The sequence below is a fragment of the Cucurbita pepo genome, chromosome 9 (assembly GCF_057944985.1).
Source record: "Cucurbita pepo subsp. pepo isolate OVF chromosome 9, ASM5794498v1, whole genome shotgun sequence".
Classification (NCBI taxonomy): domain Eukaryota; kingdom Viridiplantae; phylum Streptophyta; class Magnoliopsida; order Cucurbitales; family Cucurbitaceae; genus Cucurbita; species Cucurbita pepo.
This window is the reverse complement of record NC_141806.1, coordinates 8,916,870-8,988,958: the sequence shown is the minus strand read 5'-3', so window position 1 is coordinate 8,988,958 and position 72,089 is coordinate 8,916,870. Positions and strand designations below refer to the sequence as shown.

The following is a 72,089-nucleotide window of genomic DNA, read 5'->3' as shown; positions in this document are numbered from 1 at the left end:
GTTTTCTTTCTTTTCACGGTGGCTTTAGTTGGGGCTCAGGTTCCAAGGGTCGCGTTACCACCACCAGGACCTTCTAGATATTACATTCATGTGGTTAACGGGCTAAGCAAACTTGGGTTGCTTGTGCATTGTCAGTCTAAAGACGATGACTTGGGGTATCATCGTTTGCTTAATCATGGAGATGATTACCAGTGGAACTTCAAGGTTAGCTTTTGGGGATCAACCCTCTATTGGTGCAAATTGGAGACGCCACAAGCATATGTCTCATTTGAAAGCTTTTGGCCTGAAACGCAGCACTTATGGCTCCGTGATAGGTGCAAACGTGGAACTGTAGGAACTTGTCTTTGGACGGCTAAAGATGATGGAATTTACTTGAGAAACTTTCTTGCTAATGTTGATGAATTGATTCACAAGTGGAACTATAAAAGTTAGAGAAGCTTTATTATCTCCTTTTGGTGGAATTATCCTTCCGGAACCAATGAAAAATAATGGAATAACACAAAAATGTTGTTTTTTTTTTTTTTGTTTGAAATTTATTTCGTAACGAAGTGTATTGTTGTTCTCCAAAATTTTAAATTATGAAGAAAAACAAAATATTATATTTGTATATGAATACAAGTTTTCAAAGTTGTAATATAGTTTTTATATTAAAACTAAAAAAAAAATGATGTTTTTTACGGACCAATCTGAGAGAGAGTTTAGAACAATAAAATCTAAAATAGGTATTAAAAGCTCATGTTTCTGTCATCTTCACATCGATCTTAGAATAGGATGGTAGGCACAATCCCTTAATTTCCATATATCTTATTAAAAGTTTCACATATTACATTGTAGTTCCACAATCTTTCTTGATGTCCGATTTTCAAGAATTTTGATCTCGGACCAAAACTAAAAATATGAAAAAGCAAACAAAAAAAATGAAAAGTAACATAAAATAAAACAAGAAAATTCGATAAAATATAAATTTAAAGGAAGATAAACAACACCAAAATTAAATACAAAATAATATTTAATTACAAGAGGGTCCTCTTAAATTTCTTTATAAATGCGAAAATGGTGTTGGGATATACGAACACAACTAGTGAGGCAAACACCTTATATCGTGTAAAGTTATATTATTCGGTTAGTAATGCAATCACACACAATATATGACTGTGACCTATCGTTTAAAACATAGCATGACCTTAGTTTTTTTTCAATTCTTGGCAGAGTTGGATGCATGGTACTTTTCTACACACGGTCCACGTACGCATACATGGACCCTTCAGACGGATTGGTATACGTGCCCCTTAGGTCGGACTTTGTCGGGCACAACACAATACATGTGACTGGACCCTCATAAAAGAAAAGGTCTTCATGATAACATGTCGAACATATATATCGAAGGTATGCATCCGTACTAACTTAACATAACGGGGAAGTATCCCGATACACATGACATACATACATGCACGAGGTCCCATGATTTTTATTCACTACATATAGTTCAAGTAATCATACTATAGCCAGAGTGTTCTTAGTTTATTGGATTTAGATTAGTGATCGTAATGTTCACTTTATTCAATAACAATCTTTACTTGATAAACAACAATAATAACTTTATTGAAAATAGAATATGTTTTTATTACAAACTATACGTTTTAGGGCATGGTACTTTTCTTCAATTCTCTAACAATCTTTGTGAAGCTAACTCGTTTATGTTTGCTCATAATGCAGTTCTCACAAGGACTCATAACAATCTCCGCATCAAATACACCTTGTTCATAGCCGACGATTTTTCGTACATATTCGACAGCGTCTTCAACAGACCTGACGTTGTCTTCTCCTTAATAATGTTGAACGCCATGTTTCTCGATAGCGTCAACCGGATCAGCCCCAAGGCTTGTCGATCCTTGAGCTTCCACTGTTCCGTGGTTATGGTATCCGGCTTCACCCCCAACAGAGGTTCGTGAAGATCTTTCTGGTACAGACAATCTTCAATCTGCATTTTCCAGAAACCGAAATCGGATCCATCGAACTTCTCAATTCCAATCTTTGAACTTTCCATCTTCACAGATCGTGGCGAGTTTCGCCTGACTCTGACTTCCGCCTGCCTCTGATACCAGTTGTTAGGATCGATATCAGTCGTTAGCTCTGATACCAGTTGTTAGGATCGATATCAGTCGTTAGCTCTGATACCAATTGTTAGGATCACACAACAACGCACACGCTCGATCTAGATGAACACAAAGAATGTGATAGAGAAAATTGCAAGGAGAACTCTGGCTAAAAGGATTCTTCTTTTTTATCGATGACTTCAGGTATGTACAACAAGAGAGAGTACAGAGAATAGAAAAGTACATTTTCAAAGCTCTACCGGACCAGATATATATATATGGTATAGTTTACTATATATAGCTTTATCAGATTTAGCCATCTACTATATATAGCTATTTACCATATATAGTTTTACCGGATATAACTTTACCATATATAGCTTTACCATATATAGCTTTACTATATATAGCTTTACCAAATATAGCTTTACTTGATATAACCGTTGACCAAGCTATAAATAAGTATTAGGCTCCATAACATAACACTTTTAACCAATCTCTCAATCCTATTGAGATTAATGTGGCCTAGTCTTAAGTACCAAAGATAGGTATTAGAAGAAATCTTTTGTCGTTTATTTTGAGTTTCAGCTGTTTTAAACATCTCGGTATTTAAAATAGCTTTTGTTTCGCTCGGTTTTAACATATATAAGTTGTTTTCTAGTTTTGCAGAACAAATATGAATACCTCTTTTGCAAATGAACACTTCATTGATTTCAAAAGATACTTTATACAATTGTTCTAATAAACAAGAGATAGATATTAGATTTCTTTTCATTTTAGGAACAAAAAGTACATTATCTAATATAATGAATCTATCTCCAAAAAACAACTTTAAATTTCCTACTAATCTTGCTGAGACAACCTCTCCTGTTCCAACCCTGAGTCTTATCTCGCTGTCTGCAAGCATTCTCCAGGAGCTAGTTTCCTGGTAAAAAGAACAAATTTGATTAGTCGCCCCTGAATCTAGTATCCAAGTTGAGTTTTCATACTCTACTAAACATATTTATACAACGAGTAAATCATATTTACCTTGTTGTGTCTTTTCGTCTTTCTTCTCTGCAAGGTATTTTGGGCAGTTTCTCTTCCAGTGCTCGTTTTCGTTAAATGGAAACATTTTCCTTTATCTGCTTTTTGAACCATGTGTTTGCGGTTAGTAGGAATCTTATTTTTCCCTTTACCCTTTACCCGTCTTCTTCATCAAAACACTTTCAGAAGTTGAAGGTCCAGACTTATTTTTGAGGATGATCCTCGTAATAATTTCATGGAAATAGCAACATTTGCTTCTCCTGTTTGTCCCTTGTTCGTTAAGAGGGACTGATAAGTCTGTAGCTCATTGAGAAGAGCAGTCAAGTTATATTATATTTTGTTCATTACCACATTGGTGCGGAACTGGAAGAACCTCTTCGAAAGAGACATCATGATAAAACTGACTTGACTCTTCTCATCAATGACAACTTCATTTTCTTTTGCCACATTGAAATGGACCATCATGTCCAGGACATGTTCTCTAACTGAGGTCCCTTCTTTCATACGGCAGTTGTAAATGTATTTTATGGTTTCATGTCTAAGGGAGAAGGACGGTTGTCCAAACATCCCTTTTAGAGATTCCATAATCTCTTTAGCAGTACCCATAACATCGTGTTTCTTAGCCAAAACATCAGATATGCTGGCTAGAATGTACACTCAGGCTTTGTCATTTGCCTTTATCCATCTGTCGTACGCATCCTGAACTGTTCGGTTTGTATTTAAGATGGGGTTTGGAGGACACTCCTCAGTTAAAACAAACCTTAAATCATCAATGACCAATATTGTGTTTAGGTTTGATTTCCAAGTTGCATAATTGTCGCCGTTTAATTTCTCAGAAGCGAGTAATTGTACTATTGAGTTTGTCATGCTGTGATATAAAGAAAATTCTATTAGTGATTTGACTTAATCCTGTTTAATCAAATCAGTTTTAGCAAATGTAATAATGTATCCAAATCATTATTAATTTGCAACGATACTTTAGTGAGTTAGAGCAACTGCTACCGAGGGGCAGTCAATCACTCATTCACTAAACCAAGACATTAGTGACTTAAACACTAATCCCAGAATAACTCTTGTTCCTATAGTGTTCTTAATTATCGTTGTTTTGTTCAAGAATATACCAACTATTAGTATTTCTTCGTAAGTGTGACCCGCCATTTTCAGACCTCATAGATCGGTCCCAACAATGCTATCGAATGAAAAAGCCAAAGTTGGAAATGGACCTAAGAAATCCTATCCATTTCTTGAGTTTGCGTTGTTTCGACTCCCATGTTACGACCCTCTGAATGGGTAGTTGCTCTAGGGCAACATGCAGGTGGAACATGGGAATCTCACGGTGCAGCCTAGTGGTGGAGACCATAGGACGTATTTGATATACTTCCTTCTCCCACTTACTGTAATACTTTCTCTATTCACCTTGTTATTGACTCATGCATATACCTTTCGAATGGAGGACTCTCCCAGGGCAACATGAGGCCGAGCATGAATCTCACTGTGTGAATTTTACAGAGAGCATGAAAAGAAAACGATGTATCTTATACACCTTTTTCCTCCCACTAAGTATTTTAGATGGTTGGGTATACTCATTACTTAAGTATATTCCGGCTAATTAAATATAACTTAAGTCTACGTGATTTTTCTAAATCTTACATCACTTAAGCATGCTCATAAAACTGGGCTAACTAAGCTCAAGTACTGGTCCGATCTCCGGGTAGTAGGTGTTTCGTAAACTGGCAACTTAAGTACCTCCAGCCTTAGACAAGATCGTGCCAGGTGAGCTTTCTCGTAACCGCAATTTTGTAAGACATCAACCTATTTTAACTATTAAAATTGATCGTGCTCGGTTCTTAACCCTAAGTGAGCATGCACTTATCTTTATTATAGATTTTAACGTCTATCTTGTTTTATGACGTTGAAAATAACCTATAACATGCATCTAACATGCTTTATATAACAATTATATAATCATCCATTCCATGCAATAATATAACAATTTATATCTATCACTCATGGAACCCTAAACATGCATACTATACATTATAACACTTATAACATACTTGGAATGCATGAAACATGCTTAGCCTATGGTGGGATTTTAAATCTATATGACATACTTTATGCATATAAATTTTCTATTAAATTAAAACATACATTCATAATGCATAATTAATTAAACACACTAAAGTGGATTGGTTTTGGCATTTTAAAACAAGCAATTAACTAAATTATTCATTAATAATTAAAATAACTTGAACCGCTCCCCAGGTCCACGAACTAGGTGAACCAACCCTTAAAAACGTTGAACCGGACCCCAAAGGTAGCAAAAACACCCAAACCGCCTCTTCCATCTTCTTCTTCGGTTCAGCTTGCTATCTTTTCCATTTTCGATCAATTACAACCTAAAATGAACTCTAATGACTCCATAAAAATTACAGACCTTTCTTCATTCATTAAAGCCCATACACATTAGGCTTATTACAATAATTGTATCAAATGGAAGCATAAAAAAAATGCCAAAACCAAAACCATCCACTTTAGCAACCACAAAATTTCATTCATGAAATGGTACCCACCATGATCAAATTAATGTAAATAAAGTGCATAAAACCTTCTCTGATACCAATTGATGGTGTTAATAGAACACATGCGGAAGCAATTTGGATCTTAGGCACTCTAAGTACATCAATTATAGTAAATTAGCTAGCATGTTTCAAAAGCATGAGTTTGAATACTAACTTTTTGTCGCTCAAGTTTCTTAACGAACCGGTTTCAAACCACCACTAGTGTCTTCTCCACTATCCTCCGGCCTTGAAACGGGATTGTGGAATCCGGTGAGTGACTAAACTTGGGAGGAATTTTGTATATATGAAGAGAGTGTTTGTGAGAGGTTTTTCTCAAGGTTTTTCACCAAGAAGAAGAAGACCTTCCATGTATCATGATCACTCTATTTAAAGAGTCATGTTTGCATGTTCATGCAAATTTGAGATCACCAAATTTTGACACTCAAAATTCCACTCAAATGTTTGGGATTATGTGGCAAGCATGCATGTTTGAGATAACCAAATTTTGACACTCAAATTTCCACTCAAACTTGTGGGGTTTATTTGGCAAGCATTCAAGTTTGGTTAAACAAAATTTTGACACCTCAAAATTCCACTAACATGGATTTTTCGATTAAATGAAGTCAACATTTTGACTTTCTTCATTTTAATTCAACAATTAATTTGAATAATGAATTTCAAATTAAAGTAACATTAAATGATTAATTAAACTATTTAATTAATATTTAATATTAATTCAAATGCCAATCCCAATCAATTCCGACACATAATTGATTAAGATATTTAAATCTTATTTAAATATCTCAGATTCTCTCTTTTTCTTTAATTCGTAAATAAAACAAAAATGCGGTTAAATATATCCTATATATGTAGCGCATATTCCTTAATTTGAATTCGAACACTTCGAACTCACTCATCACACTGTTCTATGGTTCAGTCCGATATGAGCTAGCAGAGGGACCTAATGGACCTATAGATCATGGGCTCCAACGATCCAAGATTAACCGGTTAAACTCATTAACCTTGTTAACCAACATTCGTTAACTACTAAGACACTCGACTATAGCCTAGTAGTTGACTCCCCTCACTATAGATATATTTTTGTCCATTTGATATAACCATGATTGGTAAGTCAATCATTCACAGGTTGTTCGTAACTAGACCTAGGTCAACTTACCGTTTTACCCCTAAAGTTACTTCTTGTTCCTTATGTCTCACTGATCCTCTAATGAACAATTGGTTTGTGGTCCAACCATTAAACCGAATCCCTCTCAGGCCAATGAGAGGGTTGGGCCCCTTGTTCAAGACCTGGAGTCAGTGCTTAAGGGAACTACCTCTCTTCTATCCCTAAAAGTGGGTAGGAGTGAATTCCATCTTGCACCCCACGTCCCCAGCTATTCACCCAGTCTTACCCCTGAAATGGGAGGCCTATTAAGTCGGCGAACTAGAGCCACTCTCACCCATGCAAATCTAAGGATAATTCCGAATAAACAGGAGTTCATGGTTAGCTCAGGATTAAGACCGAGTTACCTAGGTTATCAAATGAAAAGAAAATCAGTCTCAACAGTAAACGACTTTATAAAGTTTGAGTGATTTTCTTCATGGTCCGATCTTATGCAATACTCATTGCATAGGACGCCCCCACTCACATGTCTCCACATGTACAATTTGGTGATCACATTGTTTATATCATATACAAAACTTGATCCACTCTTATGTCTCTACATATAGTTCAAGTAATCATAATATAGCCAGAGTGTTCTTAGTTTATTGGATTTAGATTAATGATCGTAAAGTTCACTTTATTCAATACCAATCTTTACTGAATAAACAACAATAATAACTTTATTGAAAATAGAATATGTTTTTGTTTACAAACTATGAGTTATTGGACATAAAACCCAACAAACTGGTCTACAAGAGGATTAAAATTAAAAAAAATACAGGGAGGGTGACGGTTTGGTTTGACATGGCGGGTTCGACTTAACTTGCCACGTCATCATCCTCTTCCTCTTTTAAGAAGAAGACGCGCATGTCCAATAGCGCTGCCGTTTTAAAACGCCTCTCACCTGCTCCTATCATGACATTGCTCCCCTTGATTTCTTCATTCAACTTAAAGATGGTGTTACAAGGATGAGCTTGGGATTGACTTCATACATTCTCTTGGATTGTAGCCTAAGTTATTTGCCTCTAAAGTTCGTCGGAAAACTAATACTTACCTCTAGTTAAATTAGTTGGTTTGAACGAACATCTTTATATGTGTGGCATTAATCTCGCCAGCTCCAAAAAGTGGCATTGCTCCCCTTGATTTCTTCATGAAACTTAAAAATGGTGTTACAAGGAAGAGCTTGAGATTGACTTCATACCTTCTCGTGAATTGTAGCCTAAGTTATTTGCCTCCAAAGTTCGTTGGAAAACTAATACTTCACTCTAGTTAAATGAATTGGTTTGAAGGAACGTCTTTAAGTGTGTGGCATTAATATTTATAAATTCTTCTCAATCTACAGCTCACCCAAAAAAGGAGATAATTGACTTGTTGGGCAACTCGATCTACGACGTTTTAGCTCTAGATTTCTCTCCTATCTCTCTTCCCTCCTCTTTAGATGGAAGACCATGACTGTGTTTTCCAGATAAGAAGTTGTTTTAAGCGTTTTTCAAAGTTTATGCTATAAATGATGTTCATGTAAGAGTTATATTTCCACATTATAGATGAACATGAGACGTTAGTAGCGACTCTAAGTATGTGGAAATTTAGGGTCGTTATAGTTGATATCAAAGCTATAGGTTTTAGATTCTGTAGACTAGCCTACAATGTAGGCTTGGCACATTCCATGGTCCCAACGTCGATGTCCTATCACCTTCAGGTACGTCTTGCATAAGATAAGAAAAGAGAAACATTTTCGAACTCGCATGCATTTTTCTAGTGATATTACTGAAATTGTTGTGATATTTCATGTATTTATTATAGAGTATGATGTGATTTGTTGTATGTTGAGTGATTTTGTTTGCAATATGATGTGACTTTAGAATATGTATTTTTAATAATATATATGCATAGTGATGAACCTTAGACTTAAGAAATGCTATCTTGGTTTCTTGAACCATGCTGCCTAGACCACGCGAAAGAGTAAGACAAGGAAGGGGACGATGTCCTATTAGAGGTAGAGGACGAGGTGAGGCTGAAGAGAGTTCACCTCAAGAAGGATCACAGATGGGGTTTGAATTAGAACCCTTATTGCATGAAATGTCTGTAAGCACCCCTTTGGGGGCAGACTTAGTAGCTAGGGATAGAATAAAAATGACCAAGTAATCATAGGGAACCAAACTCTATGCGTTAACCTGATGGTAGTAAACATGATGGACTTCAACGTCATACTAGGCATGGATTAGCTAGCCGAAATCATGCTAGTATAGACTATTGTAAAAAGGAAGTAACATATTTGCCACTGGCGGGACCTACCTTTAAATTTAAAGGCATGAGTACCGGGATTACCCCTAGGTAGTCTTGATGATGAAAGCAAATAGGTTAGTCCAACAAGGCGGATGGGCTATATTAGCATGTGTTGTAGACGAAAGAGGAAAAGAAAAGACCCTAGAAAACATGTCAATAGTTAACAAGTTCCCAGATGTATTTCCGAATGATCTACCTGGAATATCCCCTTCCTGAGTGGTTGACTTCGTCATCGAACACGAGCTAGGAACTGGGCCTATTTCCAAAGCACCCTATCACATGGTGCTAACAGAGTTGAAGGAACTCAATGCGTATTTACAAGACTTACTGAATAAAGGGTTCATTCGACCTAGCGTATCCCCTTAGAGTGCACCAGTGTTTTTTGTTAAGAAGAAAGATGGATCGATTACAGAGAGCTAAATAAGAGAACCATTAAGAACAAATACCCTCTGCCTCGAATGGAAGACTTATTCGATCAACTCAGAGAGGCAACGATATTTTCTAAGATAAATTTGCGGTCAGGTTACCATTAAATAAAGATTAAAGAAAAAGACAATACCAAAGACAGCATTTAGGACAAGGTACGATCACTATGAGTTCGTAGTGATGTCATTTGGCCTCACCAATGCTCCAACTATATTAATAATGTTAATGAACCGAGGGTTCAAGGACTGTCTAGACACTTTCGTGATCGTGGTCATTGATGACATCCTAGTGTACTCAAAAACAGACTTGAAACACTAGGAACACTTCTGAAATGTCCTAGCCACCTTAAGAGAGAACAAGTTATACGTGAAGTTCTCAAAGTGTGAATATTGGTTACGACAAGTCTTTTTCCTAGGACAAGTGGTGACAAAGGACGGAGTATCCATAGATCCCACTAAGGTCGAAGCGGTCGCAAAGTGGGAATGCCCAACTACGATAACATTAGTACGGAGTTTCTTAGGACTAGCAGGATACTATTGATGGTTTGGGCAGGACTTCACTAGGATAGTCTCGCCTTTAACATAGTTAACGAGAAAAGGGGTATCATTTATATGGAATGATGCTCATGAGGCAAGCTTCCAGAACCTAAAAGAGAGATTGGTAACAGCCAGATACTCACAGTACCTGAAAGCTCAAAAGGGTACGTAATCTATAGTGACGCGTCCAAGAAGGGACTAGGATGTGTGTTAATGTAACATGTAAGGTTGTTGCATACTCCTCCCGTCAACTAAAAGAATACAAAAAGAATTACCCTACCCACGGCCTAGAATTGGCCGCTGTAGTGTTCGTACTAAAAATTTGTAGAACCCAAAGCCCAAATCCCTCCTCGGACCAGTAGCCAAATGTCAATCCAACTCGCAACCCGCGTCCCGTGCTTGCCTCTACAAACCCGAGGTCCAAGTTCCCTCGACCCAACCAAACCAGCCCGCAGCCTAACTCACTCGTGGCCCAATCTGTAAACAGAAACCCAATCAGCAGCTGATAAGGCAACCCTAATCCTCAACTCAACGATCCAAGCTTATGTTGAAGCAAGAACCCTTAAATCAAAGTAATTAACACCTCCTTATACGAAATTTGGATCAACCAAGAGATAAGGCTAGAATTAGATTACCTCTTACGATCGAAGATCTAGAAGCAAGATTTGGAAACCATGTTCTAAATCGAGTCACTCCACAATCTAACTTGATCAAGGCTTGATTGAATGGCTCGGGTGCAATTCTACTACAAGAATTGCTTGAAACTTAGAAATGGAAAATATGATGCTCGGATTTCTAAGGGAAACGTCTCAATTTGAGATCTGAATTACATTCATCCACGAATCTTATTTTTACATAACATATTGTGGGTATTTATAGTCTCCCAACAAAAGATGTTTGTGGACGGGATTTATTCGAGATGTTTGTGGACGGGATTTATTCCCGATCCCCTTTAATCTCCACAAAGAATAAGTCAAATTGACCATTTGACTTTTACATAATTTATCAAATTAAACATAGTTTTTTCTAACAAACGTTGATGTGCTTGAGTGGCTAATGCGGCAGACGTGTAATCAATTGAGCTCTTTGTGCTTAGGTTCAAATTTTATTGTTGACATAGTTTTTTGAATCTTTTGGAACACCGTGATTCTTATCATCAGCCTAGCCGTAAACGCGACCGCGAGCCAACCCAAATCGACATGGGCTGCTATGGTGCTGCCACGTGTCCATTTGCTATGAAAGCAACCCTTCGGCTTGAGCGGTTTGGATGCTCCGACGACGCTTCGGTGGCTCCACTGCTCTTTGTGCTTAGGTTCGAATTTTATTGTTGACATAGTTTTTTTAATCTTTTGGAACACCGTGATTCTTATCATCAGCTTAGCCGTAAACGCGACTGTGAGCCAACCCAAATCGACATGGGCTGCTATGGTGCTGCCACGTGTCCATTTGCTATGAAAGCAACCCTTCGGCTTGAGCGGTTTGGATGCTCCGACGACGCTTCGGTGGCTCCACTACTGTTTTAGCCTAGTTTCCACTGTTTCGACCATCCTAGATCCATTTTCGGCCCCAGTTAAGGTAATCGAGGTCGTTTTAGAGCCGTATTTCACATTTATTGAATTATTAGTTATTTAATTGTGAAATACTAATGGAAGGTAGTGAACGGTGTGATAGGAAACAAACTCTGGCACCGTAGGAAGTAGCTCTCAAGGAACGAGAGCTTATGTTTAGCTAATTAGGGAGTACTTTAGCCAAGGCTAAGTGGCCTTACTATAGGATATGCTAAAAATTGTATGAGTTATGATGATGTATGAACTGTGTTGTACGATGTCGTATGTTAGTATATGATGATGTATAAGTTATGATGATGTATGAGTTGTATCGTATGATGCCATATACTAGTATATAATGAATGATGTATGATTTGTATCATATGATGTCATATATTAGTGTATGATGATGTATGAGTTATGATGATGTACGAGATATGATGATGTACGAGATATGATGATGTATGAGTTATGATGCTTTATGATGTGCGTAGTATATATATATTTCGATGAATGATGTACTTGATATGCTTGATGCACTTTATGACAATATGATGAGCATGATGATTGTGTGATGTTTACCTTAATATGATGATATTTTCCATATTGAGCATGCTATATGATGATGAGTGCCATATTTCATCATGTCGTTAGATCGACATACGACACAACCCTTTAAGAGCATGAAAATGATATTAATATAAATATCCACGAGTATGTGTTACCTAGAGTAACAAAGAGATGCGACTAGAGGGTTGTGTTAGAAGAGATATTATGATGAATTTAGAGGGACCTCATGCATGTTGTATGTTTATAAGCATAGGGCTACTTCCCCTAGAGATGATGAGTGTGGACGCACACAATATGATGATGAGTGCGAATGTGCACAGATGAGGGTGTTCCTGAGGCATATGACATTAGCTTGACCAGAGGGTTTAGGGGATGTGCGAGCGCCTTGTGGATTCACACTCGCACGTGTGAATCGTGTGTAGGGAAGTACTTCACATCCAATTTTTCCAAGACTGAAGGTCACCCCTATGATGTTAGAGATAGGTCCTTAAATCATGATTGCATGTGTTTGCGTTTGCATGACCTCCTATAGTGGGGCCACTTACTAAGTATTCTTCGAAATACTAAGGTCGTGTGCCACATTATTTTTTAGGTAAAGGCAAGGCGCACTTGTATGGAGGACGGCGGCATCGCGAGCAAAGATTGTGGCATATGCATAGGGTAGATTCATATTTAAATTTCAAGGTTTAGGTTAGAATAGTTTGTTATACATTTCATTGTTTTAAATTACTTCGTATTTCTTTTATTTTCTCTAAATTCTAAATGTCAGTATTTCGTATTTAAACATGTAAGACCAGGGTTGTATTTTCGAGAGAAGAAGTTGTTTTAATCATTTTTTCAAGTTTACATTATAAATGATGTTCATGTAAGAGTTATATTTCCACATTATAGATGAGCATGAGACGTTAGTAGCGACTCTGAGTATGTGGAAATTTAAGGTCGTTACACTTTGAGCATTACTATGAGCTAACAAGGGGACCTTATGGACTTACATATTATAAGCTCCAATGATATAAAACTAATTAATTAAACTTTTTAATTAATCAATTTCCCTTCATTAACTATAGATCACTCCACTATAGACCTATTGCACTCTTATGCACTGTAGGACAAGTTATGTCGATTGATATAAATATTACAAGCAAGTCGATCCTTCACGAGTTGTTCATAATTACGGTTGGGTCAAAAGTCTATTTTACCCCTGTAACTACATCTTTCACCTTACATACTACTGATTCTCTAATGAACAATTTGTTTATGATCCTTCACGAGTTATTTTATGCATGAAAATGATTTTTCTAACAAAGGTTAGATGTTTCAGTCAGAGGTCTTGAACATAGTTAAAATACGCAATGTTATGACCATAGAGATGGTAAAAAATGTATCAACGTATACTGACGATTAAATAGATTCAAATGAAAACGACCAAGAAAACTTGATAGACGACAGCATCTTATAGTCTGCTACAGATATTAAAAGTGGTATTGTCGAAAGGAAATTTTGTCACTATGAAGTATGTAAATATGAAATATAAGTATGGTGTGAACAAAAAAAAAAAAAAAAAAAAAAAAAAAAAAAAAAAAAGCTAACACAATAAAAGTTGAAACATTGTATACCTAAACTGATTTATGAATGACATAAACTGATTTATGAATGACATAAATGACTTTAATGTGAGCTAAGCTCAGGAAGTCGTGAGATGTAGAAAACCTCCGTGCCTAACACTAATTGAAAATTTTTAAAGTTACAATCGAGCCACATTGTGGATGAGATATTATGATCATGGTCAAAGTTTTATAAATATTTATAAACATGGATGGGAGTTTGAGATTTTTAAGATATCTTAAATTTAGGAATGATTTAAGATTGATTTGGGAGGAGTCACAATATTAAAAAAAATAAAAAATATAAAAAAGCCCCCTTTGGTTGTGTTGCCTTTTCATATAACGAATGAAAAAATGTTAAAATGAGACCTTGAAGATGTATGGACAAAAAAGTGCATCATTGGACCTTTAGCTAGGCTTAAAAAAAATTTGACTTGGAGGACAATGTAATGAAGGAAACTGATTAAACTATTGATCTTGTTGTCCGAAGAAAGCAAGTCATCTAGAAGAAAGTGAGAAAATTGAAATTGAGGTTGAGGTAAGTATTTAAGTTCTCCATCATTATTGTCCACATGAATGTTGATTTCAATGCGCCTAAACCACAATCATACTAAATGGATTCTATTTTTCATGAAATTTTAGGAGAAGACTCAATATGATATGATAAGGTTATGTATGAAATTTGATGATAATTAGATTATGATAAAAGGCTAAACCCAGGGTAGGTGTAAAATGACTAAAATTCCCCTATAATTATATATAGCTGGCTTATGAGCAAAGTGACCCCTAAATGACATTTAATTGAATGAGGAGACTTATGTTACAAGGCCATTGAAATATGTTGATGATTTAAACCAAGTTTTGCGATGGTAAATGACCAAAATATCCCTATAAGAATTCTAGGATATTTTCAAAACCTTAAATACTCAAAAAAAAAAAAATTATGAGACTCATTTACAATATAAGGGTAAGTATGAAAGATTTTAAGGAGATTATAACAACTTAGGGATATGAGCTAAGAGAGAAAGTATGTAACTACCCCTCAAGACACTTGATAAGAAATCAAGGTTTTTATGATTACCAAGTGACAAGATACTTATGAAAGATTTATGCATATAGAAAAATATTTATGACTCATATGGATTAGGGTGTACTTGTTAAGAATTTTTCCTTAGTTGTACTTCAAGACTTAACAAAAAACTCTTGAACGAGAACCCGAGATATTTTAAAGACCTCCCGATGAGTAGTGCAATATGGTCTTACGACAATGACTACGTCGTTGGAAACGCATGAACACCTGGGTGTAGGTACTTAAACTATGTCACAAGGAACCCGTGAATCCTTGGACATAGGTATACAAATTGTATCGCACCGAACACATGAAGCCTTGGATGTAAGTATTAAGACTATGTCACGGGGAATGCATGAAGCCTCATGCATTTATTTATTAAATATAAGGAACAGATTAAGATAACAAAAGACAAAAGATACACTTCAAGAAACAAAAGTTCTCTCAAGTATAGGAGTTGAAGAAAGATAATGTTTCAAAGATTTTCTTTAAGTTTCAATATGGTAGTTATGAGTGACTGTGAGGTCTTTTAACTCATTAATGCCCAAAACTTGTATAATTTAATGAACTAGATCTTCGAGAAGGTTCTTAAACTAGTTTGTAATGGTCTAAATAAATTCTAAATGGAGTAACAGGACAAACTCTTAAGCGAACTTAAAGTTCTATATAACACACGGCATCAATGTCATAGAATTTGGTATAGCGAACCATTTTAAACGAAGAGTAATTTTCCCAAGTTACTAATGAGGTCGTGCAAAAACTAACAGTGATTCCTTCCTTCAAAAGGAATAAAAAAAGATTTTGTACAATTGACGACAACATTGCAAGCAAAGAAGCATGCTGGGGACCTTTAGTGTGTAAGGGGACCTTTAGTGTGTAAGACTAACGTGATAACCACTACACCACAACAACTAAATGTCCATGATGTCCATGATAAAAAAAAATAGTTAATAATTAAAAAATTTAATGTTTAAACAAAATATCCTTAGAACCTCGCAAGGTTTCATCAATAGTTAATAATTAAAAAATAGTTAGTGAGATGAAACCGTTAATATCTTGTTTGAAAAATACAATTTAACTTTCAAACCAAAAAAAAAGAAAAACTTCAAAAATAAGTTTTGGTTAATACTCATAATTTTAAAAAGAAAAAAAAAATAAAAAATACTCTTCAATTTTGTCTTGAACTCTCATTTATGAACATTTTCCAATATGAATATAATACAATTCAATATTTAAATAGACAATTTATTTTCAATCTTATTCTTAAGTATTTTTAAAATGGGTTAACAAATTAGTTCATATACATAAGAATACTTTTGAACTTTTTAAAAAAGATAATCAAGGATATCATATGGTGGTGACCCAATGTAACCCGTGGTCATGTCTTCTTTGAAGAGCCACCTTCGTCCTACCACGGTTTGACTCGTCTACTCCATTTCGAGTCAACAAAGATATCATAGGCTTTGCATCGTACCCAAAATATAATGGCAAGACCAAGTTATCGTTTTATCTATTCATATCCTATATTTAAAATATTATGCATAAAATCATTCAACCACATGAGAAAGAACAATATTACTAGCGAACAAACTGTGGCATCATCGAGACTTGAACCGGAGACCTTTGTATGTTAGACAAACTTGATAACCAACTACACCACAAGACCAAATGATGTGGAAATTTTGTTTTATATTATGATATAATGTTATAAAATTGAGGAGTAAAAAGAATGATAAAATTAGAATTTTAAATCTTTTTTTTTAATTCTAGAATTAATTGAATAGTATTACACATTTGAAGGCTTTCATGGTTATTTTGAGCCATAGGTCCTGCTTTTTAATGGTAACAACTTACAAAAAAATAATAATTATAACAATAATAAAGAAATAAATAAATAATTAACCCATCCCTTGGTTCACTGATATCTTAGGACTCCTTCCTCAAATATCACTCTTCAACCCCTACTCTAACTATCATTTATGCCAGAGAGAATAAAAAAATAGATCATAAAAAATTCACATACAAAGCTAGAGAAAGAATAAAAAAATAGCTCTTATTCCAACTATCAGTTATGCTAGAGAGAGAATAAAATGGCTCTGATACATGTTAGATGAACACACTCTCCACAATGGTATGATATTATCCACTCTGAGCATAAGCTTTGCTTCGGGCTTTCCCAAAAGGCCTCATACGAATGAAGATAGTATTATTTGATTATAAACCGATGATCATTCCCTAAATTAGTTGTGGGACTCTCATCCAAAAGAATTAAACTGCTAAACAGAATTAAACGAAAAAAAAAATAAGATTTAGAAGTATTGAAGATTTAGAATAAAATAATTAAAAATTAAAACTAAATATAAAAAAAATGGAGATTTAGTAAAAAGAGCTCCAAATGAAACAAAAGAATTAAAAACTAAAATTAAATACGGGAAGAAAAGAAAATATAAACCAAGACCAATAGAAAAAAAGAGGGAAGATTCAATAAATAGAATTTAAAACTAAATATAAAAAGAAAAATGGAGATAGGGTGAAAAGAACTAAACCATAAAGCATAAAGCAAAAGAAATAAGTGAGGACAAGTACATAATAATGTAACATAAAATAACTTTATTAATTTCTTTTATATATCAGTAACTTCCATATATATATAAAAATAAATATAATATAATATAAAATACTCCCGGACATTTATTCATGCAAATATTCTAATGTTCACATGAAATCTAACCTAATCATTATAAATTAAAGGAATAATTTTGTAAAAGTTCGAATTTAAAACTGATGTCATGGGCTCACATAGGTTGACTTGGATTTCAAAGGATAGGATCGAACTTTTAATTAGTGACAACAACTTAAGCTAATCAGGTAAGTGGCCTTACTATTAGCATGATTATATTTGATGCTGACACGTGCCCTGTGGTTTTGCATGTGTCATAAACTTCATATGTGTGAATTGTTTATGAATCGATATGACTATGATATGTTATGTATACGTTATGATGCGTGAATGATACGATAACTCGTACATCATCAGGTGTTCAATGATATCTGTGAGATAGGATACGAGAAGGATGCGATAAACGTAATGGAATGATATGACTAAGATATGATTGACATAGCATATGGTTAGGTTATGTATAAAAAAGGATATGATTATCATAGAATGATAGAACGATATGGATGTGTGAATTGTTTATGAGTCGATATGACTATGATACGTTATGTATACGTTATGATACGTGAATGATATGATAACTCGTACATCATCATGTGTTCAATGATATCTGTGAGATAGGATACGAGAAGGATGCGATAAACGTAATGGAACGATATGACTAAGATATCATTGACATAGCATATGGTTAGGTTATGTATAGAAAAGGATATGATTATGATAGAATGATAGAACGATATGGTTAGGATACGTTCCTATAACGGTATGACTCGAATTCGTAAATAAAACGATATGGTTAGGATGCGTTCCTATAACGGTAAGACTAGGATACATTCATGAAACGACGTGAACTAAGATATGCATATAGAAATGATATGACTAGCATAAAATACGATCTCGACGTATGCATGAAAGTATGATAAACGATATGAGAAATGATATGAAAAACGATATGATATGTTCGCTAGCGGGATTGTATTAAACAATAATAAAAATGAAAAAACTGTTGTGACCTTGTACCCCTAACGGGTGTCCGGCACTGAGAGCTACTAGAGAATGCTCGCCCTATAAGAAAAGGAGGCTCGGGTCCTAGTAGGATATGATAGGTCCCGTAATTGCAAGTAAGGGGTGTGTGGATGAGTCACGTAAGTGACTATGACTCGTATAATGTTGTTGACCCTAAAAGTTTTATGTTGACTACAAAGGGGGTCAAACCCACAACCTTCTAATCCAAAGTTAGACACACTAATCCACTGCCCTATGCAGTCATTTTTTAAAGTTTATGCAAATACATTAATATAAATATAATATTTTTATACTTTTATGTTTGAATTCCTACTTAGCATACTGTGATGGAAAGTATGGGGACCTGATGCATAATGTGTGTTCATGTGTATCGAGATACTGCCCCATTATGATGAGCACGGACGCGTACTTCATGAGACTGATTGTTATCATCTTGTTCGCCATAATGCTACGACAATCGCTATTCCCTATGGGTGTCCAGCAACAACTCTCAGCGAGTGCTAGCCAGACAAGTAGGCGTAGGGAGCGTGCGAGCCTGCCTAGTGGGCCCATGTTCGTAGGTGTGGCCCATGTGTAAAGAAGTATTACACATCTAATTTAGCCTGAACTAGAAAGCCTTCAAGAGAATGAAATGAACTCTTGTACAGTTGATGACTACATTTCATGTGACTTCATTTCATAACGCCAATAGTCGGGCCACTTATTGAGTACAGGGGTTCCTACACACGGCCCACAAGTCACATTAAAGACCATGGAACTTGTGTTACGATAAGTTGCATTTTATTTATTTTGTAGTCCTTAAGTTAGATTAGGACATTGTTTTATTCTTTTTTTTGTTTTATATAAATTTCACGTTGTTTATTTTTCGTTATTTTTTTTAAGGTTTTATTGTGAATGTTTAAGTCCATGGCATCGTGTTTATTTAAATGAATTTTTCACACAAAAAAGGTCATGTCATGCATATCAAATAGAAAAAAAAAATGTTATTGTTGAGTGTTCTATTGTTGACTGAGTCATTTGTCTATCATGAGTAATTATGTGTTGACTATAGATCATGTCACCTAGAGGATGTGGAAGAGGGCGTACGGAAAAAAGACGACCCCTGTTAAAGGACGGGGTAGGGGTAGAGGGAGTCCACCTCCAGCGACGCACCGGCTACTTGAATGGACCCCATGACGACCCTGATTTTCGAATCATTCTACGCTGTGATGCAAACGATGGTGACCACCCAACAGACCAACAGTACGCAATCCCCGCGAGAAGCGAGGTATGCGAGATTTCAAGCGATAGATTCTCACACCTTTAATGGTGCCTTAGGTGACCCAACAAAGGTACAATTGTCAAAATGGTCCATTGAGACAATTTTCCTATCAATGATATAATAGTCTAAAAAAATCATAAACAAATAAACAACTAAAAATAATTATAAAATAAGATTATGTTATGAAAAAATAATAATAAATAAACAAAAAGAAGAAGAAACAACCCTCCGCGACTTCTCTTCACTAACCTCTTATGTCTTTCCTAAGTAATCTCTTTCCTCAGTTATCTCTCCTCAACCCATCCCTTGCCGAGAAAGTCACCGTTGGAAAAAAGAACAGAAAAACAACAATTGTTAGATTTACTGATGAAAAAATGAGAACCGCTCTTACCCAGTTGAGATTCACCTATAGAGAGATTTACATGAAGATAGATATGTTCATTAAGGTATATATTAAATCTTCATTTCTCTTATCCTATTTCTTTTTTTTGAAATCACCCTACTGTAGTTAGATCTTCATTAAATCATTACAATGGTTTAGGTTTGAGTTAGAAACTAAACGTTAATCATGTCAAACAAAAGGAAACACGGAGATAAGGAAAGATTTAAAAATAGGGATCCATTCGAAATTTGGAACACATGTGAACATAATTAAAAGGCAATAGAGTAAATACAAATAAAGAAAAAAAAGAAGGAAGATTTCAGTATTAAAAAACTTAAACTAAATATAGAAAGAAAAGTAAATATAGACCCAAAATAACTCTATCAATTGTTTTATACAAAATCATAGAAAACAAGCTTTTTAATAAAAATATAATGATTAGGTACCTAACATTTACTTTTAGCAATAAACCAATCTAAACCAGAGAAATAATTTTATAGGGTTCAAACTTGAAACTGATGTCATGGGCTCACGTAGGTTGACTTGGATTTCAAGGGACAGAATCGAACTTTCATTAAGGATATATTCGTGACAACAACTTAAGCTAACCAGGTAAGTGACCTTACTATTGACATGGTTATATTTTATGTTGACACATGCCCGTGGTTTTGCAGGTGTCATATATACTGATATGTGTGAATTATTTGTGAATCGTAGAAGTAAGATTTGTTCATGAAACGTGAAGGTTAGGTTTCATCTTGAAGTACTATGGATATGAGAGGTTGATAAAAGAATATAGTTAGGTTATGGGTAGAAAGAGATAGGATCATGATAGATTGATAGAACGATAACGTTAGGGTACGTTGATGTAACGACATGACTGTGATAGGTATAAGAATGTTGAGGCTATGATAAGTTAGGGAACGATATGACCACGAAGTGTTTACGATATGATATGATTATGATATGACATGTGAATGATGGATGTATATATATTGTGATATAATATAAAGACGATATGAAATATGTTATGGTAAGATATGTGATAAATTGACATGTTTATGATATGAATATATTGTGATGCGATATGTTATGGCATGATACGTATCTGATGAAAATTATTATGCTTGGAAGCATGAAATGTTATGATTATGATACACTTATGTAATTTGAATGATATGATATGATTGACATGCAAAACGACGAACTAGCATGAAATACAACCCCAGCGTATGCATGAAAGATATGATAAGTGATATGAAAAATGATATGGGATGTACGGAACGCTAGTGGGGTTGTATTAAATGATAATGAAAATGAAAAAATATTGGGACTTCATGCATTATTGTGTGCTCATGCATTGGGGGATACCCCTTACCCTTCACGATAGTACCGACGAATACGTTAGGAGGCAGGAATACGATCATTATGGTTATCATAATGCTGCGATGACCAAGCAGGAAAACGATCATTATGTTTATCATAATGCTGCGACGGTTAGGCAGGGGTACGATCATTATGGTTAACCTAATGTTGTGGTGACGGTTACTAGTTCTAACAGGTGTCTGGCCTAAGGAGCTTCCGGAGTATGCTCGTCTAACAAGGAAGGTGGCCCAGCGGTGTGCGAACTGACTGGTGAGTCCATACTTGCACGTATGGGCTATGTGTAGAGTATATGATAGACATCCAAATTACCCGTTAGGACAGTACCGTAGGAAAATGGATTTAAATGTAGGTCCCGTCATTGCATTCACATGTTCTTGCATTTAACCCCCAATAGTGAGGTCACTTACTGAGTATTTCTTAAAATACTCAAGCCACGTGCTACCTTTATTTCAGATTAAGGCAACGCATTCCTGTACGGCTGGCGACGGCATCGCAACTCGAGACTATAGCACATGCATAGAGTAGTCGTATTTATTTTTTTTTTGACTTAGACTAGGATAGGATGTTTTTTAATTTAAACATTCATTTATTTTATTTAGCCTTTTGTTGTGTTATTTTTAAAGGTGTTTTCGAAACACGTAAGTCCATGACTGTGTTTTAAGCTGAAGGTTATGATTCATGAAAGTTTAAATCAAGTATTTCCGCACTCAACATTTATGATATGTATACAGTCGCGACCTTAAATTAATTAGAAAATTTCGAGTCGTTATAAATGAACTGTCTGGATGATCAAAAGGTGACTTGTGCATCGTTTATACTAAAAAATGATGCGGAGTTATAGTCGGGGGATAACCGGGGGATTCTCAGCCAAGATGGAAGTGTGATACAATAAACATACTTTTAGCTTTTATGTTTAATCTAGTTAATGTATTAAATATTAATATGAACGGTTCAGATTAAGTTTTTTTTTTTTTTTTTTTTTTTATCTTTTTATATTTAATATATCTAATATATTAAATAAACACTTCAAATTAAATATATTTTTTTCCATTTGTATTTATTTAACATATTAAATATTTATTCCAACCCTTCAAATTAGATCTATTTTCTTAGATTAAATTTTAATTTGTACCCTTCAAATTTTTCTTTTAACTAAATTAAGGTCTTAATTAATCAATTTTCATTCGTAAACTATATATTTAGAGTTGCACTTTTATGCACGGTAGAACAAGTTGTGTCAATTGATATAATCATTACAAGCAAGTCAATCATTCACAATTTTTTCGTAATTACAGCTGGGTCAAAAGTTCGTTATACCCCTTAATTATATTTTTCACCTTAATACCACTGATTCTCTAATGAACCATTTGTTTATGATTCAATCATAAACTAAGTCCCTCTAGAGCCCGTAAGAGGGGTGGGCCCCATTGTTCAAATCTCAAAATCAACACTAAAGGAAACTACTCATCTACTTACCATATATGAGAATGGGTGAAAGTCATCTCGTGAAATTATGTTTCCATCTCCCGTTTGGTCAAGTACTGAAAATGGCATTCATAATAATTAGGTTACGAAAGTCATTCTCACCCATACAAATGAAAGGATAACCCTCATAGACAAGAGTTCATAACTCACTAAAAATTAAAATCAAGTCGCATATGATCATCTGTGAAATATTAATCTTCTCAATTAATGAATTTATAAATAGAGATTAAATATTTAGTGATTCAGTTCTATACAAACTAATGGTATAGGATTATCCCACTCACATGTCTTTGTTCCCTTCACTTTGAAAGGTTGACCTATTTCTTAACATACCAACCAAGGTTATATAAATATACATGTCAATTTAAAATGATTTTTATTAGGCATAAATTGACCAATATAAAATATAATACACAATAGGGATGTTCAAAAAACTCGATGATCAGAAAAATTCGATCAACTCAACTCTATAGTTTGGGTTGGATTGTGAACTTATTTGGGTTGGATTTGGTTCAAATAATAAATGAAAATTTTATGAATAAAGTTGGTTCATGATTGAGTTTATCTAACTAACTTGATGTAATAACCAAGAAATTAGAAGAAAAAAATTGACATTGTCCTACATCCCTGAAGTTAGAAGTAGGCCTCCGGTGTAAAATGGAGACACCTTACTTCATTTTATCATCCCACTTGAAAGGTTTGAAGCCAGTCGGAGAATACATTTTCTGAGGACTTCAAGCCAGCATTCTGTCTAATCCGACTTGGGTCTCATAACTCGGTCCCTTTCCTTCTAATTTCAACTATTCGAAAGCATTTAAAGGTAGTCAACTAATTCAAATTTTGAGTTTAAGGTTAGTAGGACTACCTTTTAACTAATTTAAATTTTCAGAGTAGGCTTAGCTATCTTAAAATATTAGAAATATAATTAGAATTTCAAATCTCTATGTTTTTTTTTTTCTAGAATTGATTGAATAGTATTTATATCCTACTTTTAGCAATACATCAAGCTCTTTAATCTTAATATTGGCTGCTAAAAAGTTGACTACTTATTACGGACAACTATACAACTCAGAAAATAATGTTTGGACCCTTTCAATAGAAGCAAATGAGATAATGGTTAGTTTTAATCGACCATATGGTGGGAGTTAAAACCACTTAAAACTGGTGTTTAGATAATGAAAGACACTATGGATTTGGGAGTTCTTTATTGAAAAGAGGATAATCGAGAGTTAATAACATATACTAACATGATTATTCACTATGCTATGCAGTAATTTTTAAAAGTTTATGCTTATACTTTAATATAAATATATATTTTTATACTTCTACGTTTGAATTTCCACCTATCATACTATGATAGAAAGTATGGAGACCTGATCAATAATTGTGTTCACGTGCATCGAGATACTTCTCCATTATGGTGAGTACGGACACGTAGACCATGATACTGATTATGACCATCATGTTCGCCATAATGCTACGACGACTGCTATTCCCTCTAGGTGTCCAGCAATAGCGCATTAGCGAGTGCTAGCCCGACCAGCAGGCCTAGGAGGCGTACGAGCCCATCTTGTGGATTCACGTTCGCACGTGTGGGCCATGTGTACAGAAGTATTATACATGATGTTTTTAATGATAGGTCCCACCAGTATGTGACTCCATTTCATAACCCCAATTTCAAAACCATGGAACTTGTGTTAGGATAAGTTGCATTTTATTTATTTTGTAGTCCTTAAGTTAGATTAGGGCATCATTTTAATCGTTTTTTGTTTTATACAAATTTCATGTCGTTTATTTTTAGTTTTTTTGTTTTAAGGTTTTATTATGTATGTTTAAGTCCATGACATCGTGTGTTATGAATTATTTAAATGAATGTTTTCGCAAAAAAATGTCAGGTCAGGTCATTCACATCGTAGCGACTCTATTTTAGTAGAAAAATAGGGTCATTACAATTGGTATCAAAGCCCTACGTTACAGATTCTGTTGTCTAGCATACGAGGTAGTTTTAGTACGTTCCATGGTCCCACCGCAGATGGTCCGTCGCCGTCAAGTACGTCATACGTAAATTAATAAAAAAAGATATTGAATGTTATTGTCAAGTGTGATATTGTTGAATCAGTTGTGTGTTTATAATGATATAGTGTATGACATATTTTTTGTACCAAGAGATCCTCACTTAAGAGTAATTACGTGTTGATTATAGATCATGTCACCTAGAGGACGTGGAAGGGGGTGTAGGGGAAGTAGATGACCCCCTCTTAGAGGATGGGGTAGAGGTAGAGGGAGTCCACCTCGTGAAGGATCAGTTACTCAAACCGACACAGCAGTGCCACCCCTAGTGGCACCAACGTCTAGAATGGACCCCATGACTACCACGATGTGGGAATCATTCTAGGTTGGGATGCAAATGGTGGTGACCATCCAGCAGACCAACAGTACGCAATCATTGTGAGAAGCGCTGTATGAAGGATTTCAAGGGATAGATCCTCGTACCTTTAATGGTGCCTCACGAGACCCAACAAAAACACAATTGTGGCAATCATCAATTAAGACAATCTTCTTATTAATGAACTGTCTGGATGATCAAAAGGTGACATGTGCATCATTTATGTTGAAAAATGATACGGAGTTATGATTGGGGTATAATCGGGAGATTCTCATCCAAGAATGGAAGTGTGATACAATAAATATATTTTTTGCTTTTATGTTTAATATAGTTAATATATTAAATATTAATGTGAACACCGGAGATTATTATTATTATTTTGTCTATTTATATTTAATATATTTAATATATTCAATAAACCCTTTAAACTAAATATATTTTTTTCTATTTGTATTTAATATATTAAATATTTATTTGAACACTTTAAATTAGATCTATTTTCTTCTTTATATTTAATCTTATATACTAAATTTTAATTTTTCTTTTTAACTAAAGTGAACCTTTTAGTGTTATGAGCATATGGGTTATCAAAGAGACCTTATGAACATATAGATTATAAGATTCAAGGACACAAAATTAAATAATTAAACTCTTTAATTAAATTTTTTTTATTGTTAACTATAGGTCACTCAACTATATATTTAGAGTTGCACTGTTATGCACGGTAGGAGAAGTTGTGTCAATTGATATAATTATTACAAACAAGTCAATCATTGCACTTCATACATTCCAAGCGGCATAGTCTCAATACCTACAGTTAAGGGTTCATACGTTGAAAGCTACGAAGTCTAAGTTAGGAACATGCTATACCGTGGGAGGTCTTAGGAGTTTCTTGAGTTTCTTAGTTTAAGGACCTTGGTCCCTTATTCTTGAGTGGTACCTAGTGTTTTTCTTACCTTGGTAGTTGTAGAGTTTGTATAGTATTTTTCTTGGTTCTCAGTCTTCAACATTATGTAAATTCTAAGTTTTGTAATTTCTGGAAACATAAGTCGTATCATGCATTTTTAAGCTCTACAAAACTTAGTAACATACCTGAGTCATTTAGAATTTCATGAAGTCATAATGAGTTCTTTAGATAATTATAGAAGAGTCTTGAGTTTTGGGAAGAATTAATTGAAGTAATCCCTTTAAACGTTTCTTAGGCTCTAACTTGGTTTAGGTTTCAAAATTGTTCTAATTAACTTGTATTAAGAAATTTGATTTAGGATATAAGATTAGTTATGAAATATATTTTATAGAGTGGTCATTATTTAGGATTTTTCCTCCCTTTTAGAAATTGGTTGTGTCCCGGGGAATGTACTAATTTTTATTTATAGTATATCCTATAGAACACATTAGTTCATTTAGTCTTGTGGATCAATGTCACTAGCCTTCTCAACTTCATTTAGCCTGTCCGATTGATTTCTTGAGTGTTCGTGTTTATTTATGGCATGAAACTACTTGAAGCATGGGTCTACTTATTGATACGTTCTGAAAAGCCCCCTTAAATCCATTTGATTTCTTTTTTACCGACAAAAACTCGTGCTTCAAAATAAATATAGTTATTGTGAATAAAAAATGAAACAATGAGATTATGGATTTCTTTTATTTCTACGATTTAGTTGGTTGCTTGTATCCTATTTAAACATGAACATTAATGAAAATTGGACTTTCGATCTCAGTTATGTTTCTCATTCTTTGCATGGTATCAAAGCATCTAATTTTCAACAACTTGAAATCTTGAAAATATCTTTATGCCCTTATGAATAGGCATTGTAAGAAGTAGTAAGTCATTTAGAGGGGTTTGACCTCTGAAAATGCTCCAATACCTTTTAGACTTAGTATGTCATCAATCATAATAACTAAAAAAATAAAAAAAATAAAAGGGCCTACTACAAAGTTTGATAGCTTTTAGAGGTCATTTAGATCATGAACCGAAGGTAAGTTGCCTTAACGTCATTATGGTCATTTTATACCGTTATTTGGTTTAACTACTCAACTTTGTGCAATGACTATCAAATTGCATATATAATCTTAACATACCATAGTATGATCAGAATTAAAAGTTTGGCCGAAATTCATTCAGTGGGTTATTTTGATGTTACTTAAATCTCAAGAAATTTGATTGGTTTAGGGTCTTAACTCATGGTTCTTGATATTTTTCTTTCATATATATTTAATTCATACTTGATTTAATGTTTATATAAAAATTCAAGCAATTCCTACAAGTATTTCTTAAGAAAAGTCTAAGATGGTTACTTACCTCGTAGTTGACGTACGGGACCTCCGCTCTCGAGAAATTGGTATCCTAATTGCTTCAAATTTTCTTTGACACAATCCTTAGGGTGTCTAGTTTCTATAACCATAAAGTTTTCATGACAACTGGTCTAGAAGAGGATTAAAATTAAGAAAAATACAGGGAGGGTCACGGTTTAGTTTGACATGGCGGGTTCAACTTAACTGGCCACGTCATCATCCTCTTCCTCTTTTAAGAAGAAGATGCGCATGTCCAATAGCGCTGCCGTTTTAAAACGCCTCTCACCTGCTCCAATCATGACATTGCTCCGCTTGATTTCTTCATGAAACTTAAAGATGGTGTTACAATGAAGAGCTTGGGATTGATTTCATACCTTCTCGTGGATTGTAGCCTAAGTTATTTGCCTCTAAAGTTCATCGGAAAACTAATACTTACCTCTAGTTAAATCAGTTGGTTTGAACGAACATCTTTGAGTGTGTGGCATCAATCTCGCCAGCTCCAATCATGGTATTGCTCCCCTTGATTTCTTCATGAAACTTAAAAATGGTGTTACAAGGAAGATCTTGACATTGACTTCATACCTTCTCGTGAATTGTAGCCCAAGTTATTTGCCTCCAAAGTTCGTTGGAAAACTAATACTTCTCTCTAGTTAAATGAATTGATTTGAACGAAAGTCTTTAAGTGTGTGGCTTTAATATTTATAAATTCTTCTCAATCTATAGCTCACCCAAAAAAGCAGAGAATTGACTTGTTGGGCAACTCGATCTACGACGTTTTAGCTCTAGATTTCTCTCCTATCTCTCTTCCCTCCTCTTTAGATGGAAGACCATGACTGTGTTTTCCAGATAAGAAGTTGTTTTAAGCGTTTTTCAAAGTTTACGCTATAAATGATGTTCATGTAAGAGTTATATTTCCACATTATAGATGAACATGAGACGTTAGTAGCGATACTAAGTATGTGAAAATTTAAGGTCGTTACAGTTAATATCAAAGCTTTAGGTTTTAGATTCTGTAGACTAGCCTACGATGTAGGCTTGGCACATTCCATGGTCCCAACGTCGATGTCCCGTCACCATCAGGTACGTCTTGCATAAGATAAGAAAAGAGAAACATTTTCGAATTCGCATGCATTTTTCTAGTGATATTACTGAAATTGTTGTGATATTTAATGTATTTATTATAGAGTACGATGTGATTTGTTGTATGTTGAGTGATTTTGTTTGCAATATAATGTGACTTTAGTATATGTATTTTTAATAATATATATGCATAGTGATGAACCTTAGACTTAAGAAATGCTATCTTGGTTTCTTGAACCATGCTGCCTAGACCACGCGAAAGAGTAAGACAAGGAAGGGGACGATGTTCTATTAGAGGTAGAGGATGAGGTGAGGCTGAAGAGAGTTAACCTCAAGAAGGATCACAGATGGGGTTTGAATTAGAACCCTTATTGCATGAAATGTTTGTAAGCACCCCTTTGGGGGTAGACTTAGTAGCTAGGGATAGAGTAAAGAATGACCAAGTAATCATAGGGAACCAAACTCTAAGCGTTGACCTGATGGTAGTAAACATGATGGACTTCGACGTCATACTAGGCATGGATTAGCTAGCCGAAAACCATGCTAGTATAGACTATTGTAAAAAGGAAGTAACATATTTGTCACTGGCGGGACCTACCTTTAAATTTAAAGGCACGAGTATCGGGATTACCCCCTAGGTAGTCTTGATGATGAAAGCAAATAGGTTAGTCCAACAAGGCGGATGGGCTATATTAGCATGTGTTGTAGACGTAAGAGGAAAAGAAAAGACCCTAGAAAACGTGTCAATAGTTAACAAGTTCCCAGATGTATTTCTGAATGATCTACCTGGAATATCCCCTTCCTGAGTGGTCGACTTCGTCATCGAACACGAGCTAGGAACTGGGCCTATTTCCAAAGCACCCTATCTCATGGTGCTAACAGAGTTGAAGGAACTCAAGGCGTTTTTACAAGACTTACTGAATAAAGGGTTCATTCGACCTAGCGTATCCCCTTAGAGTGCACCAGTGTTGTTTGTTAAGAAGAAAGATGGATCGATGCGTCGATGCATCGATTACAGAGAGCTAAATAAGAGAACCATAAAGAACAAATACCCTCTGCCTAGAATGGAAGACTTATTCGATCAACTCAGAGAGGCAACAATATTTTCTAAGATAAATCTGCGGTCAGGTTACCATTAAATAAAGATTAAAGAAAAAGACATACCAAAGACAACATTTAGGACAAGGTACGATCACTAGGAGTTCGTAGTGATGTCGTTTGGCCTCATCAATGCTCCAACTGTGTTAATAATGTTAATGAACCGAGGGTTCAAGGACTGTCTCGACACTTTTGTGATCGTGCTCATTGATGACATCCTAGTGTACTAAAAAACAGACTTGGAACACTAGGAACACTTCTGAAAAGTCCTAGCCACCCTAAGAGAGAACAAGTTATACGCGAAGTTCTCAAAGTGTGAATATTGGTTACGACAAGTCTTTTTCCTAGGACAAGTGGTGACAAAGGACGGAGTATCCATAGATCCCACTAAGGTTGAAGCAGTCACAAAGTGGGAACGCCCAACTACGATAACATCAGTATGGAGTTTCTTAGAAAAGGGGTATCATTTATATGAAATGATGCTTGTGAGGCAAGCTTCCAGAACCTAAAAGAGAGATTGGTACAGCCTTGGTACTCACAGTACTTGAAAGCTCAAAAGGGTACGTAATCTATAGTGACGGGTCCAAGAAGGGACTAGGATGTGTGTTAATGCAACATGTAAGGTTGTTGCATACTCGTCCCGTCAACTAAAAGAATACGAAAAGAATTACCCTACCCAAGACCTAGAATTGGCCGCTGTAGTGTTCGTACTAAGAATTTGGCGACACTTCTTGTATGGAGAGAAAACTCAAAGTTTTACCAACCACAAGAGTTTAAAATATTTCTTCACATAGAAAGAGTTAAATATGAGGCAGAGAAGGGGACTAGAATTGGTGAAGGACTACGATGTAGATATCTAGTACCACCCTGGAAAAGCAAACGTGGTCGCAGATGCTTTCAGTAGAAAGATGGCCTACTCTTCGGCCCTCATTACAAGGGAAGTAAGGACACACAGAGAATTTGAGCAAGCCAGCATAGCTATAGCGACCGAGGGAATCATAGCATAGTTGGCAAGACTCACAGTGCAACCTACGCTTAGTCAGAGAATTATTACCTCCCAACGAGAGGATCCTAACGTACAGAAAGTCCTAGGCCAGCTAGACAAAAGTCCAATACACGGATTCTCAAAGACCTCAGATGAAGGACTATTGTATCAGGGACGCTTATTTGTCCTGACAATAGAGGAGTTAAGGAAAGAGATACTAACGGAAGCTCACAACTTGCCATTTTTCATGCACACAGGAAGTACTAAGATGTACCAAGATTTAAAACAACATTTTTGGTGGAAGAGCATGAAGAGGGACGTGACCAAGTTTATGAGCAAGTGCTTAGTTTTTCAACAAGTGAAAGCTCCTAGACAAAAGACAACGAAGATGTTACAGCCCTTAAGTATACCAGAGTGGAAGTGGGAAAACATAGAAATGGACTTCATAGTAGGATTACCCAAAACGCTTAAAGGCTATACAACGATCTGGATAATTATCGATAGGTTGACCAAGTGGGCACACTTCTTACTTTGGAAAGTCAAATATATAGTTGATAACTAGGCACAACTGTATGTGAAGAAATAGTAAGACCTCATGGAGTTCTAGAGTCTATAGTGTCGAATCGAGATCCAGACTTTACGTCAGCGTTTTGGCTCGGACTTAAAAAAGCATTGGGTACTCGGCTCGACTTTGGCACCTCCTTCCACCCCCAAACAGATGTTCAAACTGAGCGCCAAAACTTAGAGGACATTCTATGTTCTTGCATATTAGACGTTAAGGGAAGTTGCACTTTCAAGCCACTATTTGAATGACACCGTTCGAGACCCTTTATGGAAAACGGTGCAGGTCCCCGCTATGTTGGGATGAGGTATGTGAGAGAAAGCTAGTAGGACCCGAGCTAGTCCTAGTCGCCAATGAGACTATCCAAAAAATTTGAGCAAGAATGCGTACCGCTCAACGTAGAAAAAAAAAGTTATGTCAATGTAAGATGTAGAAACTTAGAGTTTGAGGTAGGGGACCCAGTATTCCTAAAGGTAGCACCCATAAGAGGCTTCTTGAGGTTTAGACGTAAGGGCAAATAAGTCCTAGATGCATTGGACCTGCCAAAATTGTCGAGCAAATTGGTATGTAGAGTATAAGTTAGCCCTACCTCCCTACCTCTCAGAAGTACACGAGGTAATTCACGTGTAGATGTAGAGTAAATACATGACGAGCCCTATACACATAATAGACTACGAGCCCCTCCAACTCAATGAAGATTTGAGTTACGAGAAAAACCAATAGAATTTTAACCCAAGAAGTGAAAGTGCTACCCAACCAGGGACATTACGTTCGTTTTGGTGTTGTGTCGGAGCCACCATATCAAGGGGGACACGGTGAGTGCAGGAGGATGAAATAAGAGAATAATACCCCCAGTTAGTACAAGAGTTTGAAAATTTTGAGGACGAAAGTTCTTTTTAGGGGTAGATAATGTAACAAATCGAAATAATAAAAAAAAAACTTAGTCTCCGGTAATTCCAAAACCAGCGCGGAATCGTGTTCCCCAACCCATAAAAATGCCTCCCTCAACCTTCAACCATGGCCACACGAACGTCAACAACCTCCCCAAACCGCTCAGAAGAACTACAACCAAAGAAGAGACGAAAAGAAATTCGAGAGAAGGAGAAAACTAAAGAAAAGCTCTAGCTGGGAAACCCGTGACGTCGAAACCCTTAGCCTCGCATTTTAACCAAATAGATCAACCATGAAAGACCTCACCGACCTTAGTATATTACCCAAAGAGGATTCACAATGTGCATCGTCGAACTTGGAGAGGGAATTTGAAAAATTGAACTTTTGGAAGAATTTATGATCTACCTCCACAAACGTCCAACAACCATGAAACTTTGTAAGAGAGAGAAGAAGAAGATGATGACAGAGAGATGAAGAAGATGGCATCAGAAACCGTCGCAGTGAGGAGAGAGAAAAGGACACCGGAGAATCGCGCTGAGTTGGGTAAGGAAGACGAATCAAATGGATTTAGGTCAGACGCGAATCCAATACCTGAGACCTAAACCCATTGTAGCCTAATCGTTTAGCCTATGACCCGTCTCCAGCCTACTTGTAGAACCCAAAGCCCAAATTCCTCCTCGGACCAATAGCCAAATGTCAATCCAGCCCGCAATCCACGACCCGTGCTTGCCTCTACAAACCCGAGGCCCAAGTTCCCTTGACCCAACCAAACCAGCCCGCAGCCTAACTCACTCGCAGCCGAATCTGTGAACAGAAACTCAGTCAGTAGCCTAGCTATAAACGCGACCGTGAGCCAACCCAAACCGAACCTCGACCCGAGACGCCTACATCGACATGGGCTACTCTGGTGCTGCCACGTGTCCAGTTGCTATGAAAGCAACCCTTCGGCTTTAGCGGTTTGGACGCTCCGATGACGCTTCGGTTGCTCCACTGCTGTTTTAGCCCAGTTTCCACTGTTTCAACCGTCCTAGATCCATTTTCGGCCCCAATTAAGGTAATCGAGGTCGTTTTAGAGTCGTATTTCATATTTATTAAATTATTAGTAATTTAATTGTGAAATACTAATGGAAGGTGGTGAACGGTGTGATAGGAAACAAACTCTGGCACCGTAGGAAGCAGCTCTCAAGGAACGAGAGCTTATGTTTAGCTAATTAGAGAGTACTTGAGCCAAGGCCAACCAAGTAAGTGGCCTTACTATAGGATAGGCTAAAAATTGTATGAGTTATGATTATGTATGAACTGTGTTGTACGATGTCATATGTTAGTATATGATGATGATAAGTTATGATGATGTATGAGTTGTATCGTATGATGCCATATACTAGTATATAATGATGTATGAGTTGTATCATATGATGTCATATATTAGTGTATGATGATGTATGAGTTATGATGATGTACGAGATATGATGATGTATGAGTTATGATGATGTACGAGATATGATGATGTATGAGTTATGATGATGTACGAGATATGATGATGTATGAGTTATGATGATGTACGAGATATGATGATGTATGAGTTATGATGCTTTATGATGTGCGTAGTATATATATATTTCGATGAATGACGTACTTGATATGCTTGATGCACTTTATGACAATATGATGAGCATGATGATTGTGTGACGTTTACCTTAATATGATGATATTTTCCATATTGAGCATGCTATATGATGATGAGTGCCATATTTCATCATGTCGTTAGATCGACATACGACACAACCTTAAGAGCATGAAAATGATATTAATATAAATATCCACGAGTATGTGTTACCTAGAGTAACAAAGAGAGGCAACGATATTTTCTAAGATAAATCTGCAGTCAGGTTACCGTTAAATAAAAATTAAGGAAAAAGACGTACCAAAGACACCATTTAGGACAAGGTACGATCACTATGAGTTCGTAGTGATGTCAGTTGGCCTCACCAATGCTTCAACTGTGTTAATAATGTTAATAAACCGAGGGTTCAAGGACTGTCTTGACACTTTCGCGATCGTGCTCATTGATGACATCCTAATGTACTCGAAAACAGACCAGGAACACTTCTGAAAAGTCCTAGCGGCCCTAAGAGAGAACAAGTTATACGTGATGTTCTCAAAGTGTGAATATTGGTTACGACAAGTCTTTTTTCTAGGACACGTGGTGAAAAAGGACGGAGTATCTGTAGATCCCACTAAGGTCGAAGCGGTCACAAAGTGGGAACGCCCAACTACGATAACATCCGTACCGAGTTTCTTAGGACTTGTGGATACTATCGATGGTTTGTGCAGGACTCCACTAGGATAGCCTCGCCTTTGACATAGTTAACGAGAAAAAGGGTTTCATTCATATGGAATGATGCTTCTGAGGCAAGCTTCCAGAACCAAAAAGAGAGATTGGTAACAATCCTGGTACTCACAGTACCTGAAAGCTCTTAATGGTACGTAATCTATAGTGATGCATCCATGAAGGGACTAGGATGTGTGTTAATGCAACATGTAAGGTTGTTGCATACCGTCTCGTCAACTAAAAGAATACGAAAAAAGTTACCCTACCCACGACCTAGAGTTGGCCGTTGTAGTGTTCGCACTAAAAATTTGGCGACACTTCTTGTATGGAGAGAAAACTCAATGTTTTACCAACCACAAGAGTTTAAAATATTTCTTCACCTATTAAGAGTTAAACATGAGGCAGAGAAGATGACTAGAATTGGTGGGACTACGATGTAGATATCCAGTACCACCCTGGAAAAATAAACGTGGTCGCAGACGCTTAGAGTAGAAAGACGGCCTACTCATCGGCCCTCATTACAAGGAAAGTAAGGGTACAAATAGAATTTGAGCAAGCCAGCATAGTTGTAGCGAGCGAGGGAATCATAGCACAGCTGGCCAGACTCATAGTGCAACCTACTCTTAAGCAGAGAATTATTACCTCCCAACGAGAGGATCCTAACGTGCAGAAAGTCCTAGGCCAGCTAGACGCAAGTCCAGTAGACGGATTCTTAAAGTCCTCAGATGAAGGACTATTGTATTAGGGACGCCTATGTGTCCTAGCAATAGTCGTTAAGGAAAGAGATACTGACGGAAGCTCACACCTTGCCATTTTCCATGCACCCAGGAGGTACTAAGATGTACCAAGATTTAAAACAACATTTCTTGTGGAAGAGCATGAAGATGGACGTGACCAAGTTTGTGAGCAAATGCTTAGTTTTTCAACAAGTGAAAGCTCCTAGACGAAAGACAGTGGGGATGTTACAACCCTTAAGTATACCGGAGTGGAAGTGGGAAAACATAGCAATAGACTTCATAGTAGGATTACCCGAAACCCTTAAAGGCTATACAACGATCTGGATAATTGTCGAAAGGTTGACCAAGTGGGCACACTTCTTACCTAAAAAAGGCACATATATAGTTGATAACTAGGCACAACTGTATGTGAAGAAATAGTAAGACTTCATGGAGTTCTAGTGTCTATAGTGTCGAATCGAGATCCACGTTTTACGTCAGCGTTTTGGCCCAGACTTCAAAACGCGTTGGGTACTCGGCTCGACTTTGGCACCTCCTTCCACCCCCAAACAGATGGACAAACTGAGCACCAAATCTTAGGGGACATTCTACGTTCTTGCGTATTAGACTTTAAGGGAAGTTGCGCTTTCAAGCCACTATTTGAATGACACCGTTCGAGACCCTTTATGGGAAATGGTGCAGGTCTCCGCAATGTTGGGATGAGGTAGGTGAGAGAAAGCTAGTAGGACCCGAGCTAGACCTAGTCGCCAATGCGACTATCCAAAAAATTTGATCGAGAATGTGTACCACTCAAAGTAGACAAAAAAAAAGTTATGCCGATGTAAGACGTAGAGACTTAGACTTTGAGGTAGAGGACCAAGTATTCCTAAAGATAGCACCCATGAGAGGCTTCTTAAGGTTCAGACGTAAGGGCAAGTAAGTCCTAGATATATTGGACCTGTCAAAATTTTCGAGTGAATTGGTATTTAGTGTATAAGTTAGCCCTACCTCCCTACCTCTCAGAAGTACATGAGGTAATTCACGTGTAGATGTCGAGTAAATACATGACGGGCCCTATACACATAATAGATTACGAGCCCCTCCCACTCAATGAAAATTTGAGTTACGATAAAAACCAATAGAATTTTAACCCAAGAAGTGAATGTGTTACCAAACAGGGACATTACGTTCATTTTGGTGTTGTGTCCGAGCAACCATATCAAGGGGGACACGGTGAGTGTAGGAGGATGAAATAAGAGAATAATACCCCCAGTTAGTACAAGAGTTTGAAAATTTTGAGGACGAAAGTTCTTTTTAGGGGTAAATAATGTAACGAATATGAAATATAAAAAAAAAACTTAGTCGCTGGTAATTCCGTGAACCGTACGAAATTGTGTTCCCCGACCCCTCACAACGCCTCCTTCAACCTTCAACCATCGCCACATGAACGTCAACAACCTCCCCAATGTTGAAATTGAAATTGGTCTGATACCAATTTGTTGAAATTGAAATCGCTCTAATACCAATTTGTAGAAAAATAAAGCCGCTCCGATACCAACTTGAGAAAAAAATACTCGCTTTGAATATAACTCATTTAGATAACTCTCACGAAACTTTAAAAAGGGGTATCGAAAGGGAGAGAGACAAGGAGACAAAGAAGTTCTCCAAAGGTTATTACACAATAACTCAGACAATAAATTGCTCTCTGTTTTTTTCTCTCTCTTGTTCTTTTATTCTCTAGACATTTTACACTATACATAAGACCCCTTTTATAGTTTTTCTAAGGCTAAGTTGAGCAGTATCTTCCTCATTTTTCTGTCTCCCATAACCCTTTTCCCTCTCAAATTTAGTGCCATCACTCTTCTCTCTCCCATAAGCCTTACCCCTCTCAAATTTCGTAATGGTCTTTTTCACAAAATAACAAACAAAAAATCATAATTTTTTTTCTTCTCTCTCCTGCATTTAAGTTTATTTTTCAACACCTAAACCACTTAGAACAACTACAACCAAAGAAGAGACGAAAAAAATTCGTGAGAAGGAGAAAACTGAAGAAAAGCTCTAGCAGGAAAACTCGTGATGTCGAAACCCTCAACCCCACATTTTAACCAAACAGATCAACCATGAAAGACCTCACCGACCTTAGTATATTCCCCAAAGAGGATTCACAATGTGCATCGTCGTCCTCGAAGAGGAAATTCGAAAAATCAAACTTTTGGAAGAATTTCTTATCTACCTCCACAAGCGTCCAACAATCACGAAACTTTTTGAGAGAGAGAAGAAGAAGATGATGAAAGATAGATGAAGAAGGTGGCATTGAAACTGTTGCAACAAGGAGAGAGAAAAGGACACTAGAGAATCGCGCTGAGTTGGGTAAGGAAGACGAATCGAATGGATTCGGGTCAAACGCGAGGCGAGGCTATTCTAGCGAAGTCTTGGACCCTTCGATAGTAGCTTGCTAACCCTAGGAAGCTTCATATCTCTGTAACTGTAGTTGAGTGTTCCCATTTAGTGATGACTTCTATCGTTGTGGATGAAAGAAAAAAAGTAACAAAATGGGAGAAGAAGCGAAGACACACAAATTAATTTTCTTCTTTTTGTGGTGTGTTTAGAACTTGCACCATTTTCCTTATATAATAAAAATTTTACCCATTTCTACTACAAATGAGCAAGCACTCCACCATTCCTTCCACTACTTCCAATATCTCCGGCCTTTTTTCATGGAGAAATAAGCAACAGAAATAAAATAAATACTAACCACTATTTTTTTTTTTTTTAACAAAAAAAAAACTTATAAAGCAAAATATATTAAAAAAAGAAAACAAGTTTATAACCAACAATCACTCATCTAAACTTGTTTAACTATGTTGAAACGACTTTCTTCAAGCCAATCTTCTCTCTTATCCCCAGGAACCGTTGTCTTGCTAACGGCTTTGTCAGAATATTCGCCAACTGTTCATCTGTGTTCACATATTCCAGTTCAATAGCTTCAGTTTGTACACATTGGCGAATAAAGTGGAACCTGGTATCAATGTGCTTACTTCGATCATGGTAAACAGGATTTTTCGCCAACGCTATAGCTGACTTGTTGTCAACATTAAGCTTGGGTTTTACTTGCAGTTGACTGATGTTACTCAAAATCCTGCCCAACCATACTCCTTGACATGTTCCAGCAGTTGCGGCTATATACTCAGCCTCGCATGATGACAAAGCCACCACCTTCTACCTCTGTAATACCCAGATTATTGGATTTACTCCCAAATAGTACAACACTCTAGTTGTACTCTTTCTATCATCAATATCCCCAGTCATATCACTATCGCTAAATCCTACCAGCTCTACATTCGATAGCTTCTTATAAACACAGCCAAAACTTAGAGTACCTTTCACATACCTCAATATTTGTTTTACTGTTGTGAGATGTGAAGTTGTTGGTGCCTCCATGTATCTACTCATCACATAAACTGAGTAGGCTATGTCGGGTCGGGTATTAACCAGATAGCATAAGCTTCCAATAAAACTTTTGTAAAGTGTTTTATCAACCGCAGGTTCTCCATTCCCATTTTTGCTCATCTTCATTCTTGGTTCCATGGGAATCAAACAAGGATTGCACTCCCCCATTCCTAGCTTCTCTAGGATTTTTCTTGCATATATGGCCTGACATAAAGTGATTGATTCACTACTTTGTCGTACCTCAATACCCAAGTAATAGCTCAAAAGTCCAAGATCGCTCATCTCAAATTTCTGGTGCATCTCTTCCTTGAACTGAGCTATAACTTGTTTGTTTGAGCCGACTATGATTAAGTCATCCACATATGTGCCGATTATCATTGCTTCAACTCCATTAATATTCTTGTAGAGAGCATATTCCTGTGGACATCTAACAAAACCAAGTGACTGCAAACATTGATCAAGTTTAAAATTCCAGGCTCTCGGAGCCTGTTTTAATCCATACAAGGCTTTACGTAGTTTTAACACCATGTTTGGATTTTCCTTGTTAACGAACCCTTCTGGTTGAGCAACATACACCTCCTCTTCGAACTCGCCATTCAGAAAAGTTGTGTTTACATCCATATGATGTACTTCCCAGTTCTTAAAGGCTGCATAGGCAAGAATTAATCTCACTGTTTCTAACCTGGCCACTAGTGGGAATACTTCACTGTAATCTACACCAAACTGCTGTACATATCCCTTTGCCACGAGTCTCGCCTTATGTTTCATGATTTCTTCATCTGGATTTTTCTTTAATTTAAAAATCCATTTGATGCCGATTACTTTATGATTCTTCGGAAAATCTGTGAGTTCCCACGTTCTGTTCTTTTCAATGGAGAGAATTTGAGACATCATGGCATTCCTCTAGTTTTCATTCCTAGCAGCTTTCTTATATGAAGTTGGTTCCTCTATAGAAAGAAGACAAAGGTCCACTGCTTCCTCCTCTGCTTCATTCAGTTCTCTATAAATATCTTCTAGAGACCTGAATTTTTTCGGCATCGATGAGCTTGACAATGATGCATTTGAGGTATTGTCTGGCGTTGATAAATTTGAGAGCACTATTCCTCGACCACAAATGTCTATTGCAGAGTTATCACCGAAGCGTACCTTTCAAACAACAGATGTGTCGAGCTCACGAAACACCCTTCTTTCTCATGACATATGGTTGCTTGCTCTAGTATCTAGGTACCAGGAATTTTTAGTTCCAATATTGGCTGATGACGGCACTATAGTTTCATTCAACATCACAAAATTAGGGTCTTTGTCATGTGTGGTTTTAATTTCACACGCCTCTATCATCAGCAATGAAGACTCCTCATCCTTTTGCATCTCTATCAAGTTGAGTTGTTCGTCTTTTGTGGAACACTCTGATGCAAAGTATCCCATTTGCTGACACCTGTAACGTTTAATTTTACTTTTTTCAAATTTCTTCTTTTGAGTTTGCGACTCTCCTTCATCTCCTCGATGCCAGTCACTTCTCCCACGGCCTCTCCATCTTCCACGACCCCGTCCCCTGCCTCCTTTGGAACTGCCTTGATCCTTCCATTCTTTCTTTGAGGATTTTGCATTCTCTCGTTCCTTCCATTCTGCATGAGTGAGGAGAACGGTTTCATCCTTTTCTTCAAACCCTTGCAACCTTTCTTCATGTACCTTGAGTGATCCAATAATCTCATCAACGGATTTCGTTTTGAGATCACTGAACTCCTCAATCGTTGAAGTGATTTGAAGAAACTTTGCAGAGGTGGATCTTAGAAGTTTCTTAACTACTTGGATATCATCCACAGTATTGCCGAGCCCTCTCAATTTGTTGACAATAATGGTGAGTTTTCCTGAATACTCATCAATACTTTCTGAATCACCCATCCTCAACGCTTCAAACTCCTGCCAAAGAGTCTGCGTTCTAACTTCTTTCACTCTTTCCGCACCTAGATTAATATTTTTCAACATGATCTCTTTTTTTGTTCTTTATTGTTCTCTTTTTTTACTCCTCATAGTTAATACATAGGCGCATCGACCCGTCTTTCTTTTTCACAAACAACATCGGCACACACCAACAAAATAAATTAGGTCGAATGAAACCCTTTTATAGTAAGTCTTGTAGTTGTAATTTTAGTTCCTTTAATTCTATTGGAGCCATGTGGTATAGTGCTTTAGAGATAGGTCCAGTTCCTGGTTTGAGTTCTATCCCGAAGTCTACAGCTCGTAAAGGGGAAACTCCTAGTAAATCCTCTGGGAAGACACTTGGAAATTCGTTTACTATGGATACCGTATCCATTGTTTTCTCTTTTCCTTTTACGTCCACTGTAACCTAAAAATAGCAACTAAAACTTTTTGAACAAACTAACATGGCTTGTACTTTTAACTCTCTAGTGATGAGGACAAACGAGTGTGCCGTTTTATAACTTAGGGCATCTCTGACTACGTTTGCCTTTCCAGGGTGGTACTGGATATCTATATCGTAGTCCTTCACTAATTCCAACCAACGAAATTTTTTTTGGGTGAAGAAATATTTTAGGCTATTGGTGGTCTGTGTAAATTTGGGTCTTTTCTCCATACACGGAGTGTCACCATATCTATATTGCTGTAATAGCCCAAAAATAAATAAAGAAATAAAGAATAAAAATAATTATAAAAATAGTTAAAATTACAATAATAAAAAAATAAAATTAATTAATTAATTAATTAAAAAAATAAAAAAATAAAAAAATAAATCTTTCCCCATCTCTCTCCACTGACCTCTTTCCCACAATTATCTGTCCTCTGCCCATCTAAGCTGGAAAAAAAAAGAAAAAAAAAAAGAAAAACCTGACAAAAAAAAAAACAGAAAACAATCATCTTGAGATTTGAGAAGAAGTATTTGAATAGATTGCAGATTTAGAGATCTTTGTCCGTTATTACGGTAAAATTCTATCTGAGAACTCCTTTTCCTTTATAGCTATGCTTATAAGAAATTAATTTAGGATCAAATATTCTTTCCTATCTTACCGTATGTAATAATCAGATCCCATGTTCAATTAATTAGATTTCTTTTTAGCATCGGAAGTTATAGGAAATAAGGTTAGAATCAATATAATTTTAGCTGGCAGATCCATAAATCTGTAAGATAGTGGCCAAATTAAAATTGGCCAATAATATCGGTCGAAAATAAATATAGAATTAGAGTAATATTTATTTACAGATGTTTACAAAACTGAGAATCTATTTACAGAATGGGAATGAAAATAATTACCATGAGGGAGGAGGGAAGATTGAGGGAAGATTTGTTAAACAGAATTTAAAACTATGACAGGAGATATCAGAGGGCATGAAACTCCATTAAATTCTGTCTAACAGTAAATATCATAATTTCAACAAGGTAAATTAGAGAAATAATTGTATAGAGTTCAAACTTGAAACTGATATCATGGGCTCACATAGGTTGGCTTGGATTTCAAAGGACGGAATCGAACTTTCAGTAAGGATATATACGTGACAACGACTTAAGCTATCCATGTAAGTGACCTTACTATCGGCAAGGTTATATTTGATGTTGACACGTGCCCTGTGGTTCTGCACGTGTCATATATATTGATATGTGTGAATTGTCTGAGGATCGATATGCTTCCTATATGTTATGTTATGTTATGTTATTATATGTGGATTGTATGATAATAATTATGGTACGATGTGCTCTAGGAGATGTTAAAGATAGGGTACGAGAAGGATGCACAAAATGAAATGTAACGATAGGAGTAAGATACGTTCATGAAATGTTAGAGTTAGGTTACATACCGAAGTGCTATGGATAGGAGAGATTGATGAAAGAATACGGTCAGGTTATGGGTAGAAAGGGATAGGTTTGTGATAGATTGATAGAACGATATCGTTAGGGTACGTTCTTGTGACGATATGACCAAGGTACGTCACGTAATGATATGTCTGTGATAGGTATAGGAACGTTAAGGCTATGGTAAGTTAGAGAACGATATGATTATGAAGTGTTTACGTTATGACTTGGTTATGATATGATACATTGTATGCTAGATTATTGTGCTTAAGTACAAAATCATGTGAACGTGAATGTATGTTATTTATGTTGCTTAGTTGATGTGATATGAATGCATGTGACGATGTGTGACCCTTGCACGATTATGGCTTGTTGTATGAGTATTGGAATGTAACTGAATGAATTGTATGACATGAAATACGGTAAATTGCATGATACATAACCCTGCTAGGAATATGTATGATATGTAACAGAATGAGAATGAGAATGACATGTAAGCATGAAAACGTGACACGGGGTTATGTTCATTAAATGATGACTGTAGGATTAGTGGGACCTCATGCATATTGTGTGATCATGCATTTGGGGGGATACCCCTATCCCATCACGAGGGTACGGACGCGTACATCCAAATGGCAGGACAACGATCGTTATGTCCTGCATAGCATTGCGTGACGGTTTTAGTTTTAACGGGTCCCGGTGGGCCCCTAGAGCATGCCCACCGACTAGGGACAGTGGCCCAGCGGTGTGCGAACTAGCTGGTGAGCTCATACTCGCACGTATGGGCTGCGTGTAGAGTATATGGTACACGTCCACGATTACCTGTTAGGATTACACCGTAGGGAAAATGAAACGAAACGAAACGAAAAAGAAACGAAACAAAACGAAACGAAATGAAACGAAACGAAAGATAGGTCCCATCATTTTATTGCATGTGATTGTTGCATTTAACCCCAATAGTGGGGTCACTTACTGAGTATTTCTTTAAATACTCAAGCCATGTGCTACTACATTTTTTAGGTTAAGGCAAGGCATTCCTGTACGGCTGACGACGGCATCGCAACTCGAGATCATGGCACATGCATAGGATAGTGGTATTCATTTTCTTAGACTTAGGATAGAATAAGATGTTTTAAACTTAAACGCTTATTTATTTTATTTCGGGTCTTTTGTTGTGTCGTTTTAAAGATGTTTTCGAAACACGTAAGTCCATGGCTGTGTTTTTAAGTTAAAGGTTATATTTTATGGAATTTAAATGAAGTCTTTCGCATTCAAAGTTTATGGTATGTATACAGTAGCGACCTTAAATTAAGTAGAAAATTTCGGGTCGTTACAATTGCGAATACTACTGCGGCCGATTCTAGGTTGTGCGTAGGGTAGTTTTTCTCATATTCTTTCAATTGGCGTGATGCATAAGCAACAACCTTACAATGTTGCATCAACACGCACCCTAATCTTTTTTTAGATGCATCGTTGTAGATTACGTATCCCTCCGAGCTTTATGATCACATGAGCATTGGAGTTGACACTAGTCTTTATTTTAGGTCTTGGATGCTGGCCTCACATGCGTCATTGCATATAAAAGGTATGTTCTTCCTTGTAAAATGTGTAAGAGGCGAGGCTATTCTAGTGAAGTCTCGGACAAATTTCGATAGTAGCCTGCTAACCCCAGGAAGCTTCATACCTCTGTAACCGTAGTTGGATGTTCCCATTTAGTGACAACTTCTATCATAGTGGAGTCACTTAAATCCCATCTTTAGACACTACGTGTTCTAAGATTGAGACTTTTTGTAGCCAAAATGCACATTTGGAAAATTTGGCGTACAACTTGTTCTACCTTAAGATAGTTAAGACTTTTCGGAGGTGTTCCTGGTGTTCTTGATCCGTTTTCAAGTATATTAGAATGTTGTTTATGAACATCATAACAAACATGTTTAGACATTCCTTGAATACATGGTTTATTAATTTCATGAACACGACTGGGGCGTTGGTGAGGCAAAATTACATCACTACAAACTCGTAGTTGCCATATCTTGTTCAAAGGTTGTTTTCGATACATCTCATTCCTTAATCTTAATCGGATGATAGCTTGATCGAAGGTCTATCTTGGAAAATACTGTCGCCTCTCGGAGCTAGTAGAATAAATCCTCGATGCGAGGGAGTGGGTAGTTGTTCTTTATTGTTCTCTTGTTTTACTCCCTATAGTTAATACATAGGCGCATGGACACGTCTTTCTTTTTCACAAACAACACCAGCACACACCAACAAGATAAACTAGGTCGAATTAAACCCTTTTATAGTAGATCTTGTACTTGTAAATTTAGTTCCATTAATTTCGTTGGAGCCATGTGGTATAGTGCTTTAGAGATAGGTCTAGTTCCTGGTTTGAGTTCTATCCGAAGTCTACAGCTCGTGAAGGAGAAACTCCTGGTAAATCCTCTAGGAAGACACTTGAGAATTCGTTTACTATGGATGTCGTATCCATTGTTTTCTCTTTTCCTTTTACGTCCACTGCGCATGTTAGTATAGCCCATCATCCCTGTTGGATCTCTCGTAGTACTAGTGAATGGGTGCGAATCATACCGCTTGAAGTCTCGTAGCCAGTTCACTACTCTAGTAGATTGCAAGTGTTGGATTGTTGGGTGATCATTATGACATGCATCATGACCTAAAACGACTCCCGCATCAAACTAGTAATGGGGTCTATTCAAGTCACTGGTGCTGCTAGAGGTGGTGCAGCTTGTGGCGGTACAACTTGAGGCAATGCAGCTGCATCCTTCCTAGTTACTAATCCTTCGCGAGGTGAGCTCTCTTTAGCCTCACCTCTTCCTCTACATCTAATAGGGGGTCTCCCCTTCCTCTTCTTCATCTTCCACATCCTCTAGGTGACATGGTTCTAAAAACCAAGATAATTCTATTTAAGTCTATCATTTACTAACAATACAATATCATAGTACACAAAAAAAAATTCATACAACATTGCAAGCATATAATAGCGAAATTAAATCAAGCATCATGCTGCAATATATAATATAATTAAAGCTCATCAATTTTCATGCTACATAACATTTAAAACATAGAGCCAATCACAATAAATATCATCATGACATTTTCCTTTTTTAATCTTATGCATTGTGTATATAATGGTGACAGAGCATCAATGATTGAACCATGGAACACATCAATTTTTACTTGCTTTATTTATTATTGTTCTTATATAGTTTTAAATATGTTTTCAAACTCGTAAGTCCATGACAGTGTTTTAAGTTGAAGTAATGTTTTAAGATAAAGATTATGTTTCACGATGATGTTTTAAATGTTTCTTTCACACAAGAGCATAGACTATGATGATGGTAGTGACTTTAGGTTAGTAAAAATCTAGGGCCATTACATGTGATGTACTGATGATGTGATTTATGTTATGGTGTAATACGTTCGACGATATAATACATGAGGAGACATGCATTATGATATGATGTGATATGTCTATGACATCATGTCTATGATATGATATTTCTATGATATAATATGTTGAAGGACATGTTATGTGCATGGTACGACATAATATGATGTATGATAGGAATGATACGGTATTCAACCCCGATACATGTCTTAAAGACAATGTTGAAAAATGATATGATATGAAGGAAAATGGAAGGAGTTTTTTAGATGCATCAGGGAATGTCTCCTTTTACGATGTTACAAATGCGTACGTCATGAGACAAGAAAATGATCATTATTTCTAACATAATGTTGCGATGATCATGATCATGCCTCGCAAGACACTCGAGATTTGCTGACCTCCGGACGTCTGGCTATGGACAACCAGCTCGACTATGATGGGTCTAGGGGGCGTGCGAACCGCCTGAAGACTCACACTTGCACGCACATCCAATTTTATCCAGACTGGAAGCCACCCCTACGATGGTTTTAATGATAGGTCCCTAAGCATGAGTTGCATGTGTTTGCATTCCGTGACCCTAATAGTGGAGTCACTTATTGAGTATTTCCTAAAATACTCAAGTCGTGTGTCACTTCTATTACAGGTAAAGGCAAGACACCCCTGTAGAGCTGACGACGACATCACAAGTAAAGACCATGGCACATGCATAGGATAATGGTATTTCATTTCTTAGACTTTAGGTTAGTACACGGTGTTTTTACTTTTAATGTTTATTTTTTCTATTCAATATTTGGTTATGTTGTTTTAAATATATTTTCGAACACGCAAGTCCATGACAGTATTTTATGATAAAGTTTTAAAGATTTATTTCCGCATAAGAGAGTATGTCGTGATGACGATAGCGACTTTAGGTTAGTAGAAATCTAGGGTTGTTACAGTTGGTATCAGAGTTCTAGGTTATAGATTCTGTAGACTAGCCTATGAGATAGGCTTGACATGTTCCATGGTCCCACATCTTATGCCCCCCGATCATCATCAAGTATGTCATGGATAAGATAAGAAAAGGAAATGTTGTTGATTTCATATGTTGTTACTGCTTGGTCATTATCAACTATAACTCCTAATTAAATTTTGACACCATTGACTGTATTATTGTTGACTTAGTTATATGTTTATTTTAATACAGAATTGGTATGATTTACCCAGCATGGAATATGAATGTTAATTAATATATTGATAGTGTTTAGATTAGTAAGGTTTGTACCATTTATGGGGAGCTAGAGTTTAGTATTTATGTTAGATGTCTTGAACATAGTTAAAATACGCAGTGTTATGACCATAGAGATGGGAAAAATGTATCAACGTATACTGACGATTAAATATATTCAAATGAAAACGACCAAGAAAACTTGAGAGATGACAGCATCTTATAGTCTGGTACAGATATTAAAAGTGGTAGTGTCGAAAGGAAATTTCGTCACTATGAAGTATGTAAATATGAAATTTAAGTATCGGTGTGAACAAAAAAAAAAAAAAAAAAAAAAAAAAAGCTAACACAGTAAAAGTTGAAACATTGTATACCTAAACTCATTTATGAATGACATAAATGACTTTAATGTGAGCTAAGCTCAGGAAGTCGTGAGATGTAGAAAACCACCCTGCCTAACACTAACTGATTAAACTATTGATCTTGTTGACAGAAGAAAGCAAGTCATCTAGAAGAAAGTGAGAAAATTGAAATTGAGGTTGAGGTAAGTATTTAAGTTCTCCAATACTAAATTGAGGTTGAAATTGATTACAATGTGCCTAAGCCACAATCATACTAAATGGATTCTATTGTTCATGAAATTTTAGGAGAAGACTCAATATGATATGATAAGGTTATGTATGAAATTTGATAATAATTAGATTATGATAAAAGGCTAAACCAAGGGTACGTGTAAAATGACTAAAATTCCCCTATAATTATATATAGCTGGCTTAGGAGCAAAGTGACCCCTAAATGACATTTAATTGAATGAGACTTATGTTACAAGGCCATTAAAATCTGTTGAGGATTTAAACCAAGATTTGCAGTGGTAAATAACCAAAATATCCCTATAAGAATTCTAAGATGTTTTCAAGATCTTAAATACTCAAAATACTACGAAAAGTTATGAGACTCCTTTACAAAATAAGGGTAAGTATGAAAGATGTTAAGGAGATTATAACAACTTAGGGATATGAGCTAAGAGAAAAAGTATGTAACTACCCCTCAAGACACTTGATAAGGAATCAAGGTTTTTATGAGTACTAAGTGACAAGATACATATGAAAGATTTATGCATGTAGAAAAATATTTATGACTCATATGGATTAGGGTGTACTTGTTAAGAATTTTTCTTTAGTTGTATTTCAAGACTTAACAAAAAAACTCTTGAACGAGAACCCGAGATATTTTAAAGACCTCCCGATGAGTAGTGCAATATGGTCTTACGACAATGAATACGTCGTAGGAAACTATGAACACCTAGGTGTAGGTACTTCAACTATGTCACAAGGAACCCGTGAATCCTTGGACATAGGTATGTAAATTGTATCGCACCGAACACATGAAGCTTTGGATGCAAATATTAAGACTATGTCACGGGGAATGCATGAAGCCTCGTGCATTTATTTATTAAATATAAGAAACAAATTAAGGTAACAAAAGTCAAGAGATAGGAGTTGAAGAAAGTTCTCTTAAGTATAGGAGTTGAAGAAAGATAATGTTTCAAAGATTTTCTTTTAAGTTTCAATGTGGTAGTTATGAGTGACTGTGAGGTATTTTAACTCGTTAATACCCACAACTTGTATAATTTAATGAACTAGATCTTCGAGAAGGTTTTTAAACTAGTTTGTAATGGTCTAAATAAATTCTAAAGGGAATAATTGGACAAACTCTTAATCGAACTTAAAGTTCTATATAGTGAGCGTTACACAAATTTCTCAGAGTATGAGTCTTGGATGAACAAAAATGTTTCCCATCGGCATCAATGTCATAGAATTTGGTATAGCGAACCATTTTAGTTAGAATGGGATTCCAAAAAAAGATTTTGTAGAATTAACAAGTGATAACCACTACACCACAACAACTAGATGTCCATAATGTCCATGATCAAAAGAATAGCTAATAATTATAAATTTTAGTGTTTAAACAAAATATCCTTAGAACCCTGAAATGTTTCATCAATATTCTTCAAAAATAATAATAATAAAAAATAAATAAATAAAAATAAAAAATAAGTTTATTGTTAGTGAGATGAAACCGTTAATATCTTGTTTGAAAATACAATTCAACTTTCAAACATTTTGTTAATACTCATAATTTAAAAAAAAAAAATCAAAAATACTCTTAAATCACTTTTCTCTTCAATTTTGTTTTGAAGTCTCTTGTTTATGGACATTTCCTAATATGAATATAATACAATTCAATATTTAAATAAACAATTTATTTTCAATTTTATTCTTGAGTATTTTTAAATTGGTGTTAACAAATTCGTTCATATACATAAGAATACAGTTTGACTCGTCTACTCTATTTCGAGTCAACAAAGATATCATAGGCTTTGCAGTGTACCCAAAATAAAATGGCGAGACCAAGTTATCGTTTTATCTATTCATATCCTATATTTAAAATATTATGCATAAAATCATTCAACCACATGAGAAAGAACAATATTACTAGCGAACAAACGAAGACCTTTGTATGTTTGACTAACATGATAACCAACTATACGAAAAGACTAAATGATGTGCAAATTTTGTTCTATATTATGATATAATGTTATAAAATCCAGGAGTAAAAAGAATGATAAAATTAGAATTTTAAATCTTTTTGTTATTCTAGAATTAATTGTGCAATATTTGAAGGCTTTCATTGTTATTTTGAGCAATAGGTCCAACTCTTTAATTGTAACAACTTACAAAAAATAATAATTATAACAATAATAAAGAAATAAATAAATAATTAACCCTTCCCTTCCTTCACTGATATCTTAGGACTCCTTCCTCAAATATCACTCTTCAACCCCTACGCTAACTATCATTTCTGCTAGAGAGAATAAAAAAATAGATTAGAAAAGAATCACATACAAAGCTAGAGAAAGAATAAAAAAATAGCCCCTACTCCAACTATCAGTTATGCTAGAGAGAGAATAAAATGGCTCTAATACCATGTTAGATGAACATGACTCTCCACAATGGTATGATATTGTCCACTCTGAGCATAAGCTTTGCTTCGAGCTTTCCCAAAAGGCCTCATACGAATGGAGATAGTATTCTTTGATTATAAACCGATAATCATTCCCTAAATTAGCTGTGGGACTCTCATCCAATAGAATTAAACTGCTAAACAAAATTAAACGAAAAAAAGAAATCAGATTTAGAAGTAAAGAAGATTCAGCGGATAGAACTAAACACTAAAACTAAATACAAAGATAAGATTCAATTAATAGAATTAAAAACTAAAACTAAATATGGAGAGAAAAGAAAATAAAGACAAAGATTTGGTGAAAAAAAAAAAACTCTACGATAAAACAATTAAAAATTAAAACTAAATATAAAAAAATGGAGATTTAGTGAAAAGAGCTCCACATAAAACAAAAGAATTAAAAATTAAAATTAAATACTGGGAGAAAAGAAAATAACCCCGAGGAAAAAATAAAATACAGACCAAGACTAATAGAAAAAAGAGGAAAGATTCAATAAATAGAATTTAAAATTAAATATAAAAAGAAAAATGGAGATAGGGTGAAAAGAACTAAACCCAGCAAAAAAAAATTGAACTTTAAATATCTCGGACTTTTATTCATGCAAATATTCTAATGTTCACATGAAATCTAACATAATCATTATAAATTAAAAGAATAATTTTGTACAAGTTCGAATTTAAAACTGATGTCATGGGCTCACATAAGTTGACTTGGATTTCAAAGGATAGAATTGAACTTTAAATTAGTGACAACAACTTAAGCTAATCAGGTAAGTGGCCTTACTATCGGCATGATTATATTTGATGCTGACACGTGCCCTGTGGTTTTGCATGTGTCATAAACTTCATATGTGTGAATTGTTTATAAATCGATATGACTATGATATGTTATGTATATGTTATGATACGTGAATGATATGATAACTCTTACATCATCATGTGTTCAATGATATGTGTGAGATAGGATACGAGAAGGATGCGATAAACGTAATGGAACGATATGACTAAGATATGATTGACATAGCATATGGTTAGGTTATGTATAGAAAAGGATATGATTATGATAGAATGATAGAACGATATGGTTAGGATACGTTCCTATAACGGTATGACTCAGATTCGTAAATAAAACGATATGGTTAGGATGTTATACGTTCCTATAACGGTATGACTAAGATATGATTGACATAATCAATGATATGTGTGAGATAGGATACGAGAAGGATGCGATAAACGTAATGGAACGATATGACTAAGATATGATTGACATAACATATGGTTAGGTTATGTATAGAAAAGGATATGATTATGATAGAATGATAGAACAATATGGTTAGGATACGTTCCTATAACGGTATGACTCAGATTCGTAAATAAAACGATATGGTTAGGATGCTATACGTTCCTATAACGGTATGACTCAGATTCGTAAATAAAACGATATGAGAAACGATATGAAAAATGATATGATATGTTTGCTAGAAAAAAATGTTTGTGACCTTGTACCCCATTAATAATGGGTGGGTCCCGTAATTGAAAGTTAGAGTGAGTGGATGAGGAGTCCCGTAAGTGACTATAATGTAGTTTTATGTTGACTAGAATGGGAGTCGAACCCACGACCTTCAACCTTCTGTTATGTTGACTAGTATGGGGACCTGATGCATAATTGTGTGTTCATGTGTATCGAGATACTGCCCCATTATGATGAGCACGGACGCGTACTTCATGAGACTGATTGTGATCATCTTATTCGCCATAATGCTACGACAATCATTATTCCCTACGGGTGTCCAGCAACAACTCTCAGCGAGTGCTAGCCAGACCAGTAGGCCTAGGGAGCGTGCGAGCCTGCCTAGTGGGCTCACGTTCGTAGGTGTGGGCCATGTGTAGAGAAGTATTACACATCTAATTTAGCCTGAACTAGAAAGCCTTCAAGAGAATGAAATGAACTCTTGTACAATTGATGACTACATTTCATGTGACTTCATTTCATAACGCCAATAGTCGGGCCACTTATTGAGTACAGGGGTTCCTACACACGGCCCACACGTCACATTAAAGACCATGGAACTTGTGTTACGATAAGTTGCATTTTATTTATTTTGTAGTCCTTAAGTTAGATTAGGACATTGTTTTATTCTTTTTTTGTTTTATATAAATTTCACGTTGTTTATTTTTCGTTATTTTTTTTAAGGTTTTATTGCCAATGTTTAAGTCCATGGCATCGTGTTATGAATTATTTAAATGAATTTTTCACACAAAAAAGAAGGAAGATTCCAGTATTAAAAAACTTAAACTAAATATAGAAAGAAAAGTAAAGACAGACCCAAAATAACTTGAAATAACTCTATCAATTGTTTTATACAAAATCATAGAAAATAAGATTTTTAATAAAAATAAAAATATAATTATTAGGTACCTAACATTTACTTTTAACCATGGACCAATCTAAATTATAGAAATAATTTTATTGGGTTCAAACTTGAAACTGATGTCATGAGCTCACATAGGTTGACTTGGATTTCAAGGGACATAATCGAACTTTCACTAAGGATATATTCGTGACAACAACTTAAGCTAACGAGGTAAGTGACCTTACTATTGACATGGTTATATTTGATGTTGACACATGCCCGTGGTTCTGCACGTGTCATATATACTGATATGTGTGCATTAATTGTGAATCGATAGAAGTAAGATTTGTTCATGAAACGTGAAGGTTAGGTTACATCTTGAAGTACTATGGATATGAGTGGTTGATAAAAGAATATAGTTAGGTTATGTGTAGAAAGAGATAGGATTATGATAGATTGATAGAACGATAACGTCAGGGTACGTTTATGTAACGACATGACTGTGATAGGTATAAGAATGTTAAGGCTATGATAAGTTAGGGAACGATATGACCACGAAGTGTTTACGATATGTTATGATTATGATACGACATGTGAATCATTGATGTATATATATTGTGATATGATATAAAGACGATATGAAATATGTTATGGTAAGATATGTGATAAAATTGACATGTTTATAATATGAATATTGTGATGCGATATGTTATGGCATGATACGTATATGATGAAAATTATTATGCTTGGAAGCACGAAATGTTATGATTGTGACACACTTATGTAATTTGAATGATATGATATGATTGGCATGCCAAACGACGAACTAGCATGAAATACAACCCCAGCGTATGCATGAAAGATATGATAAGTGATATGAAAAATGATATGGGATGTACGGAACGCTAGTGGGGTTGTATTAAATGATAATGAAAATGAAAAAATGTTGGGACTTCATGCATTATTGTGTTCTCATGCATTGGGGGATACCCTTTACCCTTCACGATAGTACGGACGAATACGTTATGAGACAGGAATATGATTATTATGGTTATCATAATGCTTCGATGACCCAGCAGGAAAATGATCATTATGTTTATCATAATGCAGCGACGGTCAGGTAGGGGTACGATCATTATGGTTAACCTAATGTTGTCGTGACGGTTACTAGTTCTAACGGGTGTCTAGCCTAAGGAGCTTCCGGAGTATGCTCGCCTCACAAGGATGGTGGCCCAACGGTGTGCGAACTGACTGGTGAGTCCATACTTGAACGTATGGGCTATGTGTAGAGTATATGATACACATCCAAATTACCCGTTAGGACAGTACCGTCGAAAAATGGATTTAAATGATAGGTCCCGTCATTGCATTCGCATGTTCTTGCATTTAATCCCTAATAGTAGGGTCACTTACTGGGTATTTCTTAAAATACTCAACCCACATGCTACCTTTATTTCAGATTAAGACAAGGCTTCCTGTACGGCTGACGACGCCATCGCAACTGGAGACTATGACACATGCATAGAGTAGTCGTATTTATTTTCTTAGACTTAGACTAGGATAGGATGTTTTTAATTTAAACGTTCATTGATTTTATTTAGCCTTTTGTTGTGTTGTTTTTAAAGGTGTTTACGAAACACGTAAGTCGATGACTGTGTTTTAAGCTGAAGGTTATGATTCATGAAAGTTTAAATGAAGTATTTCCGCATTCAATATTTATGATATGTATACAGTCGCGACCTTAATTTAAGTAGAAAATTTTGAGTTGTTATAAATGAACTGTCCGGATGATCAATAGGTGACTTGTGCATCGTTTATACTAAAAAATGATGCAGAGTTAATAGTCGGGGGAATAACCGGGGGATTCTCAGCCAAGATGGAAGTGTGATACAATTAACCTACTTTTAGCTTTTATGTTTAATCTAGTTAATGTATTAAATATAAATGTGAACTGTTCAGATTAAGTTTTTTTATTTTTTATTTTTTATTTTTTATTTTTTATCTTTTTATATTTGATATATCTAACATATTAAATAAACACTTCAAATTAAATATATTTTTCCCTATTTGTATTTATTTAACATATTAAATATTTATTCCAACCCTTCAAATTAGATCTATTTTCTTAGATTAAATTTTAATTTGTACCCTTCAAATTCTTCTTTTAACTAAATTAAGGTCTTAATTAATCAATTTTCATTCGTTAACTATATATTTAGAGTTGCACTTTTATGCAGGGTGGAACAAGTTGTGTCAATTGATATAATCATTACAAGCAAGTCAATCATTCACAATTTTTTTGGTAATTACAACTGAGTCAAAAGTTTGTTATACCCCCTAATTATATCTTTCACCTTAATGCCCGTAATTCTCTAATAAACCATTTGTCTAAGATTCAATCATAAACTAAGTCCCTCTTGAGCACGTAAGAAGGGTGGGCTCCATTGTTCAAATCTCAAAATCAACACTAAAGGAAACTACTCATCTACTTACCATATATGAGAATGGGTGAAAGTCATCTAGTGTGTTATGAATTATTTAAATGAATGTTTTCGCAAAAAAAGGTCAGGTCAGGTCATTCATATCGTAGCGACTCTATTTTAGTAGAAAAATAGGGTCATTACAATTGGTATCAAAGCTCTAGGTTACAGATTCTGTTGACTAGCATACGACGTAGTTTTAGTACATTCCATGGTTCCACCGCTGATGCTCCGTCGCCATAAAGTACGTCATACGTAAAATAATAAAAAAAGATATTGAATGTTATTGTCAAGTGTGTTATTGTTGAATCAGTTGTGTGTTTATAATGATATAGTGTATGACATATTTTTTGTACCGAGAGATCCTCACTTAAGAGTAATTACGTGTTGATTATAGATCATGTCACCTAGAGGACGTGGAAGAGGGTGTAGGGGAAGAAGATGACCCCTTGTTAGATGATGGGGTAGAGGTAGAGGGAGTCCACCTCGTGAAGGATCAGTAACTCAAACCGACACAGCAGTGCCACCCCTAGTGGCACCGACGCTTAGAATGGACCCCATGACTACCATAATGTGGGAATCATTCTAGGTTCGGATGCAAATGGTGGTGACCACCCAGCAGACCAACAGTACGCAGTCATTGCGAGAAGTGTTGTATACAGGATTTCAAGGGATAGATCCTCGTACCTTTAATGGTGCCTCACGAGACCCAACAAAGACACAATTGTGGCAATCATCAATTAAGACAATCTTCTTATTAATGAACTGTCTCGATGATCAAAAGGTGACATGTGCATCATTTATGTTGAAAAATGATGCGGAGTTATGGTCGGGGTATAATCGGGAGATTCTCAGCCAAGAATGGAAGTGTGATACAATAAATATATTTTTTGCTTTTATGTTTATTATTATTATTTTGTCTATTTATATTTAATATATCTAATATATTCAATAAAAACTTTGAACTAAATATATTTTTTTCTATTTGTATTTAATATATTAAATATTTATTTGAACACTTTAAATTAGATCTATTTTCTTCTTTATATTTAATATATCTAATATACTAAATTTTAATTTTTCTTTTAACTAAAGTGAACCTTTTAGTGTAATGAGCATATGAGTTATCAAAGAGACCTTATGAACATATAGATTATAAGATTCAAGGACCCAAAATTAAATAATTAAACCGTTTAATTAATAAATTTTTATTGTTAACTATAGGTCACTCAACTATATATTTAGAGTTGCACTTTTATGCACGGTAGGAGAAGTTGTATCAATTGATATAATCATTACAAACAAGTCAATCATTGCACTTCATACGTTCCAAGCGGCATAGTCTCAATATCTACACTCTGGCTTCATACGTTGAAAGCTACGAAGTCTAAGTTAGGAACATGCTATACCGTGGGAGGTCTTAAGAGTTTCTTGAGTTTCTTAGTTTAAGGACCTTGGTCCCTTATTCTTGAGTGGTACCTACAAGAACATGATATACCGTGGGAGGTCTTGAGTTTCTTAGTTTAAGGACCTTGGTCCCTTATTCTTGAGTGCTACCTAATGTTTTTCTTACCTTGGTAGTTGTAGAGCTTGTATAGTATTTTTCTTGGTTCTCAGTCTTCAACATTGATATTGGTTGATTGATATGATGGTAGTTGTCAACCTTATGTAAATTCTAAGGTTTGTAGAGAAATAATCAGTTAGGATTTTTCCTCCCTTTCAGAAATTGGTTGTTAGTGGATGGGGGAATGTACTAATTTTTATTTATAGTATATCCTATAGAACCAATTAGTTCATTTAGTCTTGTGGATCAATGTCACTAGCCTTCTCAACATCATTTAGCCTGTACGACGGATTTCTTGAGTGTTCGCTTTTATTTATAGCATGAAACAACTCGAAGCATGGGTCTACTTATTGATACGTTATGAAAAGCTCCCTTGAATCCATTTGATTTCTTTTTTACCGGCAAAAACTCGTGCTTGAAAATAAATATATTTATTGGGAATAAAAAATGAAACAATGAGATTATGGATTTCTTTTATTTCTACGATTTAGTTGGTTGCTTGTATCCTATTTAAACATGAACATAAATGAAAATTGGACTTTCGATCCCAATTATGTTTCTCATTCTTAGCATGGTATCAAAGCTTCTCATTTTTAACCACTTGAAATCTTGAAAATATCTTTATGCCCTTATAGGCTTTGTAAGAAGTTGTAAGTCATTTAGAGGGGTTTAGACCTTGAAATACTTTAAAAGGTCATGGGGGCATTTTGGTTATTATACCACCTAATTCTTGGTTTGACCTCGGAAAATGTTCCAATGTCATCAATCATAATAAAAAATAATAAAAGAATAATAATAAAAAAAAGAAAAAAAAAAGGGGCCTACTACAAAGTTTCATAGCATTCAGAGGCCATTTAGATCATGAACCGAAGGTAAGTTGCCTTAAGGGCATTATGGTCATTTTATACCGTTATTTGGTTTAACTACTCAACTTTGTGCAATGACTATCAAATTGCATATATAGTCTTAACATACCATAGTATGCTCAGAATTAAAAGTTGGGCCGGAATTCATTTAGTGGGTTATTTTGATGTTACTTAAATCTCAAGAAATTTGATCGGTTGAGGGTCTTAACTCATGGTTCTTGATATTTTTCTTTCATATATCTTTAATTCATACTTGATTTAATGTTTATATAAAAATTCAAGCAATTCCTACAAGTATTTCTTAAGAAAAGTCTAAGATGGTTACTTACCTCGTAGTTGACGTACGGGACCTCCGTTCTCGAGAAATTGGTATCCTAATTGCTTCAAATTTTCTTTGACACAATCCTTGGGGTGTCTAGTTTCTATAACCATAAAGTTTTCATGACAACTGTGATGATGTTAATATAACACATGCGGAAGCAATTTGGATCTTAGGCACTCTAAGTACATCAATTATAGTAAATTAGCTAGCATGTTTCAAAAGCATTAAAACTCAATGAGTTTGAATACTAACCTTTTGTCGCTCAAGTTTCTTCACGAACCAGTTTCAAACCACCTCGAACATACTCGTCACACTGTTCTATGGTTTAGTCCGATATGAGCTTGCAGAGGAACCTAATGGACCTATAGATCATGGGCTCCAACGATCCAAGATTAACCGGCTAAACTCATTAACCTTGTTAATCAACATTCGTTAACCACTAGGACACTCCACTATAGCCTAGTAGTAGCACTCCCCTCACTATAGATATATTTCTGTCCATTTGATATAACCATGATTAGTAAGTCGATCCTTCACAGGTTGTTCGTAACTAGAGATGGGTCAATTTACCGTTTTACCCCTAAAGTTACTTCTTGTTCCTTATGTCTCACTGATCCTCTAATGAACAATTGGTTTGTGGTCCAACCAGTAAACCGAATCCCTCTCAGGCCAATGAGAGAGTGGGGCCCCTTGTTCAAGACCTAGAGTCAGTGCTTAATGGGAGGCCTATTGAGTCGGCGAACTAGAGCAACTCTCACCCATGAAAATCTAAGGATAATTCCGAATAAACAGGAGTTCATGGTTAGCTCAGGATTAAAACCGAGTTACCTAGGTTATCGAATGAAAAGAAAATCAATCTCAACAGTAAACGACATTATAAAGTGAGAGTGGTTTTCTTCATGGTCCGATCTTATGCAATACTCATTGCATAGGATGCCCCCACTCACATGTCTCCACATGTACAATTTAGTGATCACATTGTTTATATCATATACAAAAGTGGGCCACATCCATAGTGTCCCCAAAATAAGGTACTCAGTCTTATCCTTATACTATAGATCATTTTGACTATATACTTGAACTTGATCCACTCTTATGTCTCTACATATAGTTCAAGTAATCAAACTATAGCCAAAGTGTTCTTAGTTTATTGGATTTAGATTAATGATCGTAAAGTTCACTTTATTCAATAACAATCTTTACTGAATAAACAACAATAATAACTTTATTGAAAATAGAATATGTTTTTGTTTACAAACTATGAGTTTTAGGACATAAAACCCAACAGAATCAACTTCTTGAGGTGTCTTAGAACTTTGTTCCTTCGACAAATGAACTCCATGCCTGAAAGGTAATAATCCTTTCTTGGAGTCCTATATCTTATATCGAATCAACATTTTGTCGATGTACGATGCCTGAGACAATGTTAGTGTTTTGTTCTTGCGATTCCGAACAATTTGGATTCCAAGAACAAACTGAGCCTCTCCCAAATCTTTCATTTGGAATTGTATAGCTAGCCAATGCTTAACGTCAGTCAGAAATCCCACATCATTTCCAATGAGTAGGATATCGTCAACGTACAACACCAGGAAAGCTACTGTAGAGTCGACTATCCTTTTATAAACACAAGGTTCGTCAACATTCTGTTTAAAGCCATAAGATTTGATCGCAATATCAAACTTTATATTCCAGGATCGTAATGCTTGCTTCAACCCATAAATGGATCTTTTAAGCTTGCAAACCCTTTGCTCGTGATCCTGTTCAATGAACCCCTCTGGTTGAGTCATATAGATACTCTCTTCAAGATTGCCGTTTAGAAAGGCTGTCTTAAAATCCATTTGCCAAATTTCATAATCATAAAATGTGGCAATAGACAAGAGTATTCTAATTGATTTAAGCATAGCAACAGGAGAGAAGGTTTCTTCATAGTCCACCCCCTCTCTTTGGGTATAACCCTTTGCTACTAGTCGAGCTTTAAAGGTCTGTATCTTACTGGTTTGGTCTGGTTTCCTCTTATAGATCCATTTGCAACCAATAGGTTTTACCCCATCTGGTTGATCTACAAGTTCCCAGACTGAATTGAAGTACATTGACTCCATTTCAAGATTCATGGCTTTAATCCAATGATCTCTATCTTCATCATTTATTGCCTGTTTATAGGTCAATGGATCCTCAACGCCATCATCAGGTATGATGACTTGAGTTTCTGTCAAACCCAAGTATCGATCGGGTTGAGTTATAACCCTCCCACTACGTCGAGGCATTCTCAACTCTTGAGAAGGATGTGATTGACCAGGAGTGTCAGCTCCATCAACAACTCTTGTTGAAGGACCAGCTTGATCAACAACTCTTGTTGTTTTATCAGTAGCATCTTTAGAAATCTCACTTAATACTAGTTTGCTACGAGGTTGATGATTTCTTACGTGGTCTTCCTCTAAGAATGTAGTGTTTGTTGATACAAACACTCTATTTTCTTGAGGGTCATAAAACAAACCACCTTTTTAGCTCTAGATTTCTCTCTTATCTCTCTTCCCTCCTCTTTAGATGGAAGACCATGACTGTGTTTTCCAGATAAGAAGTTGTTTTAAGCGTTTTTCGAAGTTTAGGTTATAAATGATGTTCATGTAAGAATTATATTTCCACATTATAGATGAACATGAGACGTTAGTAGCGACTCTAAGTATGTGGAAATTTAGGGTCGTAATAGTTGATATCAAAGCTCTAGGTTTTAGATTCTGTAGACTAGCCTACGATGTAGGCTTGGCACATTCCATGGTCCCAACATCGATGTCCTGTCACCATCAAGTACGTCTTGCATAAGATAAGAAAAGAGAAACATTTTCGAACTCGCATGCATTTTTCTAGTGATATTACTGAAATTGTTGTGATATTTCATGTATTTATTATAGAGTATGATGTGATTTGTTGTATGTTGAGTGATTTTGTTTGCAATATGAGACTTTAGAATATGTATTTTTAATAATATATATGCATAGTGATGAACCTTAGACTTAAGAAATGCTATCTTGGTTTCTTGAACCATACTGCCTAAACCACGCGAAAGAGTAAGACAAGGAAGGGGACGATGTCCTATTAGAGGTAGAGGACGAGGTGAGGCTGAAAAGAGTTCACCTCAAGAAGGATCACAGATGGGGTTTGAATTAGAACCCTTATTGCATGAAATGTCTGTAAGCACCCCTTTGGGATTAGAAATAGTAGCTAGGGATAGAGTAAAAATGACCAAGTAATCATAGGGAACCAAACTCTAAGCATTGACCTGATGGTAGTGAACTTGATGTTCTTCGACGTCATACTAGGCATGGATTAGCTAGCCGAAAACTATGCTAGTATAGACTGTTGTAAAAAGGAAGTAACATATTTGCCACTGGCGGGACCTACCTTTAAATTTAAAGGCACGAGTACCGGGATTACCCCCTAGGTAGTCTTGATGATGAAAGCAAATAGGTTAGTCCAACAAGGCGGATGGGCTATATTAGCATGTGTCGTAGACGTAAGAGGAAAAGAAAAGACCCTAGAAAACGTGTCAATAGTAAACGAGTTTTCAGATGCATTAACGAACGATCTACCTGGAATACCCCCTTCTTGAGTGATCGACTTCGTCATCGAACACAAGCTAGGAACTGGGCCTATTTCCAAAGCACCCTATCACATGGTGCTAACAGAGTTGAAGGAACTCAAGGCGTATTTACAAGACTTACTAAATAAAGGGTTCATTCGACCTAGTGTATCCCCTTAGAGTGCACCAGTGTTGTTTGTTAAGAAGAAAGATGGATCGATGCATCGATGCATCGATTACAGAGAGCTAAATAAGAGAACCATAAAGAACAAATAGCCTCTGCCTCAAATGGAAGACTTATTCAATCAACTCAGAGAGGCAACGATATTTTCTAAGATAAATTTGCGGTCAGGTTACCATTAAATAAAGATTAAAGAAAAAGACATACCAAAGATAGCATTTAGGACAAGGTACGATCACTATGAGTTCGTAGTGATGTCATTTGGCCTAACCAAGGACTGTCTAGACACTTTCATGATCGTGGTCATTGATGACATCCTAGTGTACTAAAAAACAGACTTGGAACACTAGGAACACTTCTGAAAAGTCCTAGCCACCTTAAGAGAGAACAAGTTATACGCGAAGTTCTCAAAGTGTGAATATTGGTTACGACAAGTCTTTTTCCTAGGACAAGTGGTGACAAAGGACGGAGTATCCATAGATCCCACTAAGGTCGAAGCGGTCGCAAAGTGGGAACGCCCAACTACGATAAAATTAGTACGGAGTTTCTTAGGACTAGCAGGATACTATCGATGGTTTGTGCAGGACTTCACTAGGATAGTCTCGCCTTTAACACAGTTAACGAGAAAAGGGTATCATTTATATGGAATGATGCTCGTGAGGCAAGCTTCCAGAACCTAAAAGAGAGATTGGTAATAACCCAGATACTCACAGTACCTGAAAGCTCAAAAGGGTACATAATCTATAGTGACGCGTCCAAGAAGGGACTAAGATGTGTGTTAATGCAACATGTAAGGTTGTTGCATACTCCTCCCGTCAACTAAAAGAATACAAAAAGAATTACCCTACCCACGACCTTGAATTGGCCGCTGTAGTGTTCGTACTAAAAATTTGTAGAACCCATAGCCCAAATCCCTCCTCAGACCAGTAGCCAAATGTCAATCCAACCCGCAACCCGCGACCCATGCTTGCCTCTACAAACCCGAGGTCCAAGTTCCCTCGACCCAACCAAACCAGCCCGCAGCCTAACTCACTCGCGGCCCAATCTATAAACAGAAACCGAGTCAGCAGCCTAGCCGTAAACGCGACTGCGAGCCAACCCAAACTGAACCTCAACCCGAGACGCTTGCATCGACATGGGCTGCTCTGGTGCTGCCACGTGTCCATTTTCTATGAAAGCAACCCTTTGGCTTGAGCGGTTTGGACGCTCCGACGACGCTTCGGTGGCTCCACTGCTGTTTTAACCCAGTTTCCACTGTTTCGACCGTCCTAGATCCATTTTCGGCCCCAGTTAAGGTAATCAAGGTCGTTTTAGAGTCGTATTTCACATTTATTGAATTATTAGTTATTTAATTGTGAAATACTAATGGAAGGTGGTGAACGGTGTGATTGGAAACAAACTCTGGCACCATAGGAAGCAGCTCTCAAGGAACGAGAGCTTATGTTTAGCTAATTAGGGAGTACTTGAGTCAAGGCCAACCAAGTAAGTGGCCTTACTATAGGATAGGCTAAAAATTGTATGAGTTATGATGATGTATGAACTGTGTTGTACGATGTCGTATGTTAGTATATGATGATGTATAAGTTATGATGATGTATGAGTTGTATCGTATGATGCCATATACTAGTATATAATGAATGATGTATGAGTTGTATCATATGATGTCATATATTAGTGTATGATGATGTATGAGTTATGATGATGTACGAGATATGATGATGTATGAGTTATGATGCTTTATGATGTGCGTAGTATATTTATATTTCGATGAATGACGTACTTGATATTCTTGATGCACTTTATGACAATATGATGAGCATGATGATTGTGTGACGTTTACCTTAATATGATTATATTTTCCATATTGAGCATGCTATATGATGATGAGTGCCATATTTCATCATGTCGTTAGATCGACATACGACACAACCCTAACAGCATGAAAATGATATTAATATAAATATCCACGAGTATGTGTTACCTAGAATAACAAAGAGATGCGACTAGAGGGTTGTGTTAGAAGAGATATTATGATGAATTTAGAGGGACCTCATGCATGTTGTATGTTTATAAGCATAGGGCTACTTCCCCTAGAGATGATGAGTGTGGACGCACACAATATGATGATGAGTGCGAATGTGCACAGATGAGGGTGTTCCTGAGGCATATGACATTAGCTTGACCAGAGGGTTTAGGGGATGTGCGAGTGCCTAGTGGATTCACACTCGCACGTGTGAATCGTGTGTAGGGAAGTACTTCACATCCAATTTTTTCGAGACTGAAGGTCACCCCTATGATGTTAGAGATAGGTCCTTAAATCATGATTGCATGTGTTTGCGTTTGCATGACCTCCTATAATGGGGCCACTTACTAAGTATTCTTCGAAATACTAAGGTCGTGTGCCACATTATTTTTTAGGTAAAGGCAAGGCGCACTTGTATGGAGGACGGCGACATCGCTAGCAGAGATTGTGGCATATGCATAGGGTAAACCAAGTCCATCTCGAGCCAATGAGAGGGTGGGGCTCCATTGTTCAAGTCTCAAAATCAGTACTTAAAGAGAACGACTCATCTACATTCCTTATATGGAAAGGAGTGAATTTCATCTCATGATATTATGTTCCCAACTCCCTATTTGGTCAAGTCTCCAAAACGGTAGGCATATTGAATCCGCTAAAAGAGTCATTCTCACCCATGTAAATTAAAGGACAAGCCCTCACAGACAGGCGTTCATAACTCACTCAAGATTAAGATCGAGTCGCATATGATCATCATGTGAAATATTAATCTTCTGAATTAACAGATTTATAAAGAGTGATTAAACATTTCTTGTTCCATTCTTATACAAATTCATTGTATAGGATACCCCCACTTACATGTCTCCACACGAACGATTTGGATCAAATCGTTCGTAACGATTACAAAGTGGGTTGTATCAATAGTGTTACCAGGATAAGGCACCCATCCTTATCCATATACTATAGAGCCTTTAGGCTATTACTTGAACACGATCCTCTTGTATGTCAACCACATGTTGTTCAAGATTACATTAATAACCTTGAATTTGCATACAATGGATAACAATTAAATTGCAAATAAAATAACAAAAATTATTGTTATAAACTAAATAATTAATTACTAGACTTTCGGGCATAAATCCTAACAAAAAGAAGAAAGTAAGTCATTTAAGGGAAGTGGGAAAGTTGGAAATTAAGACTGAATTGCGTATTTAAGGTTTTCTAACATTAGGATTGACACCTTAACATTTTGTATTAGTTTTGCTAAGAGGATATAATCCAAGCATGCAGTTGTTTACGGAATATAAGGAACATATCAAGGTAACAAAAGACAAGAGGTACACCTCAAGAAACAAAAGTTCTCTCAAGTATAGGAGTAAGAAAGATAATGTTTCAAAGCTTTCCTTTAAGTTTCAATGTTGTAGTTATGAGTGACTGTGAGGTCTTTTAACTTATTAATGCACACAACTTCTATAGATCTTCGAGGAGGTTCTTAAACTAGTTTGTAATAGTCTAAATAAATTCTAAAGGGAGTAACAGGATAAACCCTTAAGCAAACTTAAGGTTCTATATAGTGAGCATTACACAAATTTCTCAAAGTATGAGTCTTGGATGAACAAAAATGTTTCCTTTCAGCACAAAATGTCATAGAATGTGGTATAGTGAACCATTTTAAACGAAGAGTAGTATGTCCAAGCAACTAATGAGGTCGTGCAAAAGGTTAGGATGTGGATGCATACAACTTGGTGTAGACAGAAAAATAAGAAATAAAAAAATGTTCCATTGTTGTAATACGTAGAGAGCTAGAGTTGAAAGTAGGCAACAAAGTATGCTTGAAGGTAGCCTCGATGAACAACATAATAAGGTTCAAATGAAGCATGAGTTAAGTCCATGCTTTAGCATACCTATCGACATGTTAGATTGAATCGTACCAGTTGAGGATATTTGGTAAAACCACCACATCTAAATGGTGTGAAAGTTCTCTATTTATAATCATTTAGAGAATAAAAAATTACAAGGATATGGAAAGAGTAATAAATAGAAGAGCAATAAATGGATATAAGATGTTTGCCTATAATAGAAAGGAAAATATGATACCTACGGTAAGCCATAATGGAAGACAAATATGATATTTATGGCCGTAATGGAAGACAAATATCTAGATATTTGGCTATAATAAAAGATCGAATATGATATATATGGTAAAATATAATTCAGTACTAAATATTCTTAATACCCCCCCACAAGCTGAGCGTCAGATTTGAACGAATGTGAAGCTTGGATATGAAAAATTCAAAGAGAGGTTGAGAAACACTTTTTGTGAATTTGTCAGCAATTTTGTTCGAAGGAGACGTCTAATTGGGCGGCATAGTATTTTCTTGACGATCTAAAACTGTAGCGGCAATGGCTCCAACGAGAATATGTCTACCCCACAAAGTAGGAGGAGGAAACCGAGAGGAAGAAGGAGAATATAGAGAGAGGGCTATTGGAAGGGCCTTGGTCAAGTAACAAATTGAACAAAGAAGAGAGAGAATAAAAAATCTCCATAAGAATTCCTACAAATCTAACATTAGAAGATATAGAAATTGCAATTTAAAATAGAATGGGAATGAATCGAAAAAGAGTATGGAAATGGAGAAAGAGGCAGGAGGAAATTGGAAAAATAGAAATTGACGGGTCAAAGAGAAAGTCAATAAAGAAGACACCAACAGGTGATCGATAGAGAGCAAGATTAGAGAAAATTGAACGATCAGCAATCTGGTGTTGAGAAACAATCATTGGTTGTGGGCTATAGAGACGCAAGGCAAAGGCTTCAGAATTAGAGCGATGGCTCTATTATGAGAAAAGGGCAAGAGTGAGGAAGAAGAGGGCAGAAACTTGAGAATGCAAACTCTGTGGTGTATTTGCGACGAAGAAAGGAAGAGAGGGACGGAGATGGAGTGGTGTCTGCGTCTTGTGGACTGGTTTGCTATTGAGAAAATGAGTACGAGTAAGAATATCTCGAACATATTTTGCAATTGGAGTTTGCCCTGGTGACTCCAAAAGAGTAGTAGACAGAGCTAGTTGAGAAGTAGTCAACGCCATAGCAAGTGGTGAAGTTCCAATAGACGGAGAGGAATTGACGAAGACGATGTTGAAGCCCAAAGAGTTGTCCAAATGGATAAAGGAGCCAATTTTGGTGAGGAGGCTGGCTGCGATTTGGTTGGCGAAGAGGCCAGCACGGCGCCCGGATCCCAAAGGTAAATCTCTGCTGAAGGTCAGTACTTGAGATTTCGTATATTTTTTATGAGAAAGCTTATGAGGATCCTGAGGTTAGGGTTTCTATAAAGGATGAAGGACCGATTGGAAAGAAAATGAAAGAGGCTATGTTGGTTAGGGAGAAACCAGTTGTGTTGGAGAAGGTGATGTTGTATGCACAGAGTATGGCGAAGGGTTGACCTGCAAAGGATGATTTAGAGGTCAAAAGGGTGGAGCCGAAGAGTAATCAATCGGCTCCGCCTATGTCCGCCATGGAGACTACCACTACAGCATCAAAGCCAGTAGTTTTGGTGGAGAAGAAGATGGTAGAGAATTTAAAAGCCATTGAAAATAAAGATTCAGGGTTCGTAAACTGAAAGGCTCTTGTACCATGAGAATATTTGTTAAAATCACCACACCTAATTCGTTTAAAAGTTCTATGTTTATTATCATTTTGAGAATCAAATAAATTACAAAGATATGGAAAAATCAACAAATGGATACAAGATATTTGACTATAATAAAGTATCAAATATGATATATAGTCAACTATAATTCAATTCTAACTATCCTTAACTGTAATACCCGAAGAAAGAGAAATAGAAATAGAAAAAAAAAAAAAAAAAAGGAAAAAGTCGAGAGGGGCAAATAGGTAAATTTGCCCCTCCAACCACCTAAGGGGTCCAAACGAAACCCCATCCATAATCCTGCAAAAGAGAGATAGTGAGAGAAAGGGGTAGAGAGAACCTAGAGAGAGGAGAAAGGATGAACCGCCGGAAGACTCACCGAAAACTACCGTCGGAGTCTATTCTGGTGAAGATCATGATGCAAGGAGGTGAAGATCATGATGCAAGGAGGTGAAGATCATGCAGAGAGACTTTCTTGGAAGGGAAAAGAGAATGTGGGTGGCTGGAGTCCTATTTTTCATCAAGAAGTCGGAAAACCCGCAAGGTAAGGATCTTGAACGTTTCCCCAAATCTATGGTTTTCCTTTGCGAATCAAGATCTGAAATCTTGATATATTCATCTAGGAACAACTCTACGCATGATCTGTGAAGAAGTTTGGCCAGACCTCAACCCGAAGGCGGAGATCCGAGAGTCGTCCGAGAACGGTGAGCGAAATTCTGACCTTCTTAACTCGTCTGGTAGTTAATCGAAAATTACGAAAAAAATATGAGGACGTAGCCAGTAACACGATCTAAAACTTTGTCGAAGGAATCATGTCGATCCGATCTACGGATCGAAAGATATGAAAATCGGAAAAGAAGGTTGTGTTTCGATTTTCAGAGGGTGGAGAAGAAAGAAGAAAAAAAAAAAAAAAAAAAAGAAAGGAGTCGGCCGGCGAGCGGCGGACGGCGGCGACAGGCGCCGGACAAGCGTCGACCATCGGCTGGAGCAACGCAGATCCAGCGAGGCGTCGACACGTGTTGCCTGTAAGCCGGGCCGAACTGCGACGCGAGCCGAGCCGACCGGACCGGCCGACTCGCAGCTACGCGGAGGCGGGTGCGCGTGGCAGGCGCACGTGCAGCCTGCGACTGGCGCCTTCCCGCGCGCGTGAGCGCGCGTGGAACGGCCAATTTTGCCCGGTTGCTTTCTATTTGCCCGATTTTTGTCCCGGTTCCAGTTCTAATACTGTTCTTACGTGAATAGGGACCTAATTTAAAGAAATCAGTACTTTTGGACACCTCACGGGCAAAGAAACGCTAGCAAAAAGAGCACGCGTCAACCAGGTAAGTCACCACCCGGTATTTAGGAAGAAATACTTGTAGGGTTCGCTTGGATTGTATGTATGCATGTTAGTAATTTTACCTTAAATTAGCTCTCCATGAATGAAATTAATCAGATGGATTGTTATGATATGTTGGGTGAATTATCTGAGTGTTGCTTGTATGCCTTAAGCTTCCATTGTACGTATGCATGCGCTTAATTTAGGTTGGAATTGTGTATTCCGTGTTCCGGGTGCTCGATGGATGAATTCGCCCCATTGAGCGCGAACTTCGTGTTTTGGGTCTGGATGGAGGCCATCGCCTCGTTGAGCCGGCGTGCCTAGTTTGCATGAATATTAGGATGTTAGAAGACGGTTGCATGCGCACCCCGTTATTTTCTAGTACCCATTTCTATGATAAGCTTAGAGAATTACTGTTAGGAGCGATATGTCGCTCCAGCCAGACTTAATTTTCCCCTAGGAACTTAGCGGTTAACCATGGCAAGAAAGTACCTAGGAGTGTTCATAGATTGCTAGCGTGAGAACGGTATCTATAGCTTCGTGGGAGGACCAAGGGTCTCTGATCAGTCCTTACTGCTCTTAGCCATTTCACATGGGAAATGTGTCCCCACGTCGTACAGCCCATTAGCTGCATGGGAACGGGTTGGGTCGCGCCCCCCCATAGGAGGACTATATGGGCGTAGGGGTATTCAGCACCCCCTAGGTTAGATACCATGTAGTCCTAGATAGCCATGTAGAGGTAGCGCCTCATAGAGAGATACCGACCATATCAGCTTGGCATAAGGAACCTCTAGGTGACTAATGAAAGGACGATGAACTGGTGAAACCCAAGGGGCAAGCCCCAAGAGACTAAGGTTAGAACCCGATGTCCTAGAACTGAGTTTCTGTTAAATTAAGATGCGAAGAGAGCCTACAAGTAGGTGGCTTACTGAGTATAATTTTTATACTCATCCCGTTCTCCTTTATTTTTCTCAGGTGTTCGCTGGCTGCTGGTCGAGGTAGAGGAGCGTTTGAGAGCTGTACAGTCACAGAGGGGGTCGTTCCGGAGCGTCAGTCCCTTTTCGGTCTTTTGGAGTTTTTTGTATTTCATTTTATATTTGCATTTTCTTTTGTAATAATTAACAAACAAAATTTCTCTCTTTTGTTTTAATTCAAAGTATTTTTATCCTTTTACTTTGCATTTCTTTTCTTTTATTTTCTTTTTGTTTGTTTTCGATTTCGTCTTTTTAGTCACGATTCGGTTTTTCGAAGCCTCGAAAATCGGGTCGTGCCATTAACACTACTAACATATAGGTTCCCCTACCACAGTCCCTCTTTACCTTATATAACATATGTCACATATTCATGCTTCGTAAATACATGACCGACTTAATGCACATTCCAGACCATAAACCTTTCCAGATAGACAAGGACCAAAGTTATTTCGAGATTAAAACGCTTTCGAGGACGATTTTTTTTAGATGTATATGATGTAACAACCATAATAATAATAATAATAATAATAATAATAATAATAAAATAAAAAATAAGAAAAAAATTGTAAGGGGTTTTTTACTTTCCATTAACCTCTCACAACTTCTCCCTAAAATACTTCCCCTAAAATACTTCTCCTACCAAGTATGAGTAATTCCTTCCTTAACAAACAAACAGAAAACCAAAAGGTTTAGTTCTCTTAGAAGGAGAGACGTTCTTAAGGAAGTCATTAGTCATATTTTAATCTTCTTTTTATTTTATTGAAAGGTATTAATTTGGTTATAATTATTTAGATCTTTGTTGGAAATTAAATACCATAACAATTAAAGTGTTGGAGGCGCAACCATTTTAGAAAAGAAAAAGTAAGAATCCATTAAAATTGCTAAAAAAAAAACATAAAAAATAAAAAATAAAGAAAAAAATAAAAAATGCTTAAACTGTTTTTAAATTGTTGTAGGAAAATAATATTATAACAAACAATATTGGGATTGTATGTCCTCAACATCATTAAATAATATTGACATATTTTTTTATTTTAAGTTTTACTACCAAACTCAATTTAAAAACACTGAAAATATGGGATTCGATTTTTTCAGAGACAATTAAGTGAATATTCAAAATAGCTGAAGTCTCGACATAATTGAGAATGAATTCGAAGGACAAAAGCAAGCAATTTGGAGATTGATAGAACTTTGGCTAAGACCAACCAAGTTGTCTTACTATCGGCTCGGTTGGAGGACTTGCCTCATTTATGATGACACGTGCCTAGTGGCATTTGCACGTGTCATTTATGCTTTATGTTATGTGATGATATAATGATGTTGTATGATAATGTGACGATGCTATATGATGATGTTGTTATATAATAGTGTGATGTTGTTATATGATGATATGATGATGTATATGATGATATGAGATGATGACATGACGATGATATGATGCATGATAACATGATGATGACATGACTTAATATGATGATATTCCATATTAAGATGATGTGCATGTATTAAATACCATGATGCATTATGACGATGACTTTTCTAAGATACAACACTAATTGATGTTAATGATGATGAACGTATGAAGGCCAATGCATGCATGTTACCTATGGTGATGTATGAATAATGTATAGGGTTGTGTCATAAGAATGATTTAAAGATGAAAATCATAGGGACCTCATGTATATTGTGTGTTCACCGACGCGTACACTATGTTGACGATGATAACGATCATGCCTTGCATGATACTCGGGGGGGTGTGCTAACCTCTAGACGTCCGACTACGGACAATAGCCCAACTCTGATGGTTCCAGGGGGTGCAAGCTACCTGTGGATTAACACTCGCACGTGTGGATCATGTGTAGGGAAGTACTACACATCCAATTCTGTCTGGACTGGAGGCCACCTCCATGATGATTTTAACAATAGGTCCCCAATCATAGTAGCATGTGTTTGCATTCTTTGACCCCAATAGTGGGGTCACTTACGAAGTATTTCTTAAAATACCCCAAGTCGTGTGCTACTTCTATTTCAGGTAAATGCAAGACACCCTTATACGGTTGTTGAGGGCATAGCAAGTAAAGACCGTGACACATGCACAGGACAATGGTATTTCATTTTTTAGACTTTAGATTAGTATAAGGTATTTTTAATTTTAATGTTTTATTTAATTTTGTTATGTTGTTTTAAATTTCAAACATGTAAGTCAATGGAAGTGTTTTATGATGAAGTTTTAAATGTTTATTCTCGCACAAGAGAATATGTTACATTGATGGTAGTGACTTTAGGCTAATAGAAATCTAGGGTCATTACACTTTAGGCATGTATTTCAACGGTCGATTCTTACAAAATATAAAACCACGTCTATTTGATTCGAAAGCGTTTGACCGGTGAATTTGCACAAGAGCAATTTTGACTTCCTCAGCCTTGAAAGGTTGCTATATTTCATAACTTACTA

General features: G+C 36.3%; 2 protein-coding genes and 1 long non-coding RNA gene across 3 annotated transcripts in view; 2 read left to right on the top strand and 1 right to left on the bottom strand.

Moving 5' to 3' along the window:
- The window catches only part of LOC147791246 (S-protein homolog 1-like), a 450-nt gene extending 18 nt beyond the window's left edge, over positions 1–432 (top strand). Inside the window, exon 1 of the mRNA XM_087126597.1 lies at positions 1–432. This exon is cut by the window's left edge and continues 18 nt beyond it. Coding sequence (XP_086982723.1) covers positions 1–432 — 432 coding nt within the window.
- A 39,657-nt stretch (positions 433–40,089) lies between these two features.
- LOC147791245 (uncharacterized) lies at positions 40,090–40,884 on the bottom strand. The gene has a single exon (XM_087126596.1). It carries the CDS (start codon positions 40,882–40,884, stop codon positions 40,090–40,092), a length of 795 nt encoding a protein of 264 aa, XP_086982722.1.
- Positions 40,885–67,578: 26,694 nt separating this feature from the next.
- Positions 67,579–69,729, top strand: LOC147791244 (uncharacterized). Its single transcript, XR_015422528.1, has 4 exons — positions 67,579–67,886; positions 67,966–68,046; positions 68,585–68,664; positions 69,636–69,729. It is a non-coding gene; the product is annotated as an uncharacterized LOC147791244 (long non-coding RNA).
- Positions 69,730–72,089: the final 2,360 nt, after the last annotated feature.

Coding starts and splice junctions, on each gene's coding strand:
- LOC147791245 (XM_087126596.1), bottom strand. CDS start 40,884: ATGTTGAAAAATATTAATCTAGGTGCGGAAAGAGTGAAAGAAGTTAGA.